Here is a 70,802-nt window from a genome sequence, read left to right as displayed (position 1 = left end):
AAGAACACGAGAATTACGTGGTTTGGTCTAATGACTTATGTCCACAAAAAAAACTCTTAAGAGTTACATCTTTATTATAAGGGTGAAGTACAAATTTTGTGTTACAATGAACCAAACATTGATATATATATATGTGTGTGTGTGTGTGTGTGTGTGTGTGTGTGTGTGTGTGTGTGTGTGTCGTGGCTCAGCCTAAAGGGACAAAGATTTTGGACTGAGTCCCCCAATTTACTTGTATTCTAGGTCAAGAATATCCAACAATGAGAGGTCCCAAAGATGGCGAAGTAGTTTCTATAGGAGATAGAAGGAAGTTTTTTTTTTTTCTATTTGGCTTCCTTTCTTGTATCCCTACCCTTCCCGAGAACGTCACAGTGTGACTAGCCTCTCCCTATGAAATCTGGATTGGACTTCTTTCTCACTAAGAAGTAATTTTCCTCACCTCTCTTGTTTTTCTCTCTCCCTAATTTTCCCACCCCCTACCCTCTACCCATCAGTCTTTATCTATAGACTTCTCTTAGTGGGGTCATCATGACGAGAGGGTGGTTTCTCATGTTGGTGGGTCCCTATGAGCTATATTCCAGACTAGATAGGACCTAGTACTTGTTGCTGATGTGACTCTGTCGGAACTTGCACCGTGCGCCAATTAATGCTCAACAGGCGGATTCCTCCAAGACATTATCCCTTGATCTCGGTATAGTAGAATTAAGATGTTCATTTAGGCCGTGAGCTCGAACCAGGTTCGTCTAGGGAATGGGCTAGATGCTCAGTTAGTAAGTATAGCCATGGCTAATACAATATATATATATATATATATATATATCAAAACAACAAAAATTAGCACTACAATGGGTTTTGATCTATCTGTTAGAGATATATTAATCCAATAGCATAAACCCAAGCAAAGTCTCCTACTTATACTACAAGTCTCTTAACCTATAATTAGTGTATGGTTATTCTAGGGTTTAGCTTACTATCTATCTATCTATATATAAATGGAAGAAATAACTTCCTGCCTTCTAATTAGGAAGAAATAACTTCCTGCCTTCTAATTATTACGTGTCTATGATTTCTTGATAAGTTTCTAATTCTTAAGAGTTGAGTCCTATATGATCTCGTGAAAGTTGATTATGGTGTTGCAAGTCATGTTGTTATCCTTTGAGATATTCCAAAGAAAATAAGTGTCCAATATGAAACTCAAGAGTTTTTTATTTTATATTTTTTTAAAGATAAATCTAGATTTGCATATCAGAACCTATAATAAAAGCCAGTATTTTAGATTTGAATTTCAGATATTGGTAACACTTTGAGATGGTGTTCAAGGATTCTCAGCATCACATGTTTGAGATGGCGTTCAAGATTCTCAGCATCACATGTCTGAAATTGCAAATCTTATGCCATACGTGATACATCCATTAGACGAGAATAGGCACACATTTTTATACAGTGACACTTCGTTTCAGTGCTAACTTGACTAATGCGGGTTTGCGAATCCCAAATTTGTCTACAACTTCAGTTTACCATTAACATTAAATAAATCATGGTTGTGATTCTTTAATCATCAAAAAAAAAAAAAATATATATATATATATATATATACATATACATACACGTATATATATATTAAAAAATAATTATATATATATATATATATATAATAAAGGTGGGTCACCGATTCCCGTGATGCATTGTCGCGAATAATATCACACGCAATTTGATCACTCACATTTCTTCAGGTATCATAATATTAAATCGAATTTACCACTAATCCAGTCATATTTCTGTTGAATTCAACTAATTATCTATATCCGCAGAGGTTCTGCACTAAACTAAACTACATCCATGCTACGTTCATGTTTGGAAAACCCTATTAGTTGGCAGCCCAAAAATGAAATTTCCAACCAAAATTCACCTCTATTAGGTGAGAAGAGGGAAACTATGATTGAGGGGTTAATATAATATATAAGAACACCACTTGATCTAAAAATTTAAGCCAATGAGTTTGAGTCGAATTATGTTATACACCACTCACGCATGAATATTACAACAATCTCCCCCTTCACGTGTGAGCTTTTTACTACTCACTTGTGACACTTCAATTAGTCTTCCCCTTGAAAAAGTTTTTTTTTTTTTTTTCCCCCCTTAAAAATCAATGTGTCATGCATTACACTTATCAATATAGTGCCCTTTACTCAACCATGGGTGTAGCGAACATGAGAATCTTCCCCCACAACTACAGGAGTCACCGATACGCACCTAGTAGAACCCTTTTACTTAACTATGGATGGAGCTGACATAAGAATTTTTGGATGGAGCTGACATAAGAATTTTCCTCGTTCTACTTAGTGAGACCAACTAATAAACACTTACCCTTGAACCATTGACTCTGTTACCACTTTTTGGGATCTTGGCACTTCGGAAGAGCAGTTTTCTATATTTTTTAGGTTGAAAGATTTATGTGTTGAGAGTTTTTTTATTTTGTGAGTGTGGGAGAGTTTTGGGGTTTATTAGGGTTTTGAGATTGTGAGTTTGTGCGTGTAAGGTTTGTTAGTGGGGGTTTATGTTTGTAGTGGTTTTGTTTATGTTGATGAGGTTTGTGACTATTGTTTGTGTGAGTTTTGAGTGTTGTGAGGTTTGATTAAGTATGATTGTAATCCATATTGTTGATAGTAAATTCAGTTGATGTTACTTGCGAACACAGTCATAGAGTTGGCTAAACCACATTATTATTGTCTAGTGTGTGTGTGTGTGTTTTTCTTTTTTGGTGTTGTCACAAATCCTACACACAACCTCATTGTTGTTGTTGCTCCTTCCCCACATAACCACAACCGCCACCATTATTTCCAGCCCAGCTTCACCAATTCCTCTCTCTCTCTCCCCCACCATGTTTTCATCATTGTTTTTAGATATAATTAATTTCTTCTAATTTTTTATGGTATTTTGCTTGAGATATTTTGAGATTACACTATGTTAATGAATTGTTATTGTATATTTCACTATTTTGTGAACATTATGTTAGATTGTGTTAGAGTCGATTAAGGGTAATAATGTGGAAAGAAAATAGGTTTTTTTTACTTTCAATTTTTTGTATATGTTAAACATCGGGGAAAAAAAATCTAATATATTAAAAAATGTAACCAAATACCAAAAATTTACCAATTTTCCTTTTCAATAACATTTTTTACCTGAACAAATGTAACCGTGATATTCTCTATAAGAAAATATAACAATAAAAACTTTTATATTACAGTTTGTTGAGGGTCATTTGTGAGAATCCAAATAGAAAGAAGAAAAGCCCAACGACAAGGGCAGCAAAGAATTGGCAAGCAGATGGCAAAACTATTAGGCCCAAGTGGTAGGAATAATGGATCATAGGCCAATGAAATAAACAAATGGGCCTTGAAGAGGCAAGTGGGCTTAAAGAAGCCTGGAAAAAGAGAAATAGCATACCCATGGGTAGTATATGATGTAGAAAAGTAGGAAAGGGCTGCCGCAGGCCCACGGTAATGTAAACAAAGAAAGTAAAGGGTTAATGGCAGACCCATAAACCCCAAGGATGAGAATAAGGTAATTGGGTCAAGGAAGCCCAATGAAGTTAGTAAAAACCCATGAGAATACAGAGTTAGTAAAAGGGTTGAGAAAGCCCAAAGAAAGCAAGTGGGCCAATGATGCCCAAAGAAAGCAAGTGGGCCAATGATGCCCAAGAGAAAGACAAAAGGGACACAGGAGCCAATAAGTAGGAAAACCAAAGGTCATACCAAGCCACTAGGGGGAAAGAGTAAACGGCTGGCCTAAAGAGGCCCAGCAGAATTAAGTCATTACAGCAAGAATAACAGAATAATATGGCAGGAAATGAGGGCAATCAAGAAGTGGGTCGAAAAAATATAAGGCCCATTATCAAATAAGGCCCAGCTCCTAAGAGGAGCAGGAAATCGAAAAGCAGCCCACATAAAAGGTCAAAGAAAACAGACGGCAGGCTATGCAGGCAAGCCTCCAGACCATGGCAGACAAATGAGTAGCAGACAAATTTTGGACACATATGGAAGGAAAGCACGCGCAAGGCCCAGGTACCACCAGCCTGTACCCAGCCAATACAGGGCATGGTGAGGTCGAGGGTCAAAGATTCAGAGGGCATGGTTTGGTGGTGGGGAGAGGAGAAAAATCTATTTTTGAGGTTCCAGCTCAGGTTCTTTCGGGGAAATGTTCTGTTGGGATGACTTATTACCCAAAAGAAGCAAGCTGAGTTGGAACCACTAGGTGCATGTCATGAGGGATAGGGAGAGAGAAAGAACCCAGACCGTAGCAGGAAAGGGTGCCACCGCAAACAAACAAACAAAATAACATTCTTTGTCTGGTGATGAGGGGGTGGCACACAGACGGATCAGTGGTGGTCGGCCAGTACACCCAGACCAAACAAAGGAGGTTAAGGGTTAAAACAGTAAAATCCGGTCACGGCAGGCACTATAAAAAGAGGATCTTACCGTGAACAGAAAAAACAGAGCAACAAGGGGAACCATAACTAAGAAATAGGAATTTGAAAAGAGAGACCAAAATATAGAAAAGAAACGAGTAGGAGGGAAAGAAAGAAAACAACCAGAAAGAAAATAAAGCGAGAATTAGAACGGCAGGCATGTGCCGGTAGATTGATTCCCTCTCTCCCTCATGAAATCCTGCTTTTTATTAAAACCAAAATGGGCCTTTGTGCATGAACCATTCAAGTCCATTTCTCTCAGGGCAGTTAATCTCCACGGTAGGACTTTTCCTAAGAGATTAATTGCGTTGAGAAGGAATGTTCTTTCCTCTTTGGTTTTGCTCCTATGGACCAAATTTTAGTTGATTTCTTCATCTTCCGATTAGCCCATACATATTACTATTTGTCCCCTTTTGTTATGTTATTTTCTTTCTGTAAAAGTGATTATTATTACTGTGATTGTGTTTGGGGATTATTTGGTCATTTCCTACTAAGTAGCCAGATATATATATATATATATATATTTTTTTTTTTTTAATTATGTCTATCTGCCACAACTTGTTTGAAATAGCTCTGCCTGCCGCAAGTACATTTCTGGCAAACCAGGCTTAGTTTGCGCACAAGCCGGACTAACTTAAGTTGCAGCTGGACCGATTCCAACTCCCTTAACCAGAAAACTTGGGCCTAGTGTAGCAGGAAGTAGGCCAACACTACTAGCACAGCCCACCACTTTACACAATTCTAAAGTGGTTAATTATGAGTAATAAAAAAAATACTACAAATTTATGTAAAAGTGATTCACAGTTTAACTTCTCCATCAAGTTGTGGTAAAATTTATGTTTAAAAATTGATATTCTTTGGGCACATCTTGCACATGCACAAAGAGGGTTTTTAAATTTCTAGGCACTTCTTAAATGTTTACGAGGCTCGCTAGTAAGAATATTGAGTCGGCCAGGTTGGGTGAAAATTAGTATTATTTATTATTATTATTAAGATAGTAGTATAGTACTAGTATTACTTTTTGCTTGGAATGCTCTTATTGGACCGTGGTTTCAAATTGTGGGGTCAGTCGTACTAAGGTTTTTTGGCAGTGGGATTCAAATTGACGGAACTCGGAAGAAATCTAGCAAAAGAATATATAAATAAATACATAATAAATTAAAAAGAAAAGAAAGAAGTTAATGCGATGGAGTGGGAATGAGTTGTTACGTGTGAATCTGATTGAAGATATGTTTGAGTGAAGAAACGAAAGAGGATACGATCGCATATATGCACAAAGCTCATTCACGCTAACTAGGCCGTAGGATGGATGATCAGCACATGGATGTGCTTCTTAATTATAACCGTCCATTAATATTAATATCTTTACTCTTTTAATTGTTTTCTAGTTGATTAGAGACTGTGAACCCTACTTGTTCCAGCTCAATCAATGATTAGAACTTGGGTATGTTGCTAATTAATTACATGAGTATGCCTTTTATATGTTTTCTTTTTTAGGCTTCAAAAGCCATCAATGGAAATCTTATATTTGTTAATTAATTGTTAGGTTGGTGGGGATTAAAATGGCTCTGGATCCATCCTCTAATTTGCATTTGAGAATTGGCGGTGATTAGACACGAGTTGAAGAATCAATAATGATAATGATCTTGGAATGAAAGATAACAATAAATAAAGCCTCAAACAATAAGAGAGGGAGTGTTAATTTTGTCAATAGTTGGCAGCATTCAACCAAACCAAAACAAAACACCCCAAAAAAGTCTAAAATATCAATATTCTTGGACTGATGAAAGTATTGACATCCCATTATGTAATTTTTTTTTTTTTTTAAACATTTTAACTCATCAAAAAAAGTTCATTTTATCTATTATATATAACTCATCAATACACTCTACATTTCATTCTTCACTTCACAATACAATCATATTAAAAATTAATTAATTATATATATATATATATATATATCTAATAATAATAATAATTAAAACACAATGCTACAATTATTGTACTGTAGCATTGTTTATTTTTATTTTTATTTTTTTTGCAAAATAGCAAACCGGACGTAGAGTCTTTTTTAGCTACATTTTAGAGCAGCAGTAGTATGTAGTGTGTAGAACAGGCAACAGAAAAATATTAATTTAAGAGCAGCGGGCGTGAATGCTCAGCCTCTGAAAAGGAAGCTGCATCCAACTTCAAGAAGTTGCCAAGCTTGAGTACTGCTTAACTCGATCATGCGTATGAGCAGCTGCCATACAGTTATTGTAAAGGGGCTAGCTTAGCTTTGTCCTAATACAAAAGTGATTCACGACATAGATTTTATCAGTAAGCTTTAACTTTTTTTTTTTTTTTTAGTGTATGTACCTTGCAATGTTCAGAGCAGGCACGTTTATACTTGCATTTGATGTAAAAGTAAATCAATTATTAGATTGCTGAACATACTTGATTAGATAATTTGTGAACAAGTTGAACAAAGATAAGCTTATTCAAAACAGCCCTGAGGGGAATTATATTAGTTGAGCTCGGAATATCAAGCTCAACCTTTACTCAGTGTTGATCTATATATACAGCCTATTGGATCAAGCTGTGTGTTGGAAAAACTAAAAGTAAAGCTGGCCAGATTTGTTAATGCACAAGTGACACAAATTAGTTTTTAAGTTAAACTCAAGGATTAGTATAGTAGTGTTTAAGGGCTCAGATATATGATCTATGAGCTTTTGAGTTCAACTCTCTTAACCAACATTTTGAACTCACTTTGAAGTGTTTCAATATAGAGACTACGATCATTACACATAACTAAAGGACTAGTCAAAATCAAATGCTTTTAAGACCCCCCCACCCCCCCAAAAAAAAAAAAAAAAACCCTTTAATTTCATTCGTTTCCTCACTTGTACCATTAAATTTTGACATCTCTAGTGATAACTGTACAAAATTTATCCTTACAAAACTAACAGATGTATGATAATGTAGGTCATGAATCAAAGTAAAAGTTTCATCCCAACTAGTGAAAGCTATTGATCTTAAGAAGAAGCACATCATTTTACACCCTAGGACTGGTGGGAAGCATATTATGGGACATAAACCTCTTTATTATCTTTCAATTAACGTAAATATAATTATATAAATAATTTAAAAAATAAACACCCAATAACAAGAAAGGTTTAGCGTAAGGGAAGGAGATAGTGGTTAAGTCGTACGGTCTATTCAATCTCTTTGCCCTTTTTAAAATCAAATTTGTTTTGTAAAAGAAATCGCATCCAATGCCATCCTCACAAATTCTTCTTAGACCCTAAATTGAAGACAAAATCTATCAACATCACAACCTCACTTTTTTTTCCCTTTCTTTAAAAAAAAAATTGACGTATTTTATTATACTAATTTGTAGAGTTTTTTCCATAGGTAGGAGCCATGCCCCACCACCAACGATTCCTTTTCATCATTCATCACCTTGAGCAATCAAAATCATAGCCTATGAAAGTGAAACCAAATTAGATAGGATGTCCTAAGGCTAGAGATTGTCATTACATTTTTTAATTCTCGATACTTAATTTATAATTTTTTTTTATATATATACAAAATAGAAATTCTATTATAACCTAATCTAATAAGTGTATATGTGTGTAAAGTACTTTTTTGGAAACTTGAACCTTGACCTTTGTCTCCCATACTCCACAAACACTTGTTCTTATAGAATAACTATTGCATTAAGAGTGTGTAGTAGTATAATTATTATTATTACAAGTATAATCTAAATTGTGGCATGGAAATAGTTCTTAATTTTATCATAATTTATGACAAAAGATGAGTTTTAAATTTAAGTTAAGAACAAATGAACAATGTGGAGTATGTTTTCTGAACAAAGTGACAGAATTCAATGGTGGTTATACTTATTCCTTTCAGCTCATTTAGATAGATAGGACTGTTGAAGGAATCATGCGCACACTTGAATTAAAGGTTTTTTTTTTTTTTTTTTTCACAAAGCTTCATATTATTGTCCATTAACTATCAAACACATTTACTAAATTATTGTTATACTTTAGATAATGATCCACACAAAAAAAATCTGTACTTTTTTTTTATTAATTTTATCTGCACTTAAAAATTTTAATAATCTTACTACATAAACGTCATCCTAACTTTTCCTTTTCTCGTAGTTCAAATTCTCGTTAAAAATTTTATTTATAATATCCCATATGTGAAATTTGTGAAAGACATAGAGTTATAGTTGTAAGATTTAATATTTGGACTTGCATGGATTTGTTGGGATTAGATCTTCAAGAGTCTTAGTGCAACTCCATCCTAGAGTTCTTAAAATCTTATTAATTCATTTTAAAATGAGTAAATTAAATTTTGTCATCAATATTAAAAAAAAATAAAAATTATTGTCTATCACCATTTTAATATTTAAAAAGGGTCCGTTTGGATACAGCTGAAAACTGAAAACTGAAACTGAAAACTGAAAAACACTGTAGCGAAATAATTTTTAAATGTATGAATAGTATCGTGGGACCCATTTTTAATGAAAAAGTTGTTGAAAAGTGAAATTTGTGAGTCCGTGAACAGTACACGATGTGCTGTGATTGGTCCAAAAAAATTTGAAAAGTCAAAGTTTGCGGCTACTGTTCATTGAACAGTGCATGAACAGTAACCGCAACACCCAAAACGCGTGAAAAAAAAAAAAAAAAAAAAAAAAACAGACAAAACGCAAACGCAAGGAACTTTCAGCCGAATCCAAACGCACTCTTATTTACGTTATTTATGATGTAATATCCATTCATTTCAAAATTGTTGGATAAGACTTTTAGGAACTTAATGGTGGAGTCATCAAAGAATTTTAGAAGATCCTAAACCAATTTGTTAATGCCTTGTCAAAAAATAGTTCAATCCAACTTGCTAAAATGCCAAATATATGATTATTCAAGAAGCAATTAATAATTGACACGTGAAAGATGTTTGATCTGAAAGTTATTCATCCTTAATACCTTTTTTTCCCCTGAAAGGATTCATCCTTAATACCTAAATATAACATTTTATAGAAATTATATTTTATACTCTATAATTTAAAAGTTTATTAATTAAATTAAATCATTAGATTTGAAAACGTATAAATCAAACCCAAGCCTTAGCCCATATTATATCCAAAATACAAGTACACAACATCATTCCACTTAAATGGCTTGATGTATAATTTGTTACTTTTGATTTTTAAACGTATAGGGTGTAATTTGTTTCAACCTTAAACTATAGGATTTAAAATGTAATTTTGGAAAAAAAAAAAAAAAATTGTTAGAATCCTAGATCAATTCTGAATCTCTGATACGATTTTGAGAGCAATGGACCAATTGGAGACAGAAAATAATTTTGGTTTTTCTTACACTTATTTTGTTATATCCTAATGTCATCAGTAGATTATCAAAATTCTTTCCTTTGGGTTCAGAGCCATATGCAAAACAATTCATTTAAAAAAAAAAGTTTGTAAGTTAAACATATGAATGCGTCCATGTACTATTGGTGATGCATAATCTTTGTTGAAAGCATTGATGTTTGAATGGATATCTCATATGTGTGGTACACGTCCTTGTTTTATTTATTAACTCTCACCCACCATTATTATCTGTTGTTCCCATTCTGATGAAGAGTCAATTTCCTAGTGACGCTGACCCAAAATTCATAGAAGGTTACCTTGACTAATGGATAAACCCCACAAAAGAAAAAATATGACTAATTGGATAGACCCTTTCAAGAACACAGAAAAATAAAAGCATAAGATGATATTAATTTAAAATATTATCTGTAAGGAAAAACTACATATAGCAATCATAACTCGTTCTATTGATGGATATTGAATCGTATGATTGATCAAATGACATTATGACATGTAACCACAAGCATCTTGAACTAATAGTAACCTTAGAGTGAGAATGATTTTTTATTTTGAGAAGATAGAGTGAGAATTTATATGGGTTCAATTTATATTGTTTGACGCAAATGTCCTCGTATTACATTAAGCACAACTCTTTTCTAACCCCTTTCATCAACTAGTCTTTGTATTGACGAACGATCGATCGAGCAGGTGATTGATTACATGAAATCCTTTATATATTTTATTCTTTTTTAAGTCAATAATGAAATAACCCCTAATCTCACAAATCTTTCAGGCGTGATACGTTTATTTTCTTAAGGGAATAATGAAATAACTAGATGAGGCTGATGATGATTTATTTTCTTGTTTTTTATATATATATATATATATATAAATATATATATATATATATATATATATATTGTTTATATAGTAATTTTCAAGCGCTTAAATAGATTTTATGCCCATTTGATATTGTTGTAGAAAGTAGAGGTTTAACTGTGTGTGGGTGTGTATATTAAAAGATAAAAGAATGATTCCTGTTTGAAAAACCTCTTGTGATATTCTTTTCGACTCTAAATGATGGAATCGTCCATTCTGATATATAAAAAACGACCGATTTCAAAATGCTGTAAAAAATGAAATGTCACAATCTTTTTTTCATACATGTAAAAGTGATGGAAAAGAAAGGATATCCTTCACGTATCCACTAAATTTGTCAACTTTTCTGAAAATGATACAAAGAAAGATATATATAAATATATATATATATATATAAAAGGAATTTTAGTGGTAAAGTTTTTGCAATATATAGCTTTAACTATAAATAAATAAAACGCTGTAGAACTTTAGTGGTTTTTTTTTGTTTTTTTTTTTTGAGTAAAAGAACTTTAGTGTTTTGATTGCTTGAATTATAGTAAATAGAGTTTTAAAATTTTGGATTTATAAAGCATAAATTATAAAAATAAAAACTGTAGAGTTTTTTCTTACAATTTTTCAGCTTCTCGTCTTATATGTGAAAAAATAAAAATAAAAAAACAAAAACAACAAAGGAGTTTTGTAAGGTTTAAAATTTAAACTCCTTTTATTCTTGCCACACGACACGACCCCTTTCTTTTCTTCTTCTTCTTTTTTTTTTTTTTTTTTTTTGATGAACTTTATAGTTTTTAAAGTCTTTTCTAGTTGTACGTTTCCGGCACTTTCTTACCTGAGTAGGGTATAAATTTTCATGACTGCGGTGCCGGAGGCCTCACTTTTTCCATTGTCTCCTACTTGAACGTGTATAAATTAATGTATTATTATTTTAAGAGAAAAGTTAGGACCATGTTTTTTTTTTTTTTTTTTACCACAATTGTAATGTGACAGATTACGAATAATAGAGAAAAAATGATGAATTTATCTGTTTATGTGAAAATAATAAGAAACTATTCACAATCTATTTTGTCAAAGTTGCAACAAAAAAAGTTACAAGCTTGTTTTAATCTAGTTGAGTTATTTTGTTCTGCTAGACTCTATAAAAGCATTCGCAGCTGGCATGGTATATGCCATATCTTGCCAAGATTTACCATTTCCGAACAAAAAAATGTCAACAACTGGTCGCAGTTGGCATGATAAAGTTAAAAAAATTTGCAATACTGCTACAGTACCATCGCAATTCTGTTTTGCTGGACTCTATAAAAGCATTCGCAGCTGGCATCGTATATGCCATATCTTGCCAAGATTTACCATTTCCGCACAAAAAAACGTCTACAACTGGTCGCAGCTGGCATGATAAAGCTAAAAAAATTTGCAATACTGCTACAGTACCATCGCAAATTTGCGATGGTACTGTAGCAGTATTGCAAATCCAAAAATTATTATTTTATTCTACTTGCGATGATACTGTAGCAGTATTGCAAATCCAAAAATTATTATTTTATTTTACCTACAACTTTTGCACGGTCTCATATCCTCTCTCCACTGTCTCATTTTCTCTCTCTTCAGAATATATTATTTTATTATATAGATATTTTATTTTATTATATAGATATATTATTTTAGGGAAAGGGCACTCGTTAATAATTCATATAAAGAAAGTTTTTATGGGAAATAAAAAAAAGTAATTAATATTTTGACAGCTTTTTTTATTTCCCATAAAAGTGGTATCAAAACTTTCCTAAAGTGAATTATTAATGAATGACCTAAGGGCACTCGTTAGCAAAACCCATTATTTTAATGTGTAGTATAGTTCTCTCAACAAAAAAAAAAGAAGTGTAGTATAGTAAAATAAATGTTAGGATGTTGAGTGTATCGTAAAATGATATTGAATAATTAATAAAATAATTTTTTGGGATGATAAAATAGAATAGGATAGAATTTCTAACTATAAATTTCTAGAATTTCTAGAAAAAAATGTTAGTATCTCGGGAAGATACACATCTCATAATCAAAGATGTTGGGCTCCACATTTCGATTGCTCCAGCACTGACCAAGTGACTCCAATTTCATCTTCGAATGGAAAAACAGGCATAAAAAAAGCAACAAACTAGCCTCAATCCAATCGCCATTCCAATACTCTGTAACCTTTTTATTGGGTATAAAGTAAACAGCCTAATGTTAGAAATTTGATCATTCCAATCCTCCATGTGAACACAAATGATCAGGAACATGATTTGTTTCATTGTTAGGCCATTTTAACTCAAAAATCATTGGAAATTAACAACTTTAGGCTTCTTCTTTTTTCTTTTTTTGAGAATTGAGAACTTTAGGCTTTAGCCACATAAAATTTGGATCAAATTTTGAACTGAACATAGGATCTCTGATTGTTAAACGTCAGAATCCACCCATACATATCATAATTAAAATAAATAAATAAACAAAACAAAAACAAAAACAAAAAAACAAAAACAAAGAATCCACCCGTACACGGCGGAAAAGAATAGCCCAAGAAAAAGAGATATGATTCCCTAATGCTGCGTAGATAAAGCCCCTTGTTTTATTTGTATACTACTATTCATATGAATGGACGCATTGTTTTCTTTAAGAAATTAAACGCATTCTACGCTTACAAACAAAAATGAAGATTTAAGGGAACATAGTGTGATCATGAATGAACTCGTAAGGCAAATCCGACTGAATGCATTGTCTTTTGTCACACTCAGAGATTACCTTCTTTGTTCCCTCTATAATGCATCATCCGTTAAATGTGTGCTGTAAATTTGTACGCATTTGAAAAGAATAGGATGGGTTTCAGTTAGTTCAACTGGTAAAGTCTCTGATGGTTGTATAAGAGATCTGGGGTTCAATTCCTGCCTACACCGAAAATTGATTGTTGTCTTAGTCTGATGATAAAGAGTTATCATCAGGAGCGGACGTCATAAGTTGAAACTAAAAAAAATAAAAAATAAAAAATAATAAAAATAAAAAAATAAATAGGGGAAAAAGAAATATATAAATTTGGATTTTATGGGAGTGGGGCAATAAACTCAAAAAGTTGATTGACGCTACAGACCACAAGCTTTCCAATGTCGTCCATAGTGCGTCGAAGAAGGTTGTCTAAAATCAAATGACATCCATCCACTCCTTCAACCGAACAAGTACCATACTGCCTAATGGATCACACTAAAGAAGGCCATCAATTTTCAACAAAATTTAACATATATTATGACCAACAGTTTTCAGTCACATAAAAACTGTAAACCATTAAAAAAAAAATCCAGGCATTGACCCTCCAGAAACAACAAATAGACCATGTGGTATAAATAATAGTGCAATATATAAATTATAATAGCAATGTAGAGCAGAATATACCAATTTTTTTTTCTATCGGACTTAAATATTCGTAGTCTTATAGAGCAGGATGATTCGCCAAAAATTGTGGGATGATCCCATAATACTAGGTCACTAATACACTCTGAAGAAATGATAAATAATTTTTCGCTTTAGATAATAATTATTACTGTACAATGCTTTTGAGGGGATTAATCACATGAGACAACAGAAAGGGCTACTCGTAGATCATTTGAGGTCCCACATGTATACATACGGTATGTTTCTATTTCCCGTTGATAAACACTAGGAATATGGGCCGCATAGTGATTGCTTACTCTATCACGTATGGAAAATATGATCTCCCTGAGGACTGGTTCGTGGCCATTGAGATTATTACCCATGCTCAAAACTTTTCTCCATGACTGGTTAGCAGTAGGAGGTGTGAACATATTTGACACAACTGGTCTCTCATGGATCCTTACTTGTTGCTTCTTATCAAAGTCCTGAGATAACAGAAGCATAATAAATCAGTCCAAGTTATAACAATAGTTTGAATTTCCGGCTTAAGGGATGGCCTTGAGCAACTCCAATGTGGGGACTCCTGCGCTATGTTTCAAATACCACGGCATTTTTTTAGTCCTCAGGATTTGAGAAGATAATTAAATTAAAATTGTTTTCTGATCACAATGATGTCCTCATTCACACAGAAGCCACCCATCGCATATGGCCAAAATAACAGTGCTTTATTAACAGTCATGACTCATGAGAGATTGAAGATGTTATCAGCTAGATTGCTAAACCAACAGTAGTAATGGCTTAAAGGCATCTTACCATTTGAGCATTGTCCCCAACTGAGGCAGTTCCCATTCTTGGAAGAAAGAAGATGTAGTAGTCACTAAATATTGCTTCAGAGAGGCGTGGTGCTTGCAAGAACTTACGGTGTAGAGAAGCTGCAACAGTTAGTAAATTCTCAACGTGTTCAAGAACACCACATAACCGTCTTAGGTCATCAATAATCTCACTTCCAGAAGACAAACGATTTGCTGCAATGCACATTAAAACTGTGAATGTAAATCCCAAAACCCTTTTCTCTCACACCATTCACTCAGAAGATAGACAAGGTATACCTTGCAAAGGTCTTAACGAGGATGCCATAGTAAGGTAAAGTTGCTCCATTTTGGTTGCCATCTGTTTCAAGCCTCCATAACTAGTCTGGTTTAATGCATCTGCCGAAGCTCTAAAGGCAGTACAAACCATTTGCTCAAGCAATAGATGTGGTCGTAATGTTTCCAGGTAATGAAGGATCTATGGAATTAAAAAGAGCCCATGAACAAACTTAAAGCACAAAAGCATGGAGGAGATAGTGGAAGAATTATGAAACACTAAAAAAAAATCACAAGCCAAAATATATATATATATATATATATTTTTTTTTTTTTAATTGGTAAGTTACATACACATCCAATAGGTTTTGATCCCACAATCTCACCCTTCACCTGTTTTTATGGGAGGACAAAGTGACAAAGCTCATTGGTAGAATTAGTTTTGCATGGACATACAGTTTTTCTTCTCCTTAGAGCATTCTCATCAAGTGTGTCAAATGCCAAATATTTGGCATTTGACACACCAAACTCTAAAAAGCATCCTCCATCAAGTGTTTTAAATGCCATAACATTTGGCATTGATAAACAATGCAATCTCATATTTGAGACCGCACTGTTCACCAATTGTAAAACTTATAATATTTTTTTATTTAGTGGGGCCCACTTTCTTTTCTTCTTATTATTTCTCTTTCTCCCTCATTTTTTTTCTCTCAATCCGGTCTCAGCCTTCTTCCTTCTTTGGGTTCATGGTCAACATTCTTGAGTTGGCGTCGGCCTTTTTGGCTAGAGTTGAGATTGGAGAGGTTGGGCCACTGGGGTGGTGGTTATTTTTGTGGCTGGGGTGGGTTTTGCCTGGGGTTTTGTGGTGGGTTTTGGGTGTAGAAAACTAATTTGAAGAATGGAAGAACAAGGGAAGGGCGGTGGGTGGTGTTGCTCGATGGGTCTTACTGGGTTACTGAACTTAGGTTTCTGGGTAACGGTGGTGGGTTTGTGGTTGGTGTGCCATGGTTGGCGTGCTGTGGTTGTGCTGTGGGTAGTGTTGTGGGTAGTGTTGTGAGTAGAGGCCGGTGGGTTGTGCCGTAGGTTGAGGCTGGTGGGTTGTGCCGTGGGTTTGTGTGGGTTTGTGGTGGCTTGGGTGATGAGAATAAAAAAGAATAAAAAATGATAAATAAATAATATTTTAATGAAGTGGTAAAAAAAATAGAAGTTTTAATGTTAGGTGTATTGAAAATTAATGTGTTAAATGGTATAAAGTTGGGTTTTTAGATGCTAAATGCTAAAATTTTTAAAACTCTTGATGAGAATGCTCTTAGACACAAACACAGCTAAATATGCCATTATAGTTTACAGTCATTTATTCCAATACAAGGGCAACAATGCTACGGCAAAGTTAGAACTTACATCACAAACACGTTTGTTTGTATGTTATGTTTACTCTCACTTTCATAATAAACTTTAAGTCAAATCACAAGCTGTTACTTTCTAGTCCCAGATGGATTATATAATAATAATATTTAGCTAAGAATCCCAAAAATCATATTTTAGGCAAACACTCCCTGAAAGGCAATTGAAAGTAAAAAATAGTCATGTTTAAGCAAGGGGAACATAGGAAACCTCTCTTGCCCAGGTCATTATCAGGCAACATCTTTTAGATGTCAGTCACTGAGGATTCAGAAACATTAACATTTGAATCATTCTCTGAACTAGTGTCTTCTATTTAAGGGAGTTACTACCTCGTAACTTTGTGAATTTGAATTCAAGTTACTTCTTAAGCCTTGCACTCTGCAAGCTTGGGGAGTTCAAGGAAACCATCTTTTGAGGAACACTATTACTCATTTGCTCACTCAGGATATATAAACTGAAGAGAAGCTTCAAGAGCACTAGCATTTTTCTGGATTTTATGAAGCCAATCACAAACAGCAAATGAGAAGGCTGAAGATGGAAGCACCTATGGTTGAGTTGCATAATCAAACAGAATTCTTTCTGATCTAATCATCTCATTCTCTTGGACTCTTAGACTGTCCAACAATCACAATATTAAAAGTATCCACCAAGGAACTTTACAGTATAACTGCTCTTCTCTACAAGTGCCGCAGCAATAAGCAACTTAAAGAGAGGACAACAAGCAAAATACAAATTTCTCCAAAGAAACTAACCTTTTCACCTTCTCTATTTGGATCAAGGAGTGGCTTCTGCTCGGAAGCTGGCAAAGCAGGTGCATCATTCCAAATCTTTCGCCACAAATTCCCATGCTCAGACATTCTTCGCGAAAGCCGTCCACGAGGAGGCCAATCATTATTTGAATCCTCCATTGCAATTCTTTTAATTGGTCTCTTTTCTTGAGTGTCATCACTCTCCCAATCTCCAGGTGAATGCCACCGAATAAAATCTTCAAAAATGGCATCTGGATTTGCTGCTTTAAATGCTGACATGTCTAATAAAAATTTCTAAGCTTTGTCAATGACAAGTATATTGTGGCATTAGAAAAAGATGCTGAGAATCTATAAAAAGTATTTAGAGGGTCTTATAAAAGAGAAATAAATATCTTACATGTGCTGTAAGGTATGAACTAAGATGAAAAAAGAAATAAAATAGACATGATTTCATTTTTTACGTCATATAGAAGAGTTTGAAAACAAAAAACAAAACAAAACAGAACAGAACTTTGAGCAGGATAACATAGTTCATACAAAGCAGAGTCCCACAATAACATAAAGATCACTGATGTTCATTTAAAGGAACTGCTGGCTGAGAAAACGCAGATTTAAGTTCACATTTTAATACTTTTGGCACTTAACAGTGCTAAAACGGTATGCAACTGGAGGAAAAACTATGCCAGCACATAATCAAAGTTGATGAGGCCACACCTTTTTTTATTTATAATAATCATATTATATATAAATCTAAACCATTCAAACAAATCTATAATGATTAAGGGTAAAGAATGTTAGAAACATGAAAGCTAACCCTAGATCTATGAATTGAGAACAAAGATAGAAAGATCAAAGCACACATACAAAAACATCATATTTACATGGTTCACCAAAACTAGGGCTATATCCAGATTCCAGAGTCGCTGCAGTTTTTTATTATGACAGCTTAGAAAAGGAGTTATACAGCTCTTCTTGTTTTTTTATTTTTCATTTTTTTTTTATAAGTATAGGGCTCATAGGTATATGTACTCCCCAATTCAGCAGTAACTAGTACTACATATACGTGTGAAATTATCATAGTGCACCTACGGCTTTTTATGTATTCTCAAATACAGGAAATCCCCCGTATAGTTGTAGTACGGATGCCAATTTGACACTAACAGGGCCACTTATTAGCCTTCAAACCCACGGCATAACCAACATAGTAGGTTAGGCTCCACACACATCCTATCAAACAATTTTCAAAGTTTGCTTGAATAGGTGAAGTAAAATTATCTATATCTTTACTTATATGTATGCTGAATTGTATTACATATTTAGAGCCCCCCCCAAAAAAAAACCTTTATTTTCTTGTAAACACAAGGGTTAAATTTAAAGTTTCCACCTAATTATCTATCATATGATAGATGCTTACATATTGAATGGTCCACATTACATCAAAATTTCACCATTATACATAAAAAATGGCATGGCCCATCAACTTTGATGAGTGCCATACTATCATAGTTTCTCCTGTAATAGAATTTGATAGATACATGATTTGTCTTTAAGATTAACAATGTCATAATGGATGCCATCCTGAGAATTCTGAAGCTTATTTACTTGTCAAAATATATATATATATATATATATATCTGAAGCTTATTTACTTACCAAAAAATGAAATAAAAAAATTCTGAAGCTTATTTGTGCCTAATGGTATTTGGATGGCAGCAAGTTTCCACCTACTTATTCATGCCATCTACCAAATAACCCCATACTAGTGCTTGAAATGGCATACCATAGAGCATCCTAACCTGTTCTAGTAATGTCCCTACTCCCTAGCTGTGTCACAGATTAACCTTTCCAATAATATGAGCTTCAGATGAAAATCATTGGGTATGAGTACCAACATGTTTACAAATTTTATGTGAATCATAATTTTCTCCAAAAACATGGTTAACACAGTCAATGAAGTCCAGCCCCCTAATAAAAGAATAAAATTGAAGCTTATTACCTGTAGACAAGATCTCTTTCTCCAACTGACCAGAAAAGTTCTGCAAAAGAATGACAGAAAATCCTTAGTTCAATCCCATCAATTCAGATTTTGATAGATATAAAGAATATAAGCTTACAAATGAATCCCCGAAGGCCTCAACAGCACGGAGCCGTTCTTCATGCATGTCTTCTGTCATGAGTGGTGCATCCTACAATGATTATAAGAAAAGGCTAAATGTTGCATTCTTGAGAATTTGTGAGAATAAAATATTCATAAAAGAAAAAAGAAAAAATGACAAATAATAAGATTGTTGAGTTATTGATTTATAGAAACCTGAGTGGAAGGGGCATGCATTCTCTGATGGGACTTCAGAAGCATCATAGACCCCACCACACCAGTCGAACCCCTCCTGATACAATCTGAAGGCTTCGGATCAGCCAACACCATATGTTCAGGCTCACTACTGAATTTTGATACAGTTGTACCAGAACCATGTAAATCATCTGGTTTCGAGGGGCTGCAGTATGAAGAACAAAGTTATGCAGAAATAGATATACATAGGATAAAACTTAACCATTCTCAATTAAGCAAACCTTGCAAAGTATATATTATCAAAATTCATTAAAAAAAATGTAGCAGTACTATTGCTGGCTATGATGCACTAAATACTCTCTTTAGTCTCTACTAATTTCCATTTTTCGTAGGAATTAGTCACAACCAAAGAAAGAAAGATATCAAAATATAATTCTGGTCCCTAAACAATGTATTTGATTTCAATTTTTCATTCTTGAATTACCGATTGTTTCAATTTAGTCCTTGAAGTTTGTTGATTTTACAATTACAGGTCTTACCATCACTATGTGAATGGCACTTGATAATATGATAGGCATTAAATATACATACATCCTCATAATGCGGACATGAAATTTTAGACTAAATGTGGTCTCACAAGTTAGAACATGTGGAGGCAACTAACACAAACATTAGGGACTACAATGTTATTTTACTTTTTTTTTAACAAATTAAATTCACATATCTTCATATATTCAAGTTTTGTGAGACCAACCTGTGGACTAATGCACTATATTAGCATTATAAGGATACATGCATGAAAAATTGTTTGCTACATCAGCAACTATTGCTAAAAAATATTAATTTTTGTTATCACTTTATGGCATTGTTGAAGTTTTTTATGGAAATGTGGAGGAGGGAGAAGTACTGTGGTATTTGACGTATAGAAAATGGCTCATTTGCTGTACATGGAGAACCGAAATCACCAAACTTTTTTCTCTGAAAAAAAAATTGGTTTCAGCACTTTTTCACTTTTGTAATTTCCTTGACTTCTCCTTGAATCCCTATGACATTTCATTGCACCCTGAAAGAACTGAAAATGTGACCATAAACTCAGTCATTCACACAAATCGTCTATCCATTGTGCTTACTATGATGTCTTTGGAATGAGCGGAACCGGCGGACTTTCGAGGACTTGGATAGTTCCAGAGATCAGATGTTTGCTTCTTTTAGTGGAACTTTATTCAATTGGTCTCGGGCTTGGGGACTCACAACTTGTGATTCTCTCCCTTCATTTCTTAGTTCTCTTCTCTTTTGTAATTAATTTGCAGTTTTTTTTTTTTTTCCTTTTCTTGTAAATGTTGATTTGCTCTGTGCTTTTCATGCATAGAGCAGCCTTTTTGCATACATATCATTCTTACTTATCAAAAAAAAAAAAAAAAAAAAGAATATACTAATTTTCCATCCTATGTATTTGGTGAGGACAAAAAAGTGAGGGAATGGAAAATTAGTGTATCTTTCCTTTATTTGGTAGGAAATTAAGATAGGAGGAAAGAAATAGTAATTTGTAGCAATTTACTATTGTATCCCTATTACATAAAAAACAATTTTTAAAAAAATTTCAAGGACTAAATGAAACAATTGATAATTCAGAATAAATAAATAAATAAATTTTAAAAATCTAACATATAGTTTAAGGACCAAAATCATATTTTGAGCCCAAAAAAAGAGAGCTCAAACTCCAAAGCAAAAAAGTATACCATAAAGCTTACCCTACTTTCCTATTACTTATCAACAAAATAAACAAAAATTTTTAAAAAAAAAAAAAAAAAAAAAAAAAAAAAAAGCAAGCATTCAGACTTTTTAGACGAGATGATTCACAATGTAGCAAGTTGGGCAATTCCAATAATTGTTACAATTAGCATCACTAAACACTTTCATTAAGCCTACTATTCTCTAAACACATACACTATCATGAACTCTATGTATTTTTGCTTCTATTCCTTTTTTAATAATATTGCCTTCTTACCTATCAAAAAAAAAAAAAACTACTATTCCCAACCAAGAAGTCAAACTCCTTACAATTGACCTCTAAGCTCTAGGGGTTTTTGCTTTATCATTGCCTCTTAGATTCTTTAGCATTATTAAATCACGTTAAAGTTTAAAATTTGTTAAGTTTAAAGTTTAAATTGAAAATACCTATATTGCTACAACCACAAATTTTGTTGAAGGGCAATGTCTTATTTTCCTATAAATAGGAAATACTTGCCTACTTTACCCAAAAGGCAATGTATTTGCTCACTGGTCAACAGTTATGACTCACCTCATGCTTCCAAACCAAGGGCAAGTATTAATGCAGTCTAATTGCACTTTAAAAGGACAAAAGTTATAGAATAACCAAATGAATTGTGATGCATATAATCTAATAAAACAAAAGAAGAAAAAGGTGTTTTAAAAAAAGAAAAATTCAATAACACTATCTAAGGTCAGCCAGTTGATGAAGAAAACAAGGAGTTCTCACTTGCTTTAGTTCACCTGTCATGTTTCCCATCAAAATTTTCGCCCGGTGTTAGCATAATGGATGAGTCTGAGTCTTCCCCAAACGGGTCATCTTCCTACATAGGGTCAAGGAAGCACTTCATGCCAAACACAATGAAAGAAAACAGAGTAAATAGTGAAGCACTGGAACAAGGAAAACAAGGACACCATTGTGACCTTTTTATGAGGAGAAGCTTGATCCATGCTTCCAATGCAGTCTTGATAGTCTTCATTCAGTTCACGCTTGCTCTCAATGCATATTGCAAGCTGAACAAGAAAAAAGAAGAGTGAAACAACTTTCGCCATGCCATCATATATGCTAGAAAAATAGCCCAACAAGGCACATTTTTCTCTTTTTGATGCACATATATTTACTTAAAAATGCCATGAAAGTACAACAAAAGTATACAAAGGAAAACTCAACAAGACACTTAGAGAAAAAGCTTTTTGAACTTATCAAAAAAACAGATATAAGATCTTCAAGTCATTTTACCATCACTTTGCATATATAGCATTGTCTCTTAATTTAAAAAACAAATGCTTCCAAAATAACTAATGGTTACATATCAGCAAAAACGGTGCCAATTCATAAGAATATAACTGATGTCAAGGTAAAATTTTCTAAATAGTCCAGGGAATTCAGCAACCCATTTAAAGATGCAAAGCCTGTATTTTCGGAAACCTAGTTCTCATGTAAAGAAACAATTTCCGCCAAAGTTCTTTAAAAGAAATATGCATCTTATTACCATTTGTAGTTTCTGGTTAATCAAACAAGTGGATAGGTCAATTGAACCATTAGCTGGCATTTTGGGCAATGGCTGTGACTCCTCCCAACACCACCGAACTTCTCGAACAAACTCTATCCAAAGCACCGCAATAGCTAATATCATTGTAAATAAAAACCAAATCAAGTCATAAGTATGAAAATAACACTGCACCTAGGGATATATATATATATATATATATATATTGTGTGTGTGTGTGTGTGTGTGTGTGTGCATGTGTGTGTCTGAGTAGCTGCCCCAAATATTATAATAATTTAACTATCTTTATCACGTTTATTCACCCAAATATTCATACCACGTATGTTGCAGTTGCTAACCCAAAGAGAGTGTAAACAAAACTGTGCAAAAAGCGATTCAAAAGGTGCTCCTTTAATAGCTCGAGAATTCTTATGCCCGCCCTTAGCAAAATTTGGTTCTTGCACTCCTGCACATAGTACAAGGACCATTAATAATTACAGCATGGCGTTGTAAAGTGGCCATCTTAGTTCATTATCGAAAATTTTCACACTCAACTACATGATCAATCAAATACAAAGCAACAGAAGCTGAAAAATGTAGAAAGTACCATCATGAAAAAGTTCTTTAAGCGTACGATCAATAACCGTAGGTGGAGGTATAACCATTGAGGTCTTCAAATTATCAGGACCCTGGTTTTCAACTACTACCCAAAAAAAAAGGGTGAAAAATGGAGCTGAAAACTAACGCAAATCTAAAATGACATCAACAAACATAAACCACTCAAAACTACAAATCACAACTGTAGTTAGCTAATGGAACCAATATATATAAAAAAATAAATTAAGTATAAAAAAAGTCTCAAACCTGAAACAAAATCTTCCATAAATTGAGCTTCAAATGACATATCTAACGCATCAACCAAAAAGTGCAATTGGGAAGCAAATCCAATTTGATTTCCTTTGGAACCATCAGTTCTGATAAACATAACATCATTTTTTTAAGAAATTGTACATATCAAACTTGTTAACATCTTTAGATTGGCATTACAATAGAAAAGGATATACTATCAAATTAGATTGGAGGGGGAAAAATCAGAATTAATTATCCTGCAACCTATGTCATAGCTTTTGCTTTCAACACTGCTGACCAAAACTACCAAACATATGCTAGGAAAGTGATTATTGAAACTCCCAATAAATCACATAATCTGTGGTGGAAATTTGCAAATGCCCAAAGAGTTGAATGATGAGCCTCACATGGAATAAAAATTAAATTAAAAATCACATACATCATAAGTATCTTAGGTATAAGAGCAAAAAGTATGGGAGTCTCAGTATCTAGAAGGGAGTAGGGGAGCAAAATAGAGTGCCACACATATATTCAATCAAAAATATGTCCATGATGAAGTGTAACGCGTGTGCAAGACATAAGTATTTTGCAAGAAAAAAAACTACTTTGTTAAATTAATCCAAAATTTATTAGACTAAACTAACCTATACCTTTATAAAATTGTATAAATTGTATTACCCAGTGGGGAAATATTTATATATGCACTGATACAGTAAGGTACTTGAAACTTTGTTTGTCAAAAACCATTCATGTTACACAACAATTACCACCAAGTATTAAATTTTTGCTTATGCACATAAGTCTTTTTTTTTTATAACCTGCACATAAGTCTATTTAGTAGAGACTTAACACAACAATTACTTCTGCTATTTATCTGAAGGATATAAAATCTTAGAATTTGTGGCATGCTCTGTTTCTAGCTTTATCAAGGTTGTGGTAAATGCTGAATATTAAGAACCAATGGTAACAAGCATTTACGATATCTCATGGCTAACAACCATGACAAGCATAGTTGAATGTGCACATTATTCTTGTCCTAACACTAACAAATTGAATCTAAGGGGAATTTCTTACAAATTCTCAGAAAAAATTGGAAATAATATCCACTTCTCAGCTTCATGAGGTGAAGCATTTTCCAATTCAGCCATTTCCGAAGAGCTTTCAACCATCTTCTCTGACCATATGGCAATCACTTCAAATCCTGTATGCAGTTGATCCATAAAAATAAGAAATTATCCTCCAGGTAGAGCAGGGTTAAAGCAATAGAGAATCTTTAGAAGCTTTCATCAGGACAGAAATTACATCAATTTTATGTTTTTCCAACCCCACATAACAAGATGAAGCAAAAACAAATTATGGAAAAAAAATATTGGTCTGAAGTCCATGTTAAGTCATTTTAGTTGGCAGACAGTTATGTGCTTTGAAGGACAAATGAGATAGGATGGGAAGGGTAGAAATCGAAATAAGGGCAAAGAAGAAGACATGACAAATCCTAAGGTTCACCACCTAGAATTTGCTTAAAACCCCTAGGCTTAAAAATCCCAATTAGAACATTTGTATTCATATTGCAGTGCCTAAACTTATTCTTGGAGCCACTTCGAGGAGAACATCAATCCACAATTCCATTCCGTAAAATGATCAACAACATTAAATTCTAGATTCTAAATTCAAAAGTGAAATCAAGAAAACTCTGAAATTCAAAATTCAAAAAAGAAATCTAAGATTCAAATAAGAAAAAAGAAACTTTAATAGTAAATTCTGAAATAATTTTGGTTGTACTTCCTACATCACACTCCCCTGGTTTGAGAAAACTCAACCTCGAGATTTTTTTTTTTTTTTTTTTTTTTTTTTTTTTTTTTTTTCTTTTTGATAAGTAAAGGAATTTATGTAAAGGCTCTGAGTTTTTAAGTGTGAAGGATAAGGCATCAACTCTAAAAGCACTTCTGGCCGCACGAAGAAGTAAATAGCTTCATGTTCCACCAGATTAAATTCATTTGGAGTAATAAAATCAATTGGCGGAATAAATAATGCAGCCTTATCTTGTTCTATAGGAAGCATCATTGTATCAACTTCTTCACTTGATGAAACTTTGCCACTTCATGCTCCATAGAGGGTGTCTATGTCGTATAAGCATCAAGCTCAAGTTTTACATCATGTGCTCCCAACAATTCTAGGATCTCTTGTTGAACTTACTCCTTATCAAGTAAGGACTTTCCAAAAAGTTGTATTGGTTCTACCACACATAGGTTGGAACTGGTTTTCTCTTTTAGCTCTAGGTTGTGGTGCCTCAATATCATTGTCTCCCATGTGTGAAGTTTTACTTTTTGAGATTTTTTGGACAGTTTTTGGATGGAAGCCATTATTCGGCCTAATTAGGCATTTTGTCTCATAGTTTCTTGGGTTAGTTCTTGGATGGCCTTCCATCTAGCTTCCACCGTATTAATGGAAAGAGAATAACTGCATAGAAAAGTCAGGAGCTGTGTATATATCAGTCCTCTTACTATTCATTCCTCATATAGAAAGGGTGATTACAATAGGACAAGGAATATTCTATTATATGACAACTGGTACGGACACCTCAACACTAAGAAATTTCCTAAAAACTTTTAACCCTTCTAGAAGAGTACAACCCACACATCTTTTTTTTTATATAGGTAATAAGACTTTTATTGAAAAAAATTGAACATCATGTTCACGATGGAGTAAAACCCACACATCACAAGGGTACAATCCATACTAGTATCTTTCTATTTCTGAAAACTCCCCCTCAAGCTGGAGCATGTATGCCAAATAGGCCTAACTTGGAACGCATAGACTCTAACTGACTCGTACATAGTGCCATGGTAAAGATATCAGCAATAGAGATGAATTTTCCTGAAGCGGCCAAAATAGACGTTGTACCAGCTGAAACTTTCCTGAATTGGCCAAAATAGAAGCTGTACTAGTAAAAAGTTCTCTGTGTCGGCCTAAACTACATATGTACCTGCCAAAAAATGATAAAGCCGTCCAAGCAAAGCCAAACAGAAACTTTATTCGGTTAGATTATCCTTACCTTGGATAAGGAACGACCAACTGTTAATCCCAAACAGCCAAATATCTACCAAACAACTTGTTATCCCTATCCAGGATTAAGCTGTCCTTATCAAGATAGGGAATAGACTACACCGTACCAAACAGGGGTCTTCCCTGTCTACTCTGATTGACAACAACACCAGCAAACTCAAAACTTGTCAACGACCCCCACTACGTCACTAGTGCACATCATCAACAACCAAGTTACAAAAAAGCATCTCACACATCATCAACGCTTACTGCAACCACAACCAACCACCGAGAACAACAACCACCATCAAGAACATATGCCACCAAGATAGGTGGAGGATGGTTGGAAACAACTTTAGATCTGCCAACCAACCGCTGAGAACAACAACAACCTCTAAGAACAATGATGACCACCGAGATAGGTGAAGGATAGCCTGAAACAACTTTACATATACCGAGGATTGCGGTTTCAACTATCAAAAACAGATGACCAGTCAGCCATCAACTCAATTTTGAGTTTCTACCATCGACATACCAAGCAACAATGCCAACGAAGACAGATAGTGAAGACAACTAGCATCTCAAGCATCTTCACAAACCTTCCAACAGCATTTAATTGAAGAGCTCTTTAATGCTCTAATACCATATTAATGGTATAAAAACAATTACATAGAAAAGTGAGGACATGTCTATATATCAGCCCAGTTACTATTCATTCCTTAGATAGAAAGGGTGATAAGATTACAATAAGACAAGGAATATCCTTCAATATGACAGCTAGTAATGACAATTGGTAGGGACACCTCAACAATAGGAAACTCCCTAGAACTTTTTTTTTTATACAAAATAGAAATTTTATTCTAGCCTAATCTAAGTGTATATGTATGTGAAACTGTCTCCTGGAGACTTGAATCCTTTTAACACATTGATAGTGGAGTTAATTTAGGACTGGAAACTATGCGAACACTCATCTCATCTTCTTTAAACTGTGCCACATAGCCATTAGTAGGTCTATCCCTCAGTCTCAAAGTGTTTCTTTGATCAAAAAGGTCACCCTTTAAAGGTTATGAAACATAAAGAACAGTAAGCTTTAGAAAAGAGAGTTAAAATATTTTACAGAAATTATTAAAATTTATTAGAAAATCCTAGGTTTCATCACCTATGGGTGCTTGGAATCACTACCAAGCTAGAGAGAAACATCTTTAATTTTATATATAAATATATATATTCAAATTGCACTACCTAAAATTATTCTTGTAGCCTCTTTCTAATAGGCTTCAAAGAGCACATCAAGCCACAAGTACATTCAATAAAATCCTCAACAATGTTAAATTATAAATTTAAAAGTGAAATCTAGAAAAATCAGAAGTTCATAAAATCAAAAAAACCTGAAATAATTTTGGTTGCACTCCTTGCATCAACAAGACAACAAATGTCAGTTATCATCTCAGACATCATCTTAAAACTGAAACTAACACAAGAGCCTCAAACAAAAAACAGGCATATATGAATATTCTAAACATAATGTACCTTTCACTGGGTCCTCTGCAGAATACCACTCACTCCAAGGACAATCATCATCCCACTGTGCTTTGCTGTGAATGTCACTAGCAGGGTTTCCTTCAGATTCTGTCATTGTAGCATCAGTTTCTTGGACGTCATTGTCATCGTCAAAGGAAAGGGTTCTGTAGGTTAGCTTCATTGTAAAATGGACTTTGAAAAGATGCACAGAAAGGTCCAATGTGGAGTAGGCCTTCAACATCAGATGAAATTTTATCATAATTAGGAAAAATAGGAAAGTCGTAATCTGAAATTCATTACACAAGCAAGGCCAATTAATTCTCATAGAAAAATTAAAAAATGATGCAAGCAAAGAGCGCATGAAATGATGCCTTTACAATATAAGAAAGAAAATTAACTTTTTTCATCTATAATTACAAAAAATCACAGGCCCTATGGTTTACAAAGAGTAAGGGTTGTGCCCCTTAAGGCAAGTGTAATCCAAGAATATCACATAGATAACATACTTAATTTCCTTTCAATCTAGTTGATGAGGTGATCTGTGCTTTAGCAATCAAAATAAGAGAACTAGTAAGAGAAGGAAGATCAAGAACAAATGGTATAGCATATCTGATTGGTTTCAAACATAAGAAACTTCAATGTACTCCCTACTTTGCAATGTCAATGAAATAACTAATCTAAAAGTACATCACAGAGAAATATTGATATGAAGTGATGAGCACTTACAAACTTTGAAAGAAACAATTCGTATAATCCTTCCAAATGCATTAGTTTTACTGGAACCTGGCTACCAATATGATCTGACTCAAATCTTCTGGTGAAAACAGTTCCCCTATTTTGGATACCAATGTACGCTTTCCGAGAAGGATCATGCACTGGTACAAATGCTGGCAACAAACTGCATACCCGAAGCGAGCAAGAGATCGCAATTCAGTTCAAGTTATACACAGATAAAACATGATTCAAATATAATATTATATTATCCAATATCATGGTAAACAGTTTGCCCCAACCCAGTGTGCCCCAATGTAAGGGAGAATGCCTAGACTAACTATAAACCTAGAAGTCTCCAGTTCGACTCCTAGCTGAGGCATTTCGCAATTTACACAATGCCTGCTCACTTGGGATGTATAGGCATCCGGGGTTCACCCCTTAGGGGTAGTTCCATTGGCCCATACCTTGAGGGGAGGGTCATCACAAGAAATATATATATGGGGTAAACTGTTCATCAAGACACTGTAAGAAACTCTTTTTAAAATTATTGGAAAAGGAAGAAATGCAAAACAAGGATTCCAAGGAGGTCACCCAATACCGCAAGAAACTTACTAATTTAATTTAAAAGGAAAGAATGTGTTAGTGTATTCTAAAAACAGGACAGCAGAATGAAATACCAACAGAATCATAAATTCTTCACATCTTCAAAAAAGTGCATGACCATATTGGAAGCACTGAGGTTAATTTGCAATGGGCCAACTCCCCTAGCCGTTATGGAGGACACAAGGGAGCCATACTTCACCAATAATTAAATAGAAAAATTTTCAACTGAGAACCCTACCTTGAACAATTTGACAAAGCAATTGCAACTGCACTTAAAAGCTTGCTAGCCTCTGGTGCATCAAGAACTACACCACTAGCACTTTGAGGAGCAATCACCTGGTGATGCAATTACAAGGAGTGAAGAACTGAACATAGCAAAAACACTCAATATTGTGGTACAAAGTGCAAGTCAAAACATACCAAAAACTCCTTTACCCCAAAACAAAATTGCAGATCATGCAAATTGAAGTTCCAGTCTGAAACTTTTCCTGTCAACCAGTAACCAAATTTGAATAGATACTACTCTCCACAATGTGTGATGAACAAATTACAACCAAAAAAAAGCTCTCCACATACCATCATCAGTGTTGCTTTTCTCAAAGTAATATTCCATGAGATAACTTTTTAAGGCATACTTTAGCTCAAATTTGACTTTATATAAGTTCTTTGAAAACTCCAAGAGAACAGCACCTTTTTCCTACAAAAATTTAATAAGAAAATCCACATTCGGGGGTTAACATCAAACACAGCTTCACTTATAAGGATAAGCTAAACCACACAGTGTCCAGTAACAAAGCCAACTTCTATGTCATTTCAAAGAAAATTGAAGCATTGCAGGGAAAAATTAATGGTATAATAAAGAAGCATAATTCAACGGCTATGATTTTTGGCCCAGATTTTTCCACTTCCAATATGAAGTAGCAATAAACTTAAAAGAAACAAAGAAATTAAATTCCATGAAACAAATACCTATTGTTCAAACAATTTATCAACAACTACCCACAATCATATCCATAGTTTCACAGAGCAAGAGAACTGACTGCCTTTGCAACCAGATTAAAGGTCACACAAACAACTTAACTCAGAATAATACTAAAGCAAGATACCTAGATGGTTTGCCAATAAGGGTAGAACAAGAAAACAATGACTTCAACAAGCACAAAAGCAAATCCCCACAGGGGTACTGGGTGGTGGATTCATTGGTGTGGGGCATGACATAAACCCGGAGGTCCTAGGTTCAATCCACCACATTATCAGTCCCTGGGTTTCCAAAGTATCTCATGTTCTGGAAGTGGAATAGTTTGGCTAAAGGCTGGAACACCACTTCCTTATATAAACAAGCACAGAAGCAAGGTTTGCGTACGTTACAAGGTAATGGCTTGTTGTAAGTCAAGAATTCCCTAATTATTAGAATGAAAAACAATGGCTAAAATTATAAAAATGATTATAAAATCCCCTCAAAGTATGCTAATTACTAATTATTATCAACACTAGCTAACGTTATCATCGAAACGCAACTCTAACAAATGTCCATATCATTCAGTATCAAAATGCATGCATTTCTGTGTGCATGCTCCAATTTACACAACATATACATTTAAGTTTTCCAATCCAAGCAAACATACCAACAAATTTTTCGGGCCATCAGACATCCATTGCCGACAAACCGCTTCGATTTCAGAAATGAACCTATTGAAAAATATGAAATTAGGAATATGAGACCTCAATTGCACGATCCAAAAAGCTGAATTCAATTGTAAGTTACCTTTCCCATGAAGAAGCAAGCGTGAAATCATCAAAATGCTCAACCTGCACATATACGCAATTGGAAAACATAAAAAGCTCGTGAAATAGTGAAATGCCAAACTCAATTTTCAGAATTCAAATTAACTCAGAAATTCCGCTCAACTAGATAAAAAGCGTTTGGAGCAAGCAGTTTCGTAAAGCAAGAATGTGAATTATATAGAGGAATGAAGAACTGGAATTTGAAATTGGGTGGCAAAAATGTAAATATATATATAGAGAGAGAGAGGAATGAAGAGCATGCCTCCTCGTCTAGAGCTTCATCTTCTGAATCAGACTCCACCTTGCTGGAAGACGCCATGAGAGATCTGAGAGAGTCGAAGTCGAAGAGTAGTAGCAAGACTGAGGTTTGTGTTTCTTTTGTTCTTTTTTAATACAATTTCGAATTGAGACTGATCTGTGTATGAGGAAGAGGAAGAGGAAGACAAAGACTAGTAAATCTAAAAAGTGCAGGAAACGCTTTTTTTTTTTTTTTTTTATAAAGCAGGAAACGCATTTGATTCTGCCGCTATCCGATGCTGTGCCTTTTTTCTTTTTCTTTTTTGAGAAAAATCCGATGCTGTACCTTTGTGAGCAAAATAATTTTTTTTGGGGGCAAAAATGCAATTTACAACTAACTTTGCCTTAAAAATCAATTTACACCTCTACTCATTTTAGTACGAAAACTTTATTCTAAATTATTTTAGTTGTTTTGAGTTTAAAAATGGTTCCTTAATTTTACCCAAAAATTATTTTAATTGTTTAAATTGGTTTTTTTTTTAGTAATTTTTGGGCAAAATTATTAGACTAAAATAATTAACTTCAAATTTAAATGGCTAAAATATTTTTTGGACAAATTTACAATGCTAAAATGACAAGCTTCAAGGGGATTCTAGCCTTTTGCCCTTATTGGACAAAATATTCAGCAATATGCCCTTGTTTCTAAACTATATAGGTTTGTGCCCCAGTTTTGAAACTAGATTAGTTTAAAATCAAGTTATGCCAAATGAAACTTTAAAAAAAAATGCACGGAACTTGAGCTCATGGAGCTCGAGTTCCATACCTATAGTGGCGTTTTTTTAGTAATATTGTGGCGATTTTTAGTACTATAGTGGCATTTTAATGAAACTCAAGTTCCATGCAAAATTTTTTTTTAAAGTTTGATCGCCCATACCTATAGTGGCATTTTTTTTAGTGATATAGTGGCGATTTTTAGTACTATAGTGGCGTTTTAATGGAACTCGAGTTCCATGCAATTTTTTTTTTTTTTTTTTTAAGTTTCATTTGGCATAACTCAAGTTCCATGCAATCAAGTTTTTCATTGAAACTCGATTTTATTAAAATCGAGTTTCAAAACAGGGACACGAACCTATATAGTTTGGAAACAGGGGTATATTGCCAAATATTTTGCTTAATAGGGGCAAAAGGTCAGAATCTCCCAAGTTTCAAACTTGAAAGGACCAAAATATTTGTTTTGAGTAAATTATATAGATGAAAATTGTATTTTTGCCTAATTTTTTTTATAAAATTTAAACAAACTACGGTACATTAATGACTTTTTTTTTAATGAAATTGTTTTATGCAAGTTGCAATGTTGCACTTTTCTACAAGTGTTGTTCTTGTTATAAATTTGGAAATCATACTTGAAATTTTCTAAAATTGCAATATATTTCCCACGAATTACTATGCACGGTTAGTTCCTTATTGTGTACGGTAATGTCATTAGACTGGAAATCACCAACACATACAGAGAGAATAAATTATGTAACATAACAATGAATGAGGAGTCTCAATATTTATAAACTCCTTGTATCTCTTGGGAAGAGATATGCTAATTTACCAAGAGTTGTATCTTATCTAAAACACACACCACTTTTGTAAATAACTAACTCTAACACTTAATTAATTCTCTATTGTTGGTTAGTGAAATAACACCATCCACCAAGTGGGTGTTATTATATAAGTGAGGGTACACCATATTATGGTGTTACCTATCACTATTATATACTAACATCTCTCACTTGATCACACCATAATAAATAGTGTTAACTACAATCAACATATACTATGGTGTCACCTTGGTATTGCCCAATGTTGATTCTCATCTATGCTCTTCATAGATTGGCGTCAATGTCTGACTCTGGTAAAACTATGTACACATCTTGTCACACACCACTAACCGCACTCTTCGTTATATACTACTCTTGTAGTATACTCTGGATGTCTTATCATTTACTATTATTTCAAATGAATGGCATCAAACATGTGGAATGCTTGTTACCACACGCAACCAAGAATCTTAGTCCACACCCACACTGCCCATTAACATCCTTCAGCCACACATATTAGACATGTGTTGACCTACACTGAATTGCTTGATACTTCCTCTAAGCTAGTATACTAAAGGTTTTCTCATACGACTTCAGAGGCTTTTCATTGTACAAGCTGTGTTATGTATGATGATGTACATTAGTGGACTTTACATTCATACGCTAACTTCTTATACAATGATATTCTGCTTAATGTTGACCAATTGTGTCCCTGGAGTAGCAGCTACATAGCCATGTTCTCCAGGCGTCCCTAGTCCTTCCATCTATGCAAATACATGTAGTATCCCACCTCGGTTTTTGGATCCATGAGTCCTTTATTTCCCACGATCACTCTAAATCTATCTAAAGTCAATCCTTTGGTTATAGGATCGGCCACCATCTCACTTGAGGGGATAAATTGGACTTGTATTTCACCCCTCTCCACTATATCTTGAATATAGTGAAAGTTTGTTTCGATGTGTTTACCTTTAGAGCTATTTGCTCCACTTTTTATTAACGAGATAGCAAACTTATTGTCACAAAACACATTCATTGGTCTATTTGGTATGCCTAATTTTATAATGTCTTACAAATCGTTTAATCCAGACCGCTTCACTTACCATTGTGCTACATGGTATGTATTCTGCCTCTATGGTATGTTTTGCAGCATAACCTTGTTTCTTACTTAACCAAGAGACAATTGTTCCACCAAATAGGAATACATGACCACTAGTAGATTTTATATCATCTACATCTTTTGCAAAATCAGCATCTATATCTTATTACTTCTAGATCACTAATTCCAAAACATTATTTCATACCTTTGGTGCCTTGGAGATATCTAAAAATTCTTTTGACTACTTGCCAATGTGCCCATCCAGGATTAGATTGATATCTACTTACTAATCCTACTGCATGACAAATGGATGGCCTTGTGCTTGTCATTGCATACATTAAACTACCCACAGCTTAGGCATAGGGGACATTTTCCATAAATTCTTGTTCTTCTTTATCTTTAGGGCGCATATTCTTACTTAATATAGTTTCTTTACTTATAAGAGTACTCAAAGTTTTAGATTCTGCAATATTAAATTTATTGAGTACTTTCTCCAAATAGTTCTCTTGATCCAAATATAATAATTTTGTATTTATATCTCTAATTTTGTAATTCCTAACACATATGTAGCAAGGCCCATATCTTTCATTTCAAATCTTGATACTAGGAAAGATTTTGTCTTTATCATCATATTTGGACTATTTCCAACTAATAATATATCATCAACATATAATGATAATATTGTTAACTCAACGTAGCACCTACATATGTAAGCACAGTGATCTAGTGGACTCATCTCAAAACCAATCTCTAATATTGCTTGGTGGAACTTTAAATACCATTGTCTAGAAGATTGTTTAAGTCCAAACAGGGATCTTTTTAGTTTGTAAACTTTATCTTCATGTCCTTTCATTTCAAAACCTTTTGGTTGTAACATGAATATGTCTTCTTTTAATTTACCATTAAGAAAAGCTGTTTTGACATCCAATTGATGCAATTCTAAATCCATTCTTTCCACAACAGACATAATTATTCTATTTGAAGCAAATTTAGCTACTGGTGAATATGTATCAACAAAATCTACACTGGGTTGTTGAGTAAACCCTTTAGCCATCAATCTTACCTTATATTTATCTAAACTACCGTCAGCCTTAAATTTCATTCTTAGAACCCATTTACAGCCAATTGCCTTTTCTTCCATCTGGTAAAACTCTTAATTCCCAAACATCATTTTTCTTGATGGATTCTAGTTCATTCAACATAGCATCTTGCCATTATTTTGAATCATTGCATGCCATTGCTTGTCCATAATTAGTTGGGTCCTCACTTAAAGTTTCTTCTATGTTAAACAAATGAAAATCTTTAAGCATAGTTGACGGTCGTCTAATCCTTTTACTCCCACTATTTTCAGGATCAAAGGTTTGTTCATTCGGTACCAATTTATCTGATTTTCTTTTGCTCCCACTTTCAGAAGCATCCTTATAGCGATCCTGATTTTCATTATCAAGGTCTTCTTGTAACTTTATCTCTTCAAGTGGTGTAATTTGATTGGTGCTTTCAAGGAAAATAGCATCCCTGCTTTCTATCAATCATTTTTCTTGATTATAAAATTTATAACCACTACCTTTTTGAACATATTAAATAAATTTGCACTCCCACATCTTCCCTTTTAATTTATCTCTCAACAGTTTTAGTATTAGTACATGGGCTTTGCATCCTTAAACCCTTAAGTTTGATAAATCTGGTTTGTGACTAGGCCAATATTCATAAGGTGTAAGATTCTTGGAGTTTGGATTAACTCTGTTTAATAAATAATTTGCAGTAAAAAAGTGAGTCAAAATTGTGAATGAGCCATCATTGATCTTGGCATCTCCATTAGAGTTCTATTGTGTCTTTTAGCAATACCATTTTCTTGAGGTTTGTAAGGCATAGTGTAAATATGCCAAATTCCTTCCCCCCTACAAAACCCATCAAAGGCGTCATACTCACCACCTCTATCATTATTTATACTTTTAATTGGCAGTCCTAATTGTTTTTCTGCTTTAGTTTTATAATTTTTGATTTTTTTTGAGTGCTTCGGATTTGTGTTTGAGTAGATATACATATACATGTCGAGGAATAATCGTCAATAAAGGTGATAAAGTATTTCATTCCTGTGTGTGTTTTGGTTCTCAAAGGTCCACAAATATCCACTCTCAAAAAAAAAAAAAAAAAAAAAGGTCCTTAAATATCTGAGTGGATTAGTTCTAATAACTTTGAAGATTGCCAATGTTTAGCGAAAGGTTTTGCTATCATCTTTCCTTTAATGCATGATTCACAGACATCAAAATTTTTAATGTTTAAATTAGGTAATATACTACTTTTACTCATTCTTTCTATTTTATTTTTACTTATATGTCTTAATCGAAGATGTCATAAATAAGAAAAATTTTAAAACAAACATATTAATAGCAAATTGAATCTTTATTATAAATATTATTGTTAAGTACATACATATTATCAATTCCTACTCCTTTAAGTTTTACATTACCCTTACAAATAGTCACACAAACGGACTTTAACTTAATTTCATAACCTTTTTTTTTATCTAATACAGAAACAAAAATAAGATTCCTTTGAACATCTGATTACTTAAAATTACAACAATACTAATGATGCAAAAAATCAGTAGTTGAGCTCCTCGTCATAGCGGATGGACGAATTTGTGATTGGGGTTGTCTCTGTCGGAGGAAAACCTGCAAAATGAACTGGGTGGAAGAGTAACACACTAGTGTGGCGTTAACCAAACCGCCTCCTATGTCTAAGTTAGTGAGGGAGAAGGATTTTAGAGAGAAATAGATTGGAGAGTGATTTTTGTAGAGTATTTGTGTGTACCTTTTATTTCTGTTGCCTTTTCTTTTATAGTTGTGTGCCTCATTAATGGGTAATGAATCGCTGTATTTATGCTCAACGGCTATTAGGGATAGGTTGGAACATCCCATGTGCCCTCTTAGAAAAGGATGAGAAGCGGATTAGGAATAGGTTTTAGTTCCTTGATTCGGTTGAGATTAGGATTTCGAGTGACAAGGATAGGGCTTGTCACTCTTATGTTGATGAAGTTTGTTTCTATGAGGCAAACATTACTAGTGGTCTTCGTTTTCCTGTTCATCCTTTTGTTAGGGAACTTTTTGCATATTTACATCTTGCTCCAGCACCGTTAGTGCCCAATTCTTGGCGGATCATCATGTTAGGACATATGTGATTCACTTATTAGGAACATATGTTATTATTTTATGTAATTGGCTTATCCTTTGACAAAATGCACTTTACTTGTATTTGGGTAGATTTATGATGTGTTTAATACTTCAAGAAACTGTGTTTCAAGATCAAGTGTTGAAGACATGCAATTCTGTCCAAGATTCAAGCTGAAGAAGTGTTGTTCATTAAAGCTTCACAGCTAGCTATCCATCGAGCTTAAGAAGCTGTTCCTGTCCCGTGGCTCGACAGCTAATCGACAGCACCTCAACAGACAGCTATCTGTCGAGCTTTATGAAAAACAGAATTTCAATTCTGTTTTGACTCTAATCCGTGATTATGTGTTTGAGCCTTCTTTTCTTCTAACCCTAGACATATAAAATGATTATTTTAAGGGCCGTCAAAGTGTACACAAGTTGCACAAGTGTTGAGCAAAGTTTGTTCAAGCAATTTGTAACCAGAGACAAAGTTTTGCCCTAGTTCATCATTCTTGTGAAGAAGTTGTTGTTTATGTGCACCGTAGGGTTTTGTGACCAAGCATCTTCTTGATCTTCATCGTTGGGATGAACTAAAGAACTTTGCAGCCAACAACCTTCTCTAGTTAGTAATTGAAGTCATATACTGGGATCCGTGCATTGGTTAGTCACATACTTGGGAGTCATGCATCAAAAAGGGAAATTATCACTACAGAACAAGTCCAATTTGGTATTAGGGTAAGGGTTCAACTGTAGGTTGGTATAAGATACTGGGATTCCTTTACTTGTAACCGCTTGTTGTGATAATAATGGAATTTCAGGAGTGGTGACTTGAAAATCACTCGGTGGGGTTTTTGCCATTAGGTTTTCCCCATTCGTAAACAAATCATCGTATCATTTATTTTCCACTGCATATTTAGTTATTTGGTGATTTGTTTGTGCTACCACGTGTTTGCATGTTAATTAACTTAATTAATTCACTTGGCTAAATTAATTGATTAATTTATCACAATGGGTCAATTCATTTTTGGCCTATCACATCATTTCTTGTATGGTGGTGTGGATGTCCACCAATGACGGTGATGTCATCAAGAAGGACGGATTCCTTCATTTTTATCGTCTGAGAAAATCAAAAGACTCCGACTACTATAAATTTAAGCCGTGGGATAGGGCTTTTAGGCTAATACTTGATTATTCATCATCTCTCCAAAAGGAAACCGAACTTCTTTTTTGTTTCTGGCAATGGTTAGGAGTTCGTCCCTGGTGAGGGCCTGGACGAAGCCCCTAAATTTTTTCATAGTTGGGGAACCCCTATGCCTAGTGTGTCTTTCTTGTCTTTCTATTATTTCTTATTCTTTGTGAGTGATGGGGTGTATGACATTTTTTTTTTTTTTTTTTTTTTTTTTTGCATTTTCTCAACGTCCTTGTTTGAAGAAGAGATATCAATGTCGTGTTGAAAAGGTAAATGAATATTTGGAGATCGTCAAGGACCTTGACGAGTTCGTCTCTCCCCAATCACTATTCCTTCATTTCTTAGGTCCGGAAACGTCTAGTAAAGTCCGGAGAAATCTTAAAGTTGTGAAAAAGAGTGAGTGTTCCATCTTCTCTTCTTTTTCTTTTTTGAATGTTCCATCTTCTCTTCTTTTGTCTTTTCTTCTTCTTCTTCTTCTTCTTCTTCTTCTTCTCTCTCTCTCTCTCTCTCTCTCTCTCTCTCTCTCTCTCTCTTTAAAGTTTCTCTTTTCTTTTAGGAATGATGACCAGATTTAACAAGTAGAGGTTGGCCGAGGCTCAAGAGAAGAAAGCAAAGGGTGGCCTCGTCAGTGGCCTTCTTTCCAAGAAGCATTCAAAGGTAGGCAGCGTATCCAAGGATGATCTCGTGGTAACTCCTCCTTCTGCCCATTCACCTACTAAGCATCCTACCTCTCCCACCTGGTCTTTGGAGGTAATTGCCTCTGTTGGAGAGGAGACTAAGAAGAAAAAGAGAGTGGGTGGCAAGTCTTTTCTTCCTTCTTTCTGGGACGATGCTGATGCTTCTACTCTGAAAGCTCATAAGGCGCTCTCTGTGGACGACCTCGCAAAGTTGTCTAGTGAAGTGATGTTGTCTCACATTCAAAGGCTTGTGCAGTTATACGTCAATAACATAGATTGCTTTTTCTTTTTTGTTTTGTTTTCGCCAAGAGAGATTTTACGTGTAGGCTTTGGGGGAATCTTTGTTCGTATTTGGGAAGCTTCCAGACTTGGAGAAAAAGGTGTCTACAGTTGAGCCCATGATCAAATCCCTTTCCGTTAAGAATGAGACGCTGAAGAACAAGGTCGCCATCCTTGCTGTCGTGGTTGAGAATGACAAAGAACGTGTGGTGGCCTTGGAGAAGAATCTTCAAGTGGAGAAAGATTTTTGTAAGCTAAAGGAAAAGCAGATTGGTGATCTAGAGTTAAAGTTGCAAAAAGCTAGGGCCATGGCAGTGCCGGAATTCAAGGACTTTGACGAGTACTCAGACGAGTTGTGTAGGTACTGCGTGGAAGGCTTTGATCTTCTCAGAAAATGGATGGCAAAGCAACACCCTGACTTAGACCTTTCTAGTCTTGTTATAGGTGATGTTGAGAAGGAGCTCCTGTCTGATCGTCCTTCTAAGGCTACAACGGAGAATGTAATGGAAGAAGCCACACCTGTAGCTGAGGTGATTGAAGAGACCCTATAACTCCTGCAAATCCCATTGCGGATGAACAGTAATTTACCCTTTTTTTTTGTAAGATGAAAATTGTAAGATGAAAAAAATATCTTTTATGGGCTCGTTGTTTTGAGCATCTTAACTGAACAATCTCTAGGCCCCTATGTTTTAGGCATAAATTATCTTCCTAATAATGACAAGTAATTTTATGACTTGCTGATGAAAAACTTTTTATAAGTACACCTTTGCTATGTTCAAATATATTCATACTTTAGTTGTATTAAACAACTTTTCATGCTTGGTTGTGTTTGGACAAACTTTTATGATGATATTAGTTGTGTTTAAACAACTTTTTATGTTTAGCTTGTGTTCGAACAACTTATTATTTTTAGCTGTGTTTAAACAACTTTTTTATTAAGTCATGTTTTAGTGACGATGCTAGTTGCGTTTGAACAACTTACTACTTTTTGCTATGTTTGAACAACTTTTTTTTTTTTTTAAATTTTTATTGAGTCATGTTTGAATGATGATAGTAGTTATATTTGAACAACTTATTATTTTTAGCTGTGTTTGAATAGCTTGTTTATTGAGTCATGTTTGAACAACTTATTACTTTTAGCTGCGTTTGAACAACCTTTTTATTAAGTCGTGTTTGAATGACGATGTTAGTTATGTTTGAACAACTTATTACTTTTAGCTGTGTTTGAACAACCTTTTTATTAAGTCGTGTTTGAATGACGATGTTAGTTATGTTTGAACAACTTATTATTTAGTCATGTTTAAATGACGATGTTAGTTGTGTTTGAACAACTTATTATATTTAGTTGTGTTTGAACAGCTTTTTTATTGAGTTATGCTTGAATGACGATGTTAGTTGTGTTTGAACAACTTATTATTTTTAGCTGTGTTTGAACAATTTTTTATTGCGCTATATTCATGACTTAAAGTCATGCTATTGGAGCGTCTTTTAGGTTAACCATTTTTTTGTTTATTCATGCTTGAATGATGGCCATATTAGTTGTGTTTAAACAATTTTTGATTTAGTCGACTTTGGTGGCTGTGTATTAGTGACTTTGATGGCTATGACGCCGTTGGTTGTGTATGAACAGCCTTTGATTTGAAATTTTAGTGATGGAGATTCTTGGGACGTCTCCCAAGGATAACTCCTAAGTGTTGCACATATTTTTATTGACAAATAATTCATGGATAGTCATTGATAAATACGCATGGATAATGCTTTCGTGTATTATTGATCTATGGATGACTAAAGTAATAACTGTTGTACATACTTGATATGAAGACTAGGCAACTTGAAATGTAAAGTATTCCTTACTGGTAGTATTTCTTCAAGTGTTCTATGTTCCACGGTTAAGGTAATTCCTGGCCGTCTAAAGACTTTATGTAGTAGGAGCCTTCCTTGGAGTGACGGATTACTTCGTAGGGGCCTTCCCAACCTAGTCCCAGTTTTCCTTGGGATGGGTCCTTTGTTGCTTGCGATACCTTCCTAAGGACGAGGTCTCCTGTGTTGAACTTTCTTACCTTAACCTTTCTGTTGTAGTATCTGGCCATTGCTTCCTTGTGTTTGGCCATTCGCTTCATAGCTTCTTCTCTGACTTCATCAATTAAGTCCAAGTTGCTATTGAGCTCCTACTAGTTCTTCTGATCTTCATAAGTTTTGACTCGGAAGCTCATCAATCCCACTTCCACTGGTAATGACGGCCTCAGTACCAAATGTCAGTTTGAATGGTGTTTCTCCTGTTGGAACTCTTGTGGTCGTCCTATATGCCCAAAGGACATTTGGTAGTTCTTTAGGCCATGCCCCCCTTGCCCCCTTAAGCCGAGTTTTGATGATTTTGAGCAAGTTTTTGTTCGTCACTTCTATCTGCTCATTAGCCTGAGGGTGTCTTGGAGAAGAGTAGTGGTTCTTGACTCCTAAATCTTGGCAAAATTTTCGAAATTTGGGATTGTTGAACTGCTTTCCATTGTCTGATATTATGACACGGGGACTCCAAACCTACAAATGATGTTTTTCCATACAAAGTTTGTGACTTTGGCCTGTATTATCATTGTCACTGGTTCTACTTCTACCCATTTTGTGAAGTAATCAATTGCGACAATCAGAAATCTGAGTTGCTTCTTCCCTAGAGGGAATGGGCCCATAATGTCAACCCCCCATTAGGTGAAGGGCCATGGCAAGGATATGGGTGTCATCGTCTCTTCTGGTCTCGTTTGAACATTTACGAAGTGTTGACACTTATCGCATGCTTTGACGATGTCGTGTGTGTCCTTCTATAAGGTCGGCCAATAATATCCTGTTCTAAGTGCCTTTCCTACTAAAGATCTTGTCCCAGCATGATTTCCACAAATTCCTTCATGTATCTCGCGGAGCACATAATCTGCTTCTTTTGAGTTGGCATATTTTAGATATGGGAGTTAATACCCTTGTTTGTACAGCACATCATCAATAATGACGAAGCAGGTTGCTCTGATCTATATCTTTCTTACTTCCGTCTTATCTTTTAGGAGCCATCCTTCTTTCAAGTAACGGACGATGGGAGTCATCCACTCATCTTGTTCTTTTATCTTCAGAACATGCTCACCTTCTATGCTTGGTTGCCCCCTTATCTCTATACATAGTTTAGAGGTCACATTGTAGTCATCTGACGAGGCCAATCTTGCTAGGAAGTCAACTTCTGCGTTTTTGGCCCAAGGGATTTGCACAAAGTCTAGGCTGTCAAAATACTGTGAGAGTTGTTGGACAATCTTCAGGTACTTATGCATCCTCTCTTCTTTGGCTTCATAGTCTCCCTTCACTTGTCCAGTTATTAGCTGAGAATCAGCTTGGACAATAAGATTCTCTGCTCCTAGCTTTTGCTAGACTTAGCCCTGTTAGCAATGCTTCGTATTCTGTCTCATTATTCGTTGCTGAGAATTGCAATCTAACTGCATACTTCAATGTTTCTCTTTCTGAAGATATGAGCACTACTCCTGCTCCTCCTACTTTCTTTGTGGCAGACCTATTTGTCTGGACAGTCCTGTTTCCATGGGGAGTTCTTCTTCCTTATAGGGGTAAGTGAATTCTGCAATGAAATCCACTAGTACTTGGACTTTAATTGCTGCTCGAGGTCGATATTCAATGTCAAAATAGCCCAATTCAATTGTCCATTGAATGAGTCATCCTGTTGCATCTATCTTGTTCATCATCTTTCGTATTGGCTAGTCTGTCATGACAACGATGGAGTGTGCTTGGAAGTAAGGACAAAGTTTCTTGGAAGCGACCAGCAATGCAAAATCAATTTTTTCCATCCTTGGGTAATTTGCCTCTGCTCCTTGGAATGCCTGGCTAGTATAGTAGACTAGCTTCTAGACATTTTCTTCTTCTCTGATCAGTGTCGAACTCACTGCAGTGTTAAACACCGCTAAGTAGAGGTACAACTTCTCTCCCATCACCAAGGGACTTAGCAATGGTGGCTTCGTCAAGTACTCTTTTAATTTTTCAAGGGCTTCTTCACATTCGTCAGTCCACTGAAAGGCCTTTTTCAATATCTTGAAGAATGGCATGCACTTGTCCGTTGCCTTGGAGACAAATCTATTTAGAGCTGCAACCTTTCCTGTCAAGCTTTGAACCTCCTTCACTGTTTTTGGTGATTTAACGTTGATTATTGCCTTCACTTTGTCTAGATTTGCCTCTATGCCTCGTTAGGACACCATGAATCCCAAAAATTTTCCTGAAGTAACAGCAAAAACACACTTTGCAGGGTTTAATTTCATATTGTACTTACATAGTATGTTGAAGGTATCTTTCAGATCGTCCAAGTGATTGGCCTCATCCCTGCTTTTCACCAACATATCGTCTATGTATACTTCCACATTCCTTCTAATTTGGTGAGAGAACATGCGATTCACCAATCTTTGATATGTGGCTCATGCGTTGTTCAATCCAAATGGAATAGCTTTTTAGCAGTACAACCCTTGACTGGTGACGAACGAGGTATTCTCTTGATCTTTTTCGTCCATGAGGATCTGGTTGTATCCAAAAAATGCGTCCATGAAACTTAAGAACTTGTGTCCAACAGTTGAGTCTACTAGTTGATCAATCCTTGGCAAGTGGAAACTATCCTTTGGGCAGGTTTTGTTCAGGTCTATGAAATCGACGCACATTCTCCATTTGCCATTACTCTTCTTTACCATTACCACGTTTGCTAGCCAATTTGGGTAGAAGACTTCCTTAATGAAACCAGCTTCTAGTAACTTCTCTACTTCTTCAGTTATAGCTTTGTTGCGCTGTGATGCAAATATTCTCCGCTTTTGCTGTACAAGTTTGCATTCTGGGTTGACGTTGATACGATGATGTATGACCTTCCTATCAATTCTGGGCATACCCTCGTGTTTCTAGCGAAAACATCTTGGTTTACCCTTAATAAGGAAATCATCTTCTCCTTTTTTAGAGTTGGGTGTGCTCATCCTATCTTCAATACCTTCATCGAATCTCCTAGGATGATCTCAATTTCTTGTGGTGTTTCTAACAGTTAGGGGATAGGCTTTAGTTCATTGATCATCCACGTGTGGTTCTCCCCATATGCTAAGGCAGCTTGGTAGCATTCTCTTGCCAGAATTTGGTCTCCTCTGATTTCTCTTACTCCATGGGCTTTTGGAAACTTCACCTTCAAGTAATATGTTGACGTCGCTGCTCTTAGCCTGTTAAGTGCAGGTCTTCCCAAGATAATGTTGTATGTTGAAGGGCAATCAATTGTGAGGAAATCAATTTCCTTGGTGACCTGTGCCGGGTAAGTGCCTGCAATTACAGTTAGAGTGACGATGCCCCTAGGGATGATTCTATCCCTTGTGAAGCTTACCAGAGGTGAGGTGAAAGGCTTGATCCTTTTCTTATCTAGTTTCATCTGCTGAAATGCAAGCAAGTAGATGATATTTGTTGAGCTTCCATTATCAATGAGCACTCGGTGGATGTTGAATTCTTCTACTCTAATCATGATTACCAGTGGATCGTCATGGGGTTACCTGATGCCGCGACCGTCTCTCTTTGAGAAAACAATATCAGGTTCGTCATTCTTTGGCATCTTCATTGGAGGGAGTTGCAAATGGACATTGTTTATTTCTCTCCCATGGGCTTTTTTCAGGGATTTCAGTGTTTCGCCTGTCGTTAGTCCTCTCGAGATAGTCTTTATCTCTCCTACAGGAGGTTTGCTATCTCCTACTCCCTGATTTCTGTCCTAATCGTCCTTCCATTGGTATCTGTGGGGCTCCATTTTCCTGACATACTTTTGTAACTTTCCTTACTAGATTAAAGTCTCCACCTGATCTTTCAAATGTCTACACTCGTCAATGCAATGCCCATGGTCCTAATGGAACCTACAGTACTTGTTCTTGTCTCTTTTTTCTACTGGAGTACTAATTGGTTTCGGCCATTGCAGGGAGGGATTGTTCCTTATCTGCATCAGGACTTGCTCAATTGGCATTATTAGAGGAGTAAAGTTAGTGAACTTTGGCTTCTTCCTTCTTTTTCCCTATGGTCTACCCAACACTTCATGTCTCTTTTTTCTTATCGTGATTGCTACTTGTTCCCTCATCTCTCTTCCTTTTTCATTTCATTTCTTTTCCAAGCACTGCATCTTCTGTATTCATGTACTTCTGAGCTTTTTGGAGTAATTTCGCGACTGTTTTTGGTGGGCTTTTGGTGATTGAGAAGAAAAATTCTCTGGGTAGCAACCCTGCTTGGAAAGTTGTTAGGATTACTTGATCTTCAGCTTCATTTACTTGCAATAGCTCCTTATTGAATTGGGTCACGTACTATCTTAGTGATTCTCTTTATGCCTGTTGAATGTTGAGAAGATGACCGGTTGGCTTCCTGTGTCTTTGTCCCCAAATGCAATGACGAACAAAACCCTTGCTGAGTTTTTCGAAATTCGCAATAGTTCTAGGGGGTATCTAGCTGAACCATACTCTAACTGCTCCTTTCAGTGTTGTTGGGAATGCCCTGCACATCACCTCGTTTGGGGTCATCTACAACAGCATCAACATTTTGAATGATTTAATGTGATCCAAGGGATCCTTGGAATCGTCATACGACTCCAAACTGTGGGAGACGGAATTTTGGTCGGAGGGGACAGTTTAGTACTTTAGTAATAAATGGTGAGTCCGTCCTTCAAATCATCCCATCCAAATTCTCCCGGCCTTTGTCCTTCATGGCACTTTTTAACTCGTCCATCTCCTTCCTCATGTTGCGAAGCTTATTTACAAATCAAATATATATATATATATATATTTTTTTTTTCAAAGACAGATCTGATTTTTCTTTTAAAAAGAGGACATGTTCACAAGGCAAATTTGTTTAAATTAAATTTTGTCAAGTGTTTGTCATGTGTTATAACATATCATTCAACATCATACAAAAAGGGTATATAATGGTTATTAAAGTCTAGAAGACCAGACTTTGTCTGAGCGGGATGGGTGCCTAACACCTTCCCATTCCATAACCTAACCCCTGAACTTAGGATTTTGGTTAGGTAAACTAGTGTTTTGTATTTAATTTTGGTATAATGTAACTAGGACCAAAGCCTTGTAAGGTTAATCTACCAAATTGTATTTTTTTTTATTCAATCAATGACATTTGAAGTATTTCAAACGTGTAATTATATTTATTTTTTTGTATAAAAAACAAGTGGCAACTCCACACCACTAACCCAAAAAGAGAGATGCCCTTAAAAGTGCCCAAATCTCTTTTTTGAGAGCACCCCTTCCCTCAAAAGAAGCGTGGTCTCTCACAATTATCATTATTATAATAAGGACAATTTTTCCTAATATGTCCAAATCTTCCACAACGATAACAAGCATTTTTTGGTCTTCCATTATTTCTTTGCTTATTTGGCCATTGTCTTTGAAATTTTCTTTTCCTATATGGAAATGATGTATTTTTCTATTCTCGCTTAGGGGGTCTTGATTTAGGAACTGTTTAAGTCATCAACAAATTGTGATTTTGATTTTCAGTCTTTCTTTTTTTCATTCATTCTTCTTCAAGTACTAACAAAATAGGTAATGATATCATAGTGTTAACTATATAATCCCCAGATGGTGGAAGGCTATTAAAAATGGTTGTTACTTGCATCTTGTTCGACACAAAATCATCCACATCAGCCAATTCTTTGGCTAAAAGTTCCATGGTATTAATATGATCACCTATGTAATCACCTTCATTCATTCGTGTGTTATTAAATTTATCCAATAATAATTGTACATGTGTTTCAGATCTTCGTCCATACTTAGATTCTAATGCTACCATCAATTCCTTAGCAATTTCTATATCTTCAAATAAAGGTATTATATTGTCTTTCATATGGTGTAACATAGAAGCTTTAGCAAGTGAGTCATCCACTTCCCCATTATCTCTGGCTTTAATTCCCTCATTGTCATTTTTATTTATTGGTACAGGCTTTGTTGTTGACAATATATATAAAGTCCTCTCATGCGTCAATAAATATTTCATATGACGCTTCCATGATCGGAATTTAATGCCATTAAGATTTCAATACGATTAGAATCAAATGAGGTTTTAATTGTCATTGCAAAGTAAATATAGCACCCAAGAAATATATTAAAAATGTGTTTAATGCAATAACAAAATAGAATTAATAAACACATCAAACTCTTTATTAAATAAGCAAATTAGGTACAATAAAAATACTTATATTGTCGTTATTAAATATAAACACACAAAATTGGAAAATAAAAATAAAAGTATAATAAAACACACTATTTAAAAGGAAATAATAAAACTATTACATATAACGACTCTTATAGTCATTCTTGTATCCCTTCCAATATGTTCTTCTTGGGTTTTGCCACGAATATCCTTTAAATGATTTTACGTACATTCCTTTGTATTGTGGGGAACTCAAATTGCGTCTTTGTCTTATAGTCCTGACTCTCCTCTCTCAAATTTACTAAAATTCCTTTTTCTTTTGTAATGAGGATTAGGAATACCTTTGACTTGTTTACCCTTTGAATCCACCAATGCTTGCTTGAAGTTAGGAGGAGCAGGTATATGGTGTACCCGGCATATATGCCGGGTCACTCACAGACTGGCAGGTCCCACACACTGTGGGGCCCGCCTATGTGTGAGACACCCGGCATATATGCCGGGTACAACATATAATTTTCGAGTTAGGAGACTCAGGATAAGTATCACAAATTGGACTCTAACTAGGACTTGTATTTGGACTTGTTTCACTTCTTGATGAACTCCAACTCTTTAAGGCTTTACGAAGTGGGCTAGGAAGTGGAGTTTGAGGCCTTATAGTTTTTCTGGCAGTTTGTCTAACACGTGGGCCTAACTTGGATTAAATAAGAAGTTGATTAGGATTAGGATTGGAGATAGAGTTGTATGCTATAGTTTCAGATTGCTTTGGAGTCAACGTTGCAGACTCGTCCAAGACAAAATCACTCAATGATTTGTTTAGATCTAAATTAGGAGAACGTGAAACGGTGTCTTTTTAAACAGTTTCTTTTTGAAGCAGTGCTTGCTGGGTTCGCTGCTTGTAGCAACGTTCTTCTAACTGTTCTTTTTCTCCACTTCTCTAGTCCTCTAACACAAATTCGTTGGCATCAACTTCTCTAAATATTACAGTTTTCTCAACCAAATTTGAAATTTCAGATGGGGTTACTACAATATTGAAATAAAGTCGATCTAAATGTTCCAGATCCAAAAATGGGTATTTTCTTGTTCTTCAATTTCGAAACCGTTGATCTCAGATTCCTGTGGATTCAGTGTTTCTTCTTGTATCTTTTCTTGTTCATTATAAGAATCCCAATATTTTTCTTGAAAAACAAAATTTTCATGTACTTGATGAATATCAACGATGAATGGGAAACCGCCAATTCTCATACAAAACAGTGGTTCATCAGGATAGGCAATGTTTTGATGATAGTTATAATAAAACACCTAGAAAGCACGGACGCAGTTGAGAGGGTGCTGCACCCGAGTCTGACGCGGCCCGATGCGGTTGACTGTGCGTCGGTGCTGCATCTGAGTTTTTTTTTTTTTTTTTTTTTTTTTCTCGGATTCGTGCCGACGCGGCTCGATTCGCGCCGATGCGGCTCGATTCGCGCCGAATCGGCTTTGATTCACGCCGAATCGGCTTCGATTCGTGCCGAACCAGGTTGATTTGGCCAAAATTGGGCCGTATCGGGTCATATCGGCCGGCAACCGATACAGTCGAAACAGGCCGGAAACGGCCGAAATCAGCCTTGAAACTCGCCGGAGCAGCCGAAATTCTGACCTCAGATGTGTTTCTTACCTTCTTCTTTCTTTGTTTTGTGAATCAAGGTATATTAATGTGTTTTTTAAGAATATTTTAATAGTAAAAATATATAGAAAATATAAATAAAAATATTTTTAATAATTTTTTTATCGCTGAGTCCCGCCACACCCGCACCCTACTTTTTCAAAAATTGCCGAGTCCCGCACCCGCACCTGCAATCGAGTCCCGCACCCGCACCCGTGCTTCATAATAAGACACTAATGTCACTAAGCCTAATACCTGTCTATGAATTGTTTGAAAAATTAATTTCAACAATTCGATAGAATGATTATAAGTTGTGGGTAATGGTGGTGGTCGTTGTTGTGGTGGTGGTGATGGTGTGTTTTTTCTCTCTGAAAGGCTCTGATACCACTATTAGTCCTTTATTGTGTATGGTGATGTTGTTAGACTGGAAATCACCAATACAGACAGAGAATAAATTATATAATGTAACAATGAATCCGGTATTTACAGACTCCTTGTGTATTATGGGAAGAGACATGTTTATTTACCGAGAGTTGTATCTTATCTAAAAGACACCACTTCTATAAATTACTAATTCTAACGCATAATTAATTCTCTGCTGTTGGTTGGTGAAGTAACACCATCCACCAAGTGGGTGTTATTATATAGGTAAGGGTGCACCATATAATAATGTGATCACCTATTACTATTATATACTAACACAACACTCGTTGGCAAATAACCTACTTTCTTAACGAGTGTGAGAGCGATGTGCTTTGTATTTTCGGGAAGATAGTAGGCAGGGATAAGGATGCTTCTTATTAAGATTCTAACATGCACAATAGTACAACATTATCACATGGGATTGAGAGGAGTTTTGTTATTTTTTGGTATGATTTGTTGAAATTTAATGAAAGTTTGGGATGTCTTCAATTTTATCCAAGTTTGTTTTTTTTTTTGGTCCTCAACTTTTATTGTCAATTCAGTCCTTCCTACATTTCTCTCAAGTGCCGAAAACAGCATAGTTTTTTATTTATTTTAATTTAAAATTTAAAATTTAAAAAAAAATCAAAAGAAATTATTTCATTTGGTTTTTAAATATAAGAAATAATTTCTGGAAAAACAAATATTTTATTTCCTCTTAATTTCATTTTCCTCTCTCTTTTAAAGTCGATGTGGGTGTTTTGGTGGGTCATGGGAGTAGATGACAAATTTATTTTATAACTCAATTAAAAGTCATACAAGTGATGATTTTAGTTGGATGATAACAAGTTTTTCTCAATTTCCGTAATTCTAACTCAATTTTTTGAGTTTTGAGTTATGAAAATTGAGAACAAAAATTAAACCAAACCAATTTTTTTGAGGTGGGGCCCACAGATTTTGATAATTGGGTGATGAAACTTGAGTTTTGAGTTTGAGTTTTGGTTAACCCAAACACCCTCTTAAACTCCTTTTTGACCCCTTAAACTTCGGAATTTGGACTTGTCATATACTAAAAATGTGCAGCCCTTTGAATTATCCTTCCAACCTAACTTGATTCACCTCAATCTGATATTTGAGCAAAAGTTATGCCCAAAAACATAAGGCTTGAGCAGGTTGAATTCCTAATCCGAATTTGACTTGGATTTTATGTGAATTTCCTTTGATCGCTTATTCCATTTAGGCTCAAATTGAATTGGGCTGACCTTTTGCAACTTCATTTCATTACACAAATCAACCCGTGCCTTTCTTAGTAAATCTTGCTGGAATTATCTACATTCTCCGACAAAAAAGACACATTCATGCTTTAAAATTCATTTTAATGCACGAATTTATTTATTATTATTCCAAAACCAAATATATAAAAAATGAATTTTAAAAAAATAAGTATAATAATGCTCTTTAACAATAATATAGCGTTGTAACTCAACTGGTTAGCACATTCAAGTATTTCCAAATGAAACATCCAAGGTTCAAATACCCTCTCCCCCAACTATCAAATTATCAAAACAAAAAATAAAGGGATAATTGCAGTTAAGCCACCTATGGTTTGGCCGGTTTTAACTAAGCCTACTCGTGGTTTAAAAAGTGTCACTTAACCCACCTGAGGTGCCTTCCGGTAGACATCCGTAACCCACCTCACCATTTTCCGTTAGAAAAACAAAGTTAAAAATGTCTTTTCAATAATATTTTATGTCTCTCTCCTTCGTCTACTCTTTTGAATCCATAACTCAAAAAAAAAAAAAAAAAAAACCATTTATACTAAAAATCTCAAGATCAAAATTTCACAAACACGTCCATTAATATGAATAATCCCCTAGCACAAGTTAGTTTTGAAATTTTGTGCTTCTGGGTTTCCATTTTTGAATTCAAATGTATGAACAAAGGGCAAAGATAAAGAAACTTCAATAGATGATGCTACTGAAACTATGAAAGACTTCTTCAAATGTTTGAACAAAGGGTAGCAAACAAATGTTTTGGGTAGGTACTTGGTAGTCACGGCATTGGTGTGGATTTGGGTGTCCTCAGTTGTGATTGTTTAGGGAGAAAAAAAACAAATTTGGAATAAAATACACCAAAGAGATGTTTTGAAGCTTTCAATCTAACAAAATAACCCAAAACTAAAACAACCCCACCTTACAATTTTGTATGTGTTGTTTGTCTACCAAGAGGCTTTCTTAATACCAACAAGAGCTCCTTTGCAAAACACTATGATCCACAAACCCAATCTCCACCACGAACCCCCATCCACACCACCAGCCAAGCACTACAACCGATAAACCTAAATAAACAACCACATCTCATCAAATACACCCCAAAAATCCAAATCCAAATACAAAGAAACAGCCATCCTTTCTAAAAACTAGCCAACGGAGAACCCAAGACTTCCAATTCATCACCATGAACAGATTGAGACAAAATAAAAGAACACACAACCACGGAACCACTTGGAGAACAATGGCAATGAATAGGGACCTAGCGAACTTGAACTTAGCCATGGCAGATCGGTAGAGAAAGAACTTCAATTGTGGGTTTCTTGTAATGAAAAAGATAGAAAGATGAGACTAGTTCAAGTGACACAACCAACAAAGACTATCGGCGGCGATAAATGGCGAAGTAACCAAGCCAGTGCTTGGTCATGGCAGCTTGACATGAGGGAGTGAGGAGAGAAGAGAGATAAATTTGGTTCAGTTGAGAGAAAACAGAAAGGGAGAGAGGGAGAGATAGAAGGAGATTTCTAACAAATAGATGGTTGTGAAGAAAAGACAAATAGAAAAAAAAAAAAAAATTCCATTCACTCACTCTCATGTGAAAGGATTAAATTGAGGTTGGAATTTGTTTCATTCTTGATTCTTGTGACTATTGTTAGGAAGAGCTTTGAGGTTGGAATAAGAATATTAATTTTTATAAAACCCTAGCTTTAGATCTTGATTTCTTTGTTTTTTTTTTAATGGCAAAAATGGTGAGGTGGGTTATGGATGTCTAACGGAGGACGCTTTAGGTGGGTTAAGTGACACCTTTTAAACCACGGGTAGGCTTAGTTAAAATCAGCCAAAACCACAGGTGGGTTAACTGCAATTATCCCCAAAAAAAAAAAAAAAAGGTATGATATTGCTATCTAAGAAATGACAAAAAAATAACTAAAGAAACTTAAAATTAACAAAATTCCCTTGGAAACTCCAAAATGAGTAATATACCCTTGCAGCTTCCACATGACTAAAATACCCCCTTAAACTTCCAAAATACCATAAAATCATCAAAATTTTCAAAATAGCCCTAGAACATCAAAATACCCCTAGAACCACCAAAAATACCACATGAAACCTCCACAATTATGAAAATAGACACCTAAAACCTATAACATGACCAAATTCAAATATATTTTGCCCAAGTAAAAGCATTATGAAAAATTGGCTTGATTAAAAGCTTGTTATCGAGAATTAAACAGACTAATCTAAAAGTAAATTATGAGTTCACCAAAAAAAAAAAAAAAACTATAACTTAAATTGTGTAATCCTGCACAAATATGTTGGCCATTTTGGAGGTCTGCTTAAGGGTATTTTTGGTCAATTTGGAGGTTTAGATGGTAGTTTGGTCGTTTTAGTAGTTCCAAGGCTATTTTGTCAATTTTTGACATTTTGGGGTATTTTTGCCATTTTGATGATTTGGAAGTATTTTAGTCATATTGTAGTTCAAGGTGTATTTTGGTCATTTGGTGATTCCAATGTATTTGGTGGTTTCAAGGGTACTTTGGATGTTCTTGAGGTATTTTGGGTGTTGAATGAGAATTTAGGGCAAGGGTTTATGGTGGTTTAATGATTCTTGAAAATGAGGGTTTTTTTTTTTTTTTTTTTTACATTGAAAAAGATTTTATTGAAACAAGAAAAGTATTACAAGATAGCCAGTTGGGTCTGCTCCTTCACAATAGCATCAACAAAAACATCTGGAGTTGTGCCAAATACAAAACAACCCAAAAAATCTATTACAGAGAGACTAGGAAGCTAAAATATCAGCAGCAATATTGGACTCTCTAAGGGTCCACTTATATTTCAGCCTGCAACTTGAGCACTTTAGCCTTAAAGTTAGAACTTAGATTCTCCATGGAACTACAGAATTGGGATTAGTGAAAACATCTACACATATCTTGGCATCACTCTCAATAATTGCTGATTTAATACCATGGGACACCACCTGAAGAGTTGTCCAATTAATTGTCTCCGCTTCCACTTAGACAGGGATAGTGGTTTCCACTTGTTTAGAGACAGCAAAAACCAATATCCCTTGCTAATCCTGTATCACAGTTAACTTTGATTGTACCTTGTGGTGGATTGGAACATAGGGAAGATTTGGTTGAATTGCTGCTGAAAATTGGGCTTTTTAAGTTGTTAACACAAAGTTTAATTTATTTTTTCCACAAAAAGAAACAAAAAAGATCTTATTTTATGTTGCATTATATTCTAGAAAATGTTTTTTTTGGAGTATTTTTAGGTCGCAACCAAACACTTAAAAATAAAATGTATATTTTTTAGAAAATCATTTTACGGAAAAGCAAAAATAACCTTAGTAAAAGTAAATTTATACATTGAAAAATGAAACTTTCAAATCATTGTGCACAAATGACTTAAAAAAAAAAAAAAAAAAAAAACAATTTCTAAGATTAAACAAACCAACCCTTAAAAAATAAAACTATGAAATTATTATAAGATTTTGAATTTTATTATAATCTTGAAAAGTCTGTCAAAATAATAAAAACAACATATTGAAAAACTTTCGTTACTCATATATATATATATATATATATGTGCTAGTCGTTAACCCGTGCGATGCACAGGAAAGCTATTGATAACTTCCCCAATATGAAAAAAAAAAAAAAAAAAAAAAAATCAAGATCATGGTATAAATTATATACCAAATCAATAAAATCTATCACTTACAAAGAAATAAAATCTATCACATACAATGAGATATCGTGATAACCAAGAGCTTGAGATAATATTTAGAAAATATATAACTAATATAAGTACACTCCAATACAATTAATTACACAAATATAGTTAATTCCATACTCATTCAATCAAATATCTTTCATAAATTACATTAATCATTCTTGATATTCAAGATGTATCTAAATTCTAACATTGTCAGTAAACAAAGATGCTAGACCTCAATGGGATTGAAAAGGAAACATATTGCCAATTTACACAATTGCTGAAATAAATTGCACGGAAGAGTCGAACAAAAATTGTAAATTTTCACTTATAAAAGTTACAACTTAAGAGGAAAAATAAAATACTAAGACCAAAAGTGAAACTCTAACACCAATAATGTTGTATAGTCTCAACCTTCAGATGAATAAAATGACATTGTTAGGAAGCAAAGACAAATAAATGTACCAAATTTTGAGTAAAGATTGCTTTAGTCATCTGGCTTAAATAGTAGAACTATTTTTTAAAAAATTGCTTTGGACACTTGTAAGCCAATAAACAAAACAAACCCTCATCACACAAATTTGGAAAGAATAGATGTTGAAATATATGAATGTAAAAAAGAAGAAAAGGTACCAATTGAATGGCAAAAAAAGAGCATTAATCGAGTAAAAATATAAATTGATCATATATATGAAAAAAAAAGGGGTGAGACATTAAATTCAAGCTGAAGATGAGCTACTAATAACATATTTCATAATTTAAATTCAAATTCAAATCTATAAAGATGTATTTCATGACTCTAGCCGACCTTTTCTTTACATACCAACAATAAAAAAAAATAAAACAAAGTTATAAATCAAAGTTTACAATTGTTTTATGTGTTAGTTTTTTTTTTATAAATTATTATTGTTTCTTGATTACACCTAGCATCATTGTATATGAACGCTAAAATACAAATATATTTGTAACAGATTAATGGTGAAATATGTCTAGTATTCCATAGCAAAAGTGATTCTCATCAGGATTTGAAATCATGAAAAACAAATAAACTAACCAAAAAAATATTCAAAAGATTTTATTTCCTTTTCAAATTAGTGGTGAAGGGAAAAATAAAACTACAGCTCCCCAATCTTTAATCTCTCTCTCTATATATCTTCATTGAGGCATTCCCTTAAAAAAATCATCAACATTGCTAATCAATGCAATAAACCCCAAAATGCAAGAGAGTAGGGAAAACCGATTAAAAAAAGTATTAAAAAAAACAAAAGGGTCAAAAAATTTTGTCACCTTCAGTCTTGCAGTAAGGTAGAAGCTTGGCTCACTCCATAATGGTTTGCAACCACCTACAAATCAAAAAATCTCAAATTAAATTGCTGAAATTTTTTTTAGCTTTTCCGGTTTAGAGTTTTGTTTATCTCTTTCTAAACGTAGGATTATAACTTATAAGTCGAATAAAAGGAGGCTGTGAGTAAACAAACTTCCCAAAGAAGCCCCATGCCTTACCTTTTCTTCTTGCTGACTTCCTCTTCCTTACGTGGCTTTCTAAGATAATTCCCACTCTGGTCAGAGTCCCTTCTGGATTTTTTGATATATTCTGAAATTTCAAAGATGAAAGACATATTAGATCAAGTTAAACTCAAGCCTTAACAAACCACAATTTAGACGCAAACACAAACTATTTGCAACTTAAAGCCAAGTCTCAGATGGTACTGACTATAGAAGCAAAGTGTAAAGATAGTCATGGCCAGCCACATATATCCTTTTCCGTCATTCTATTATATCCAAAGTCATAACCTATGTCACTTCCTTAACTGACATGTTCTTCTTTACTACTTCTATTAATATTATTTTTCGTCTTCCTCTACCTTTTATCCTTCCCTTAATTGAATTAACTCAATCTTTCACACCAATGCATTAATCACTCTCCTCTAAACATGCACAAACCATCTCAAGCAACTCTTCCTCTTCTTTTCATCGAATTTCCACATTTTATGAATATACTTTACTTCTGAACATCCCAAACTTTCATTCACATGCCTACACAAACACATTGACTCATTGTGCAAATTCTTAAATATTCATACATATCTCACTTCCAAAAATACATGATAAGTATCTAACTAAGTAGAGAGAAAAAAAATACTAAATGAGAAAAACCTTTTTGCACAGCTCAATACGCTTTCGCCTTTGAGCCTCCTCTTGCTGCTTATTAGCTTCCTTTCTCCTTTTCTTCTTTCTCTTGTGAAACCCAGTCACGTAGTCCCTTTCTCATACCAAAACAAAACAACAATTTAATCATAATAATTTTAGGGTTTGGTTCCACGGATTATTACTGTGAGAGAGAGAAAGAGAGAGAGAGTGTAACTTTATATAGTTACCTGAGATCTTTCTCGTTGAATTTGACGGAGAGAGCTTTGTTTTTAGGTTTCTTGCATATGGTCTTGTAGACAGGTTTTACTGCGTATGGTCTTGTAGTAGGGTTTTATATAGAGTAGTTTTGTTTAAAAAAATAATAAATATATAAGATATAAAACCTAAAATAAAAAGAAAATTAAAATAGTGGTGACGTGGAAAATTGTGGGAGCTTCAAAGGCTTCGGTTTTATATATATATATATATATATATATATATATATAGATTAGCTAATTTTTTTTAAAGAAATTTGATTGTGTGACGTGCCTAAGCAGTGTAGATGACCAACTAATCCAGTTATTAATCTTTTGACACTGAAAATGACCCAAAAAAAAAAAAAAAAAAAAATCACATTTTCTCATCCTAGTGTTTTGCGATGGGCCCATCTAAGTGTGCATGTGAGGGGATGTGAAAATGCATGTGTAAATTTCGGTGCATTTAGCACCACTCTTGATCCAAAATCATTGACTTTTCTAATAATAGGAAATTGTTATTTAAATAATGTTTTTTTTATATATATTTTTTGGATTAAAAAGAAACCAATTAGTGTATTGAACTTGTGATAAAATGATTAGAATCTCATATTTACTAAAAATTAATTAATTGGATTTTTTTTAGTGATAATTACAATATGCTGCTAATCCCGTAACTCAAACACTACAGTTCAAACCATTTTCCCTCTCTAGACCCTCAAGCATTTAGTGGAAGGGGAGATACTAATTCAACTACAAAACCTTTGGCTAATTGGTGTTTTAGACCGATGGCAAAGAGTAATTATGAATAATAAATGCCATATGCTTAAATTTTATCCTAACTATCAAAATAAATACTTAACCTTCACCTAATAGTATTAAAAAAGCAGGAAAAAAAAACTTAATGAAATACAAGAAAATATTTACTGAGTTTAATACGTGCTTCAAATCAAGCTAGATTGGGTTCAAGTGATATTAATAACTTTATTCTGTAAATAACAAATCAAGTCTAGAATAAAAAATTTTTCATAACTTTTTGTTAGGTTTAGTGTTAGTAGAATTGGCAATTTCCATGACAATGTATACTAATCTTTGACTCTAATATGCGTCCATGAAGATCAAATAAAGTTCAAGATAGTTTGTGTAAGAAAAGGCTAAAAAAAAAAATTAAAAAAAAAATAATAAAAAACCAAGATTGATAGTGTTTGATTGACCTTCGATCGTGGCTCAATCAATCAAAGTTTGACTGCCACTCAATTAATCAAAAATCATGATTAACATGTTTTAAACCTAGAAAGTCGGTTGTGCTAAGAATGTGGCACCTTACTTACATTTATTATGCATGATTTTTGATAGGTCAAGAATGTATTGATCCTTTTAGTAACTTAATCAATTAATTAGTCAAGTGAAATTAATTAGATTCAATTACATGCAATAAGCGTGGTAGCACAAACAAATCACCAACTAAGTTAAATACAGCGGAAAATAAATTTGACACAGGTAATTTGTTTACGAATGGGGAAAACCATTGAGACAAAACCCCACTGGGTGAATTTAAGGTCATCACTCCCAAGAATCCACTATTATCAAAACAAGCGGTTACAAGTAAAAGGAATCCCAGTACCTAATACCAACCTATAGTTGAACATTTACCCCAATACTCAATTGGACTTGTAATGTAGTGACAATCTCTCCTTTCAATGCACAGCTCCCAGTACGTGACTAACCAATCGATGCACGGATCTAAGTACGTGACTAAAACACCAACTTGAGCCAGATATTGGCTGCAAAGTTTTTCAGTTCATCCAAACGATAAAGATCAAGAAGCTCCTTAGTTACAAAACCCTCAGCGCAAAGACGTAGTAGTTTCTACAAAGAATATGATGAACTAGGGCAATTGTCTCTGGACACAATTTGCATGCACAATGACTTTGCATCAAGCTGCATCATTTGAGACGGCCCTTAAAATAATCCTTATATATGTCTAGGGTTGTGAGAAAAGAAACCATACACAAATAACTTGGATATGAGTGAAAAACGAATCTGGAAATTTGAATTTCGTAATTCTCGATAGATATTATTTCTATCAAGCAGCTGTTGAGATTCCTTATTAAACCTCGATAGATATTATCTATCGAGCTTTAATGAACAACAATTCTTCACTTGTTTCTTGGACAGATTTGCATGACTTCAATACTACACTTGAACTCTTGTTCCTTGAAGTACTAAACCATCCTAGATCTACCAAATTACAAATAAAGTGCGTTTTGTCAAAAGATTAGCCAATTTACAATAACATATGTCTTAACAATCTCCCCATTTAGTAATATATAACAAAACCACAATAAACAAATGAAGTATGAGAGAAGTCATAAATCACTAAACTCATAATTACTTGTTGAGTACAATAAAATCTAATCCTAACACAAACTCTTGAAAAACTTTGCAAGAAGAGAGTTCACGGCATGATAGATTTTGACAACCTGTCTTTCTGAAACACTTTAAACAAAAATCATCAAGGCATCTTGGTGTGAAACAGAAATAAAAGATTGCATACATTAATAGAAACATGTGTATAAAGAGAGAAAAGAAACAACACATGGAGAGATAGGTGAAATGATAACAACATCATCATATATATAAAAGATAAATAAGTACAATGTTTGTTATCACTAAATTGTCACAAGACCAATGTACAAAAGGATAATGTAACTACAAAGAAAAGAAACGGAAATAAAATATTGCATACATTAATAGAAACATGTGTATAAAGAGAGAAAAGAAACAACACATGGAGAGATAGGTGAAATGATAACAACATCAACATATATATATATATATATATAAAAGATAAATAAGTACAATGTTTATTATCACTAAATGGTCACAAGACCAATGTACAAAAGGATAATGTAACAACAAAGAAAGAAAAGAAAAGCACATAAATCCTCGCTACATCCCTCAAAAACAAAAAAACACTCCCCCTATAAAAAATGTCCTATGCTAACTCTCCTCTTAAATACATGACTACTCTCAATCCAAAATTACTCCCCCTTTTTGTCATGAATGACAAAGGGTAAGTCACTGAGAAGTCATCATCTCTTCATCAACGGAAGAGCTAGAATCTGCATCCTCCTCATCATCATCACCATCACCGGAACCATCATTAGCATCCTCATCCTCAGAAGCCTCTTGAGAAGGAGAAGGAGATGGAGACACGATGAAGCCACCCATGCGAGCCTGCGTCGTGCGATACGACTAACAAGGGTGTTCACCTGATACAACTAAGTAGAAAGTGTATCAAGGTGAGCATCCATGCTCTTAAGCTGTGCCATGACAGCCTCAAGTGTCACACCACCATTCGTAGAAGAGGGAGAAGAGGTGGATGGAATGGAAGGGGCTGGAGGAGTTGTCGTCTCGGTCTGTGGCCGCTTCGGTCGAAGCTGGGCCTCGCTCCGTCGAACAGACGCTACGCTAATGGCACCCATGACGGTGAAGTGAGAAGACTTAGGGTAAGGAATAGAAGAGTGGCAAATGATCCTCATGATAGCCGAAGGAAAAATGAGTTTATTACGGGTCGTTGTATCTCTATAGACATCTATAAGAGAGAGAATGAAGTGAGAAGGAAAGTCTATAGTAAGGTCCTTAATAAGGGAAAGCAAAAGGCGAGCACAAGGCTTGGTAATAGAGTTATAGTGAGACAAGGGATGAAGAACAAATGTCATCACCATGTTAAGGAACCTCGAACCTTTTACAAAGCCCGAGCATAAGGTGTTTTGGCACTCACCCCATGAAGAAGGTGTCTCACAAAAAAGAGACAGAAGTTCGTCTTTGGACACAGTCCTCAGACGTGGACATGTAGGGTAATCAAGACGTGATACCCGCGGAACATGTAGTATCTCGGAAATAATCTCCGGAGTGACTACGATACGTGTACCTCGAACTTGCGTAATAAACCGGGGTATAGAGGTATCGAAACTGTGCATATTGAAGTGGAACTCCTGTATGATCAAGGTGGAACAACTCATGGATATCTCACATAGAGATTCCCATCCTCGACTGTGAATGGCATTGGGTAGAGTAGTATCAGAAAAGTCAGATAAAGTCACATGGCGTTCCAAATGAATGCCACGTTTGGAGAAGTTCTCTGAGAAGTCTTGACGGGCCTTCTCATCATGGAACCAAACGTGAAAAGGAGTAGGATCAGAGAAAGATGCCCCGGAACGAAGAGGATTCCGAGACGGAGCGAATTTACGCTTGGGTGTCATGCGCAGACTATCTGAGAGAGAGATAGAAAGAGACAAACAGAAAAGTACCATCACAATAGAGTACTAAAAGATAGAAAAGAAAGGGTACGTATGCATGAAAAAAATTCATGAACATGTGATATGCCAAAAAAAAAAAAAAAATTCATTGTGGATTCAACCTAATCCAAACCTATCAGCACACAATTTTCAACATATAAACACGCATCTAAATGCATGAAACATTGTGAAAATGCAAATGGAATGCAATGCATGATCATATAGCATAAAAAACATAACACCCAACCCAAAAGTTTCACAAGAAACTCAAAAGTTTTCAAAAACCCCAAAAATTTCACACAAAAAAAAAACCTTAGATCTAAATGTGTGAAATGCATGAAGAATGAAGGATTAGAGAAGCATACCAAGGGAGAACTCAAACCAGGCCAAAATCCAAGTGGGTAGGAGGTTTTGAGTGAAAGGAGGGTGCTTGGGAGGTGAAAAGACAGTTTCTGTTGAGAGACAATGAGAGAAATGAAAATTGATTTCACGTTGAAGCTATTTAAAGAAATCACAGCTCGATGGATCGAGGATCTGTTGAGCACTAAATCTCGACAAATAGAATCTGTCGAGGTGCTGTCGAGAATCTGTCGATGGCAAAAATACCTTGATGGATCGAACAGCTATCGGCCAGACAGAAACTTTCTCGATGGATCGAGAATTTGTCAAGAAGCTATCAAGACAAATTCCAGATAGCTCGATGGATCGAAGATGCGATAAGATCTATTGAGAAAAGAAGTCCAAGGGTCTCGATAGATAGTTATCTGTCCAGGATCTGTCAATAAGCTGTCGAGCTTGATAAAAACCAGTTTTTCAAAGAGAGAAAAAACACATAGAAATGAATGCATTCAAGCAAGCTAATCAACCAAAGATTCAATCAACATATTAAGCTTTCAAAAACATCTCTCAACAAGAAAAATGCAAAGCATTCATAGATCCAAAACACACACACACACACACTAAACAAATCTAATTAATTTTATATTTCAAAAATAAGTCAAGACAGTTTAGTGAGCATACATTAACACATATATCCTTTGTGATGGCCAAATCACATTGTACCTGCACGTGTATCAAAAGCAGCATAGAATTTGCATGTTGTGTGCGCTCTCATGTTATGATGATTTGAGATATGAGACAATCAATTTAACTCACACACAATAACGATTGCTTGATGGAGACTATCACCTTCGAGATACATCATATAACTCTCACATCTCCTAGAAACACGGTTGCAAACATATTTAAAAGCATTTTGATTCTTTTTGCTTTTATTTTCTTTGCATATTTTTTTTTCTTTTTAGCATATCATGCATGGGAATATAAGAAAAAGAAGAAATACCCAATTATGTTAAGCTTTAAACATCACAATTTTGCTATGTCGAAGCACACAGATATTATACACGATTAGTGGGCTTTAGTGGTGAGATGGTTATTTATGCCTTTCTCTTAGGATTTTTTAGTCATTCCCGTCAAAAAGAGTGATATAAGTGTTAAGTACAAGGGATTACTTAATCTTACTTATCACAAACACAAGCCACAAAACTCACTTGCTTAGTTATGCATTGAGATGCTCATCTAAGCTACAAAAGATACAAAATTTAGAAAACTTTGTTTCAATGGCCATCTAAGGTACACAAGTACCAAAGTACACAAAACACACACTGTTTTTGTATTTTTCTAATTTTTCAATTTTTTTTTATGAAAAACAAAATAAAGCAAACTGAAAACAACCAAACAAAAATATGTTAAACAAAACATAGCATAAAACTAAACTAACTCAAAAACAAGAAAGTAAAACACACAAGTAATACATAAACAAAAAGAGGGAGAGAGAGAAAAAGTGACTAAATCACTTTGAGCATTTTTCCTTCCACAACTTGGAAGAACCTTTCTATTGAGCGAACCTTTGATCCGGTGGTGAGAGGAAAGAATTGAAACCATTCAAGTTCGAAAGGAACATGAGGACCTTAAGAAGATCTCCAAGAGGAGCAAAAGAGGATGGAAACTGATTCTGGTTTCCAGATGAGATCATACTATTGCTCTATTGAATGGCTAATCATTTGTAGCAATTTGGACGAATATGCCCTAAACCTCCACAGTGATGACAGCGATACTGCTACTTCTGTTTAGACTCTTGGTTATTACCCTTCTTAGTCCTAGGGTTTTTAGTCTCTTTCTTTTTAAGTTTAGGGAGTGCTCCTAAAATTGATTTACCTTTGTCTATGTTCTCACTAGCTATATCAGTTTTGCAATCATTGTTCTCAAAATTAATAATATTAGCAGGTGAGACAAACACAGTAGTACTAGAAAAAACAATATTAGGAGAAGAGAAATCATACCCCAAACTGGTTCTATCAGAAGCAAATTTCTAAAAGCTAAGCATTTCATCAAGTTTTGCACTAGAAGTCCTCTCTAGTTGAGCTTTGACTTTAAACAGCTCTACTTCAGGCTTCTTGGTCCTTTCAGCCAAGAAATTGTTCTCAAACTGCAATGCTCCAATGGGCTAATTAGCTTCGTCAAACTTTATGGAGAGCTCCTCTCAATCTAGCTCAACATCACTCAGCTTCTTGGTGGCTAGCCTATATAGTTTCTCATGCTTCTCAGAAAACTTGTACAATTTTTCATAGGCTGTATAGATATCATCTTGATCGTCCATTTTCTCAAATTTAGAATCCACCAAGTCCTCTTCATCATCTACTGTTTCTGAAACCCCATCAGTAGGATCAACTGTAGTAATGAAGGCATTCAAGATTCTCTCGTCATCATTGTTATCTGAATCATCCTCAAGCTCGATGTCACTCAAGTAGCAACAAAGGCCTTGCTTTTTCCAGTAGTCTTGAGATATGTTGGACATTCTTGTTTCATATGTCCAAAACCTTGACATCTGCAGCACTTTGGTCTGGAGGGTGTAGACACTCGATTTTGCGCCCATGATTTAATCAAGGAAGATGACTGGAATGACCATCCATGTACCCCAAAAATCATGATTGCATTACATGCATTAATTCATTCATTTCATATCATAAAAATGATCTTGAAATTCTAATGGTCGCGACGGTATGTTTGGTTCCCAAATTGGACTGTCGGATCGAGAGATATTACATAATCAAGTTTGCACGGTCAGCATGCATTGTGTCTAGGTAGAGTCAACCATGCATAATTAATTTAAATTAATTTTGATTGGTTAAACAATTAAAATTAATTAAATAATTTTGTGATTGGTTGATAATTAGTGCCTAATATAGGATTGCTTGCATAAGAATAAAATGGATAATTGGATAATAATAAAATTGTGGACAATCTGAACTTTATCAAAGTTTATTTTAAGGTATTTATCTACAAGATAATTGTTGCTAAAAAGACCTGAATTATCCAAGAAAGAGAAAAAAAAATCTTAGAATACATATTGAAAACACATCTAAGTGCAAGGCCTGGCTCAAGAAAACCTAAAAAAGGAGTCCAAAACACACCCGAACATGAAAGTGCGATCAACACCCAAGAGTACCACTCGGCACTTTTAGAGTGCTGATCGGCACTTTAAAAGTGCCAAATTGCACTCTTTTGGGCATTGGCCCAATTCTCTTTGGGTGCCGATAAGGCACACTCTTTTCAACTTTTTCGCAAAAAGATGCGTCCCGATTCGCATTTTACCCATCATTGCTTATTTTTTAAGCATTCTAGTCTCTATAAATAGGGACTGGAACTCAAAATTCAGCACATTCTTTCACGCTCTAGGAGAGACACCCTTTCACACTCTCGAATTTCTCACTCCCCTTTTCTGGTATTCTCTCTTAAACTAGGGTTTTTAGATTTCAAAGATAATTGCATAAATTTCTTTGAACCCTAAAATATCCTCTCAAGAAGAAGAATGCTCCATGCAAGAGGTTGTTTCTTAACCCATTTTCTTATGCTTCTCTTGTTGTGATGATGTATGTTTTTTTAGTTTAGTTGTTTCAAATATTCATATCATGAATTATTGTTTTATTTAAAGCATGATCTTGAATCTTTTATAATTGTTATGATCTCTTTCTTAATTTCAAAGATCTGCATGTAATCAATTCTTTTTCTTAAAACTAAAAATAGATCTGCATCTTCATTAGATGTAGATCTAAATTTTTCTCAAAATAAAACGGATCTACATCTTCATTAGATGTAGATCTAAATTTTTCTCAAAATAAAAACAGATCTGCATCTTCCTTAGATGTAGGTCTAAATTTTTCTCAAAATAAAAACGGATCTGCATCTTCCTTAGATGTAGATATGAATTTTTCTCAAAATAAAACAGATCTTCATCTTCCTTAGATGTAGATCTGAATTTTTCTCCAGATAAAGCGAATCTGCATCTTCATTAGATGTAGATCTGAATTTTTTATTAAATCAAAAACTGATCTGCATCTTCATTAAATGTGGATCTAAATTTTTCTTAAGTCAAAAACTGATTTGTATCTTCCTTAGATTCATATCTAATTCTTTTTTAACATATGCGGATTTTGAAATAAAGAAAAAGATCATGCATGATTGTGTTTATTGTGTTTGTTTTGTTCAATATATGTAGCATAAATTTATTTTATGAATGAAACCCTCTTCTCAAAAATCTTTTTCATATTTTTTTCGAACATATAAAAACAGATCTAACCTTTTACAAATCGAAAAACCAATTTTTTTAGTTTTCAAAAACAGATCTGATTCTTTTAAGTTTCTACAAAACTAAATTTTCTCATTACAAAACAGATCTGAATTTTCTTTTCTAAAAACCACCCTTTTTTACACAACAAAAACAGATCTGATTTTTTATAAACCAAGTTCAACTTTTTTTTTTACTCATAACAACATATCTGAATTTTTTCTTTAAAAATAAAAAAGATGATGCATTCATAAATAAATTTGTGTGATTTAGTTTTATTCACATGTACAACATATCATTCATAGCATGCATAAAAGGGATACATAGGTCATAAGAGTCTAGAAGACCAAACTCTGTTTGGGCGGAATGGATGCCTAACACCTTCTCATTCCGTAACCTAGCTTTCGAATTTAGGTCTTTGGATAAGTAGATCTAAGCCTTGTCTTTATTTTTATTTTGGGTAGTTTGTAACTAGAACAAAAAGCCATGTAATTATTTGGTAATTTGTAACTAGGACCCAAAGCCATGTAATTTTCAATTTATCAAACATGTATTCTTTTTTATTCAATCAATGAGAATGGAACAATTCAATCATGTATTTATATTTAGTTTTTCTTATTTTTTGTATAAAAAAAATAAGTGGCGACTCCATACCACTTACCTAAAAAAAGAGATGCCCTTAAAAGCATTCAAATCTTCTTTTTTTTAGGCACTTTTGTGGTCTCTCACAGAGGGAACAGTGTATTGACCGCCATCCCTGGCATCCTTCTTCCCTTTATCTTGGCTCTTGAATTGTGAAAAACTAGATTGCTTTCAATCCTTGTCGAATCCTTTTGCATTGGCATTCTTCATAAACTTTTTGAACTGCCTCATGATATAGGATTTCAAAGCTTGTGGTAAGTCTTTAAAGTTTTGAATTCTTGACAGCCTTAGTCCCTTCATAGGTTGTCTAGAGGATAGTTCATGCTTCCTTAGTAGTTTCTGTAGAGGATATCTTCTTAAACTCCTCATTGGTGACTGCACTAAATAAAGTATTCAATGTTTTGCTGTTGAAGTTTGCTTCTTTGATCTTAGCATCATCCCAATCAGCCGGCGCTTCCTTTGGCTTAGTCTAGCCAATCTCCACACCTTCTCATCTAAGAACTGCAAGAAAGCTTTCATGCATACTTTCCAGTATGCATAGTTAGTGCCATCAAATAAATGAGGTATAATTAAAGATTGTCCTCTATCCATGACAAATAGGGGTCAATGGATCACACAACAAAGATTAACCTTAATCAGAGTGTATCCGCTCTAATACCACTTGATAGGCCAAGAATATATTGATCCTTTTAGTAACTTAATCAATTAATTAGCCAAGTGAAATTGATTAGATTCAATTACATGCAATAAGCGTGGTAGCACAAACAAATCACCAACTAAGTTAAATGCAGCGGAAAATAAATTTGACATAGATGATTTGTTTACGAATGGGAAAACCACCGAGACAAAACCCCACTGAGTGAATTCATTGTCACCACTCCCAAAAATCCACAATTATCAAAACAAGTGGTTACAAGTAAAAAGAATCTCAATACCTAATACCAACCTACAGTTGAACCTTTACCCCAATACCCAATTGGACTTGTAATGTAGTGACAATCTCTTTTTTTAATGAACGACTCTCGGTACATGACTAACCAATTGATGCACGCATCCAAGTACGCAACTAACACACCAACTTGAGGAAGATGTTGGCTGCAAAGTTCTTCAGTTCATCCAGAAAATGAAGATTAAGAAACTCCTTGGTTACAAAACCCTCAGTGCAAAGACGCCAGCCTCCTTGGGAGAAATTTATCAGCATGTGCTCATTGCCTTAGAAAAACTCTGCAATCAAAGAAAATTCCTTTCAAAGATTGACAAGATTTATAGCAAACTTAAAGATAACTGCAAAAGAAAAGATCTGCAGATAAAGTGCTATGATAAGAATTGTGCTTGTCCAACAAAAAGAAGAAATCATTTCAATAAATATTCTTGGAAGAAGAGACATTATGCAGGTCACAAGAAAGGATCCTTAAAGAAGAAAAATTGGAAGTTTCTTAGAAGAAAGTAATTTAAAGGAAAAACTTCAAATGTCTATTTTGTATGCAGACAACCAGGACATTTTGCAAAAAATTGCCCAAAAAAGGAGAAAGTAGCAATGCTTCTTGAACAAGCCCAGATCCATATAGATGACACTTCTTTCTCGGATGTGGAATCACTCTTTTCACTGGATGATGACTACTCTTCTCAAGCTTTGGTAGTTATGGCCTATTCCACTTCAGAAGAAGATTTAGGCTCAGACAATGAAGATGACTCAAAACTAGAAATCCAAACCATCTATACATCCTAGCCTATTATAGCCCCTTTAACCAACCCCACCCCCATAGCCCAAGTACATATTCTTCTAGAAACTTACTCCAAACCTATTCCAATAATAGCCTTGTTTGACACAGGAGCAGTAGCAACAATTCTCCATCCCAAGATTTTACCTGTAGAATTTTGGCTACCCCATAATCAGATGTTTAAAGTGGCAAATGGAGAAACATTCCTTATCACCCTGAAAAGTAAGCCTCTCTTCATCAGAATCTTTTCAACCCTTACCATTAAACACCAAGTCCTTGGATCCCCTCTCACAGGTAGAGATCTTCTCATAGGATTTGATCTCCTTCATCAAATACCTAATCTTAGATGGTCTTCAAAAGGACTTTTGCACAAACAACACCTTCTCACCTGGACCCAAGTACCCCATTTATTCACAGTTGACCCCTTTGACTCTTTGAGACTCCAAATTAACAGCGACTGTTGTGCAAACAGCCATTTTGAATTTCTCCTTAAAAATCCAAATCCTTTGTGGAAAAACCCAAAATTTTTCATATACCTTCCCTTTAAGAAGAATAAAGATGTCAACCCTATAAAAGCCAATCATAGAGGAATGAATCCAGACCATTTAGCCTTGGCCAAGCAAGAACTAACTACCCTCCTTTCAGAAGGCCTCATTGAATCTACAACCTCTCCATGGGCATGTGAAGTTTTCTATGTTAACAAGCATTTTGAGCAAGTCCAAGGAAAACTCAGATTGGTAATCAATTATCAGGATCTTAACCATTTTCTTGCAAATGATAAATTTCCGTTGCCAAACAAGAGTGCTCTCTTTCAGCATCTTTCAAATGCAAAAGTATTCTCAAAGTTTGATCTTAAAGCAGGATTTTGGCAATTAGGAATCCATCCAGAAGAGAGATATAAGACAGCTTTTTGCATCCCAGACCACCATTACCAATGGACCGTCATGCCTTTTGGTCTTAAAAATGCTCCATCTTAATTCCAGAAAGTAATGGTAACGTTGTTCCAGCCACTCTTAACCAATGCATTAATTTATGTTGATGACATCCTCTTGTTCTCAAAAGATGAAGAATCCCATGCCAAGTGCTCACTGAATTTTATAATTTAGTGAAATCTCATGGGATAATGCTTTTAGAAAAGAAAATGGTCATAGGACAGTCTTCCATAGACTTTTGGGGAGTAAACATTTCAGGTGGAAGGTATACTTTGCAGCCTCACATAGCTGCCTCCCTTAGTGAATTTCCAGACAAGCTTACAAGTATCAAACAGATACAACAGTTTCTTGGAAGTGTAAATTACATGTAAGATTTTATTCCAAAAATTTCCAGATATAGAAATTGTCTGGCCCAATTGTTAAAGAAGTCTCCCCTAGAATGGAATTCTGTTCATACAGAAGCAGTCCAACAATTGAAAAAATTGGCAGAAAAGCTTCCTTCTTTACAGATTCTAGGATCAGGCAAATGAATATTACAGACAGACGCATGTGATAAATATTGGGCATCAGCTCTTTTTGAAGAAGTTGATGGCAAAAGAAGTATTTGTGGGTATAAAAGTGGTGCATTCAAGCCTTCAGAACTACACTACGACTCTACTTTCAAAGAAATCCTTGCAGTCAAACGTGGGATTGAAAAATTCCAATTTCATCTTCTTGGGCATAATTTTCTACTAGAAATGGATATATCCTCCTTTCCCAAAATGCTTCAGTTCAAAAGGAAAATGCTCCCACATCCTTAGTTACTTAGATGGGCAAATTGGTTTTCACAGTGGTCTTTCCAAGTCAATCACATCAAAGGAAAAGATAACCTTATCACTGATTATTTTTCTAGAAAACCTCCAGTTCTTAACACTACAATTATTTCTTCACCCCTATGTGTATATCCTATTATAGATCCATCCTCATCCTCAGGACCTTCCTCAGCAGTCCCTAATGATATCCTTAACATGATAGAAAACCTTCCCCTAGAAATAAAAGACCAAATAAATACCTTGACCCTTAAAGCCAGAGCCAAAAGAATCATTAGAGTCCTCCATGATTACCTCAAAAAGTACTAGTGCCATTTCCTTGCCATTTTCCCTAATATAGACCAACCATGGAAAACCCTTTTTGCTTTTTGGATAACCAATTGGACGGTTGCACATTACTTTACATGTAGTATTTACTCAATGAGTATTACCTGTGTTTTCATTTTGAACCAGAGTTTTACAGATATATATACCCACATGGAAATAAATATTTTCATAAATTCTGGTTTGAAATTCTGAAAATTGATGCCCATAATGGAGAATGGATAAAATATCCTACCAC

General features: G+C 34.7%; 1 protein-coding gene across 3 annotated transcripts; it reads right to left on the bottom strand.

Annotated features, from left to right (window-relative positions):
* Nucleotides 1-14,039: 14,039 nt before the first annotated feature.
* Nucleotides 14,040-31,876, bottom strand: LOC126689338 (uncharacterized). 3 transcript variants are annotated; one of them, XM_050384524.1, is made up of 22 exons: nt 31,658-31,876; nt 31,376-31,419; nt 31,236-31,299; nt 30,187-30,307; nt 30,031-30,098; nt 29,849-29,946; nt 29,020-29,191; nt 28,303-28,525; nt 24,805-24,931; nt 23,746-23,855; nt 23,489-23,584; nt 23,219-23,347; nt 22,885-22,997; nt 22,316-22,405; nt 22,136-22,215; nt 19,643-19,826; nt 19,446-19,517; nt 19,328-19,367; nt 17,335-17,612; nt 15,203-15,380; nt 14,907-15,118; nt 14,040-14,578 (listed from the first exon to the last, which is right to left on the bottom strand). In XM_050384524.1, exons 1-22 carry the CDS (start codon nt 31,712-31,714, stop codon nt 14,285-14,287), a joined length of 2,850 nt encoding a protein of 949 aa, XP_050240481.1. In that variant the 5' UTR covers nt 31,715-31,876; the 3' UTR covers nt 14,040-14,284. The 3 variants fall into 3 exon arrangements, with proteins under 3 accessions (XP_050240481.1, XP_050240465.1, XP_050240473.1); XM_050384508.1 differs by having other exon boundaries at nt 22,885-23,018; nt 31,658-31,875; XM_050384516.1 differs by having other exon boundaries at nt 22,885-23,018; nt 23,489-23,581; nt 31,658-31,875.
* Nucleotides 31,877-70,802: the final 38,926 nt, after the last annotated feature.

The sequence above is a fragment of the Quercus robur genome, chromosome 1 (genome assembly GCF_932294415.1).
Source record: "Quercus robur chromosome 1, dhQueRobu3.1, whole genome shotgun sequence".
Classification (NCBI taxonomy): domain Eukaryota; kingdom Viridiplantae; phylum Streptophyta; class Magnoliopsida; order Fagales; family Fagaceae; genus Quercus; species Quercus robur.
The sequence above is the reverse complement of the archived record's forward strand: the minus strand, read 5'-3'. Positions and strand labels throughout refer to the sequence as shown.

Bases quoted from the DNA above. Each gene is read 5' to 3' on its own strand.
- LOC126689338 (XM_050384508.1), bottom strand. From the start codon at position 31,714: ATGGCGTCTTCCAGCAAGGTGGAGTCTGATTCAGAAGATGAAGCTCTA. The intron at 30,308-31,235 runs GTATGTTTGCTT...AAATTTTTGTAG, and splicing joins ATGGCCCGAAAAATTTGTTG to GAAAAAGGTGCTGTTCTCTT. The intron at 28,526-29,019 runs GTAAGTGCTCAT...CTGATGTTGAAG, and splicing joins AATTGTTTCTTTCAAAGTTT to GCCTACTCCACATTGGACCT.